This window comes from Ischnura elegans, chromosome 10, assembly GCF_921293095.1.
Source record: "Ischnura elegans chromosome 10, ioIscEleg1.1, whole genome shotgun sequence".
In the NCBI taxonomy this organism is placed as follows: Eukaryota; Metazoa; Arthropoda; class Insecta; order Odonata; family Coenagrionidae; genus Ischnura; species Ischnura elegans.
This window is the reverse complement of record NC_060255.1, coordinates 97219262-97289024: the sequence shown is the minus strand read 5'-3', so window position 1 is coordinate 97289024 and position 69763 is coordinate 97219262. Positions and strand designations below refer to the sequence as shown.

Sequence of the window (69763 nt, the reverse complement as noted above, 5' to 3'; positions counted from 1 at the left end):
TTGATCCTGTCATGTTTAAGTATAATTGACGGTTTTTTTCTGGTTTGTGTGAACAAACGTGTTTAGGTAATGTTTAATGTTTAAATGTGCTGCAAGGCGAAGCGTGTTGGTTGCAAGCTCAGACCTGCAGACGCGCCGGGCAGAGTTGACGCGGCCGGCACTGCATGAGTAGGCGGCCGGCGCAGTGCACAGATTATTCCCGTCTGCGCTTCTAACTGGCAGAATAACGATATCTGTGTATCGATCCCCTTCGTAATAAACTGTTATTATGCTAAATACAAAATAAGTGTACAAAAAAACTGAAATTGTATTTTTTCCCCATATGGGACAAAAAAGTCCCATCCCGCGGTTCTAGGTAAATCGTCGTCCTTCTCGCGAACCAAACGTCGTACAATATTTTCGATATGACCATTCAAAAGAGCATAAAAAATGAGTAAAAGTCGGTAAATTTCAAAGGGATCAAACCACTAGTACATGAATGGCAAACATTCGCAAAGGGCGATGGGACAAAAAAGTCCCGTCCGCGGTTCTAGCGTTAATACTCACCAATATGAATTGCAATTGCAGGAACGATAAGTGGCTGATGCAGACAGGGAGGCAGAGGGGAAGGGGGCACCTTTGCGGGGCCACCCGTATTGCCAAATATTGCAGAACCACAATTTTTACTTTTTTATATCATAAGATGGCATTGTATTGAATGTGTGTATAATCACTTAATTTAAATTTTCTGAACCTCTGCATTTGACTTTATTACTTTCTATCGCGATAAAAGTAAAGGTAAACTCTTTTGCGACCCCCTCCCTCCTGAGTTTTCTCTGTATCCGCTTCTGGGCGCGATATAAAATCGAGGATTGAGCAACAAAATGACGGTTCCAAGAAAACACTCTGTTCATCCCTGCAAATAAAATTCAATTGAACTCCAAATAAGGAACAATATACGGAATGTTAAGGAATTCCGTCTCCCTGAAAAACATCGACCAATGAAAGTGACATTAATTAATGTCATCTGTAAAATAAATCAGCATGCATGAAATTCTGCTAAAAACTATTATCAAAATATCCCAAATCAAGTATTCCTATCGATTTAATTGTTTCATCTAACGTCTAGTATAATATCACTCAAACCAGCTCGGTTTTAATGTTAATCTTACAAAAAAACAGAGGTTACCATCTTGTTATGCTGAGCGTTAGTACCTAAAACAGATCCACTTCTGACATTTTCCCGATCACTCTGGAATGATAAGTTGGTCATACTTCGATAAATAACGGTGGGCTGGCTAGTGGCGAGCCCCTTAGAGTCGCCCGAAAGTGCACCACCATAATTTTAAGGACTAACTCCCTTCATTTCAACCTCAAGTCCTCACGATCTATATTCAATTTCTAGACTCTAAAATCGCGTATTTTTTCCAGTCGTTACTACAAACAATATTTAAAACTCCTGATAACGTGGGCTTATGCGCCTTCTTGAAAAAAATCTGAAGCACCGTTGCAAAAACATTGAATAAAGAAGAACACATGAAATCTTGAAAAGTTGACATCAACGAGTACCACCATTCCTATAATTATAACGGTTAACCGTGAAAAATTCTACTGAGGAAAAATATTACTTTTGACCGGAATTCAAGACAGAATATTATGTAATAATGAAATAAAGATAACATTACGACTGCATCTGGCTGGGGATGACTCACTACTATTTCATGCACGGGTGAACTTCGATAGATGATTATTCCACCCACCACAATACTCAAAAATCCCGCTCTGTTCTTCGAGAAATTTGCAAATGATAGTTTAGGCGTCAGCTGTGTCGCTCATTGATTCATTGTCATTAACTTTTTCCACCAGGGCGAAGGAGGTATTTATTTTCCGTAATCTATATAAAAGTACCACATTCATCAGTAAACTATAGTTTTAGCACTTTCTCCCGTCTACAGTTCTGATTAGAAAGCAAAATAATAGCAAAATATTTAACTTTGTAACCATCGCACAATTGGAGAAATTATAACGCTGGACTGAGATCAAAATTTCGACGCGAATTCCCGAATTGCAAACAAAGCAAAACACGAAAATTAAAAAAATATAATCAGGTGAGCGTGAAAGATCAGTTAGCTATATTAGTTGCAATACATACCATCGTCTGCCTGAACACCAACATGAGAACCACACACATTAAGAATAGAAGAACATAAAAAAAGCAATAGGGGGTAGAGAGAAAGAGACAGGGAAAAGGGATAAGTTGTATGGGTTTCCTGTTGCCACCCAAAGGGGTACCATGCTAGCATCGCTGGGACCCAATTCTCGGCCTTCGTCATAGAAGCGACGAAGGCCGAATGGCCGGCCCAATCACGCATCTCGTATCTACACCTCTAATGATGATAGATACGAGAGACGTCCTACTGTGCCATGTTACAGCCCCGCCTTCAAAACGGGCGAACGAAAGGCTGCCTTCGGAAACAAGAAATGACGAGACAATATTAACATTTCCTTAACAATACTTTATTACAATATGAAGAGTCGCATATTGCTTACAACCAGGTACAATAGAAATAAACTACACCGTCATGTAACAATTACAGAAAATTGAAGGTCATACACAAGCATCCATTAAACATCAGAAAAACAAAAGCAAACATTAGAAAAACAATATTTCACATTGAACCAAAATAAATGCTGCTATGTTATCATTAATGGAGGAATGGGAGTTTCATAGAATTTCCTAATGCCTTTAAGTGTGTGTTTGTAAGTGACATTAATTTACTAACATCTTTAAGTGTCCTACCTAATCCATCAGCTAAATCACTTTATTCTCCCTCCACTTCTCTAAGGGGTTTATACTCTGCACGCTCCAAGAAGATATTTAATTAATTAATTAGTTAATTAAGTGGTAATTACCACTACACGACACAACGAATTTCGATAACGGGCGCGATACTAGATTTATAATGATTTGAAGAATATTGCTAACGTAGGTAGGACGATCTAAACTTGTCAGAATAATCTTATTTAAAAGTCAGGCTAAAGTTTACGGAAATTTATCACAGCCACCTGAAAAAAATACACACGGCATAATGAAAACACAGTATAAGAAATAAGCACTATCGAAATTTAAAGCAGTACAAAAATAATGAGAACAAGCTATTTCTGAAACTATAATCTCGTCCACCTGAAAAAGAAACTACGCACTATGCAAATTGCCCTAATAAAAGTAACTTCAAATTAGGCTAATATGAATTCAACGTGAGAGAATTCGCAATATCGTCAACTTGGAGCAGTGAACAGAGTATAAAATGTTTCTCTAAAGCCCCGTCGGAGGGCCCTACCGCGAATAGGCCATGTCTCGTGAAATAACCTTAACCGCCCTACACACTGCGTGCCCTGGAAGAGGAGTCAATCCCTTACCTCGAATCATCTGCAAGGTCCCTCGGCGGAAGAACTCTGCTTTCCATCGGCGATCCCACGTCGCACTGCACTAATCACACAACTGACCATTTCACAAGAACACTATTACACTCACACTGCACTAATCACTCTCTTCCCTGCTGCACTAATGGTGATCTCGTAGAAGGTGTTGGAGGGTGAGGAGATCGAAGCAACAATTAAATCAAACGAAGAGAATTGATAAATAATTTAAGAAAATTATGCTTTGAAAATTACGAAAGAAGAAATTAAAGGTAAGCTGCGTGCTTCACAGAGAATGTCAGGAGACTTCTTCTGCCTTAATAAATAGTGTAAAAGAAGTTAGAAAAAAATAGACCACGATAAAAAGTCAGAACCCGTGATTTTGACATGTATCAAAGTTTAGAAATAGGCGATGAAATTGGATAATTAAGAGAAAAACCCCAGACAAATGCATGAAAACCTAGGAACCAAACTGGACTTACTTAAGAGCAGCGAAGTTACTCTCAATGATGTAGAAGGAAGTGAAGATTATAGAATTAAGTTTCCAGAGAGATACATTCGGAGAGATAAACTTAGTCCCCGTGAAATACGCGTGCATTGAGGAGATGATTCATATAGCATTGTTTAGAGCATGAGAGAACCCAGAAGAAATTGAATTATGGTAAAAAAACAATAGAGATTAACCAAGGTGGACATTATAATGGCGACGTTGGCGCAAGCTCCTTTTGTGTAAGAACGTAAACGAGGTATAGAAAGACTCAGTGAAGACAGATTCAGGTGCACTGCCAGAGAATAGAGCATTGAATAAGAAATATGACATAATAAAATGAAGGATAACGAGGAATATGAACAACTTGCGAAGCATATTCAAGGAGAATATTCAAGTGAGGACTCAGCTGGGAGAGCGTTGGGCATGGCGTAGAAAACTGAAGAAATGACCAAGACACGATGACTCCCGACGCCCTTGTCTGAAATGAATGGATTGAATATATTTTAATATCTAATTCATATATAGTACTTCGATACAGTATACGATACAATATATTTCAATACCCAATTCAAATTTAGTACTTTGATACAATTATTAAATACTAACACTAGAATTTCATATGGATTATGTAAGAGTCATTAATTACGAGGGTAGTATGTAGTAAGGCCCATGACATTGGCAGAGATTAATAGACACTACGGAGTGAAAGCACAAATATTCACGAGTATGCACGAAAACCGTATCACAATCTCGATTATTTCCAAATAAATTAATGCAGACAATTGAAATAATACTTGTTCTTCGTCATTCTATTATCGACTTACATTTTCAAAGCATGAGACGAGGCAACCACGATGTCCTGGAATCCGCAGACACTCCTGCGCTTCAACCTCCTCATCACGATCACAGACAGCACTCACGCATATTAACAGCATGGCGGATAAAGAACCATTGAGAATTCGAAGTGAGCGCTCTTGGCCTTATATACGCATCTAGAGCCGTTGGTTGGGTGGAAAGGGGAGAGGGTGGGAAAGGACAGGGGTCCGTCAAATTCGGCGTGAGCACTCTAGAAAAATTGAATTGCAGAACTCTCGTTGAATGGTGTTCGTAAGGATAATGTGGATAGGGTGGGAGAGGGCCTTTCAAAAGTGGAGAAGATGACGACATTCTTCAGAGCTGGCGTCAAACAATCACACGACTATCTATCTCCCTACCATCTTTACTGCCAATAAGCTCTTATAAAAAATTTTTTTTTAAAAACCAGCCTTTATATTTAGATTACAGGGGATGAGCAACGTTTATATATGACACAAAGCAAAAAAACTCAGTGACCCCGAAAAACCAAAAAGTGACGTATTAAAAAAGTCACTATATTTATTACTACGAATCTGCAGGCGCTCGAAGGGAAGAAATTTTTTTTGACGATTTTCGAAAAAAAACTAAGTGCCGAAAAATTTCTAAGTCCAGAGTCCGGACCTGGGACGACGGAATTCGGACGAAATTTTTCGAAGTCCGAAGCCGGACTCGAGACGACGGAGGGACTTTGAAAAATTCTCGAAAGCGGGGGTCTCGCCGAGTAAAGCAAGACGAATCCCCCAAGCTAGGGCTGAGTCGATGGGAAATTTTATGGTGGATAACTTTTACTGTGGTCGCAAAACACGAAAATCGACCATTTGGAACTTCTTTGATCAAAAACATGTTTTGGGGGGCTATAGGTTGACTGGGGGGTTGGAGAGAAAAAGTTATATTTTCATGTATTGTCATCGGAAATGAAGAAGTGTGCAAAATTTCAGCGTTTTTGCTTCACAGGAAGTGAGTCAAATTTCAGTTACAAGATTTGTACCAGACAAACAGACAGGTTGGTGAGTTGATATAAAGACTGTAAAAATAAGGAGCTGCAAGCAGTCTGGCTCGATTACTGATAGCCGTCAAGAGGCCGAGAGCGCGTTCGATGACTGCTATGTCCCGCACAACTCGAAAATGCAACCTCCGAATGCTTAAGCGGAGAATTGGATATCGTCCGATTCGACTTGGAGGCAAGCATTAGAAGCGAATGGGATTTTCCACAGCACTGACGACTCAGAAGACTCACGGAATGGCCAGCAATGTCGATGATGCCCATACGAACAGAAGTTATCTGGGCTTGCTATACGGAATTTTACTTTTTTACCTGTGTTACTCACCTATCCCTGCATACAGTTGCTATGAAAACTTACCTTCGAAGACCCCTAAAAATTTCATTGCGTGAATTATAATTTTTAAATGGAAACGTTAGAAGAATAGCCAATGAAACACAATGGAACGCAAATTTTGGATATCATACTGGGTTCATGATTACTCATAAAGTCTATTTCTTATCGACCGACAAAACTGTGAACAGCTTAAAATGGTGTTTGGAAAAAGGAGAAGAGGAAGACACGAGGCCTAGGAAGCAGAGGAAACCAGATTTTGGTGTAGTGACGCATATTTTAAATCTCCTCAATGGTATTCCTCAAATATGATATCATCGCAAAACAATCACCCTTTTTTAACACGTAGCAACGGGCAACGGATATTTAACCATTATTCACGTTCATGACGTGCCTGACTAAACATCCTGAGAATGCGGCTTCTTACTCTCTCTAAGCATAGATATGTTTTATAACTGAATTCAAAGAGTGATATTACATTATTTGGCATGTATCGCGTGACCTTATGAAATATTTGTTAACTCAATGGGCACTCAACTAGAAATAACAGAGACCTCAATGGAATCCGTCCCTAGTGGAAGATTTTCGGGGGGGGGGGTCTGCTACTTCCCCCTGTAATTTCTTGAGAAATTGAAAAGATAGAATAGGCCTTATTAAGAACTGAAGAGGGAGGTCAATGAAAGGAGGAGATGTTGCCGAAATACTCAAAGCAAATCCACCCTAATCGGAAGAACGCTAATAATAATTAGGATCCTATATATGATGATGATGATGAGGATCACCTGGTCCAGAAGAAATCCCTTCTCCCGAGTATTAAGAAACTGTCTCATCCTCAGGGAAGGATTTAGAGGGGGTCATGATTCCCCGACCCCTACTCTTATGAAAACTTTTCAATTTATATTAGCCCAATAGCTTTCATATTCTTGTAAAGGAGTGAATGGGGTGTTTATGCAAATGAATGGCTACAAGTCGCAAAAGCGAGAGAATATTGGGTTGTATTTATCGTAGAGCGAGTATTCAATGGTATTCCATGCTCCCCGGACCCAGGACATGACACCCACACCGCCACAAATCTGACGCCCCATTGCAGCTAATATTCAGGAAATCCATCAGGCAACGCGAAGTGCCTAGTGACTAGGTAATTGTCAATGTAATGCCCATATTCAAAAGTGGCGACAAGGAGCAGCCATCTAATTACAGACAAATATCCTTAACATCTAATGCAAAGTTCTTGAACACATTGTTGTCAGCTCAGTAATGAAACGACTAGACGCGCAAAACGTAATGCTTTATAGAACGTCCAAAATTTTGTCTTCTATTGATTAACCCTCACGCCATATTCGTCGAAACGTTTGTCTAACGCATCCACTAGAGCCTGCAGACCCCTCGCTGACTGCCTAATTAACGCCTGATCCAGTAGCAGATACAGAAAAAACTCGAGGTGGAGGGGGCGCAATAGATATCTTGAGTTACCTTTACTTTTTATCCTAATAAAAAATAATCAAGTCACGCGCAGAGTTGAAGAAAATTTTAGTTAAATTTATTACACTATTATACAACTCAATGCCATTTTATGATATTTATAAAAGTTATAATTGTAGCTCTGCAATGTTTGGCAATACTGGCGGGCCCGCAAGTGGGGGGAGGGCGCCCCCTACGCCCCCCACCTGTATCCACCACTGGCCTGATCATCAGCGAACCACAATTTTCCTCGAGATAGGCTTAATGAATGGCCTGCAAGAAGACGAACAAGGTATAATGATTTAATTTGCGCTCCCGAGTCCGGTACGAAAAGTAGAATCCTGGGCTCGACAATGTCGTTTAAAACTTTTAAGAGAATTCATCTTTTGGATATGTTGCACGGTGATGAAGACAAAGTTAAGGATATTTAGAGGGACCCACATTCGACGTTTGACACAAAATCACGGACTCAACCCTATCAATCCGGGTTCGAATCTTGGCAGCGGCAGAAAATATTCAAAGGCTGTCCGATCCACGTACTTGAGTGCTTTGAGAAGGGATCATTTGGTGCTAGATGTCCACCGCCGATTGTCTCTTTTTTTTGACGAACAAATGAAATGGAGAAATAGCCCGAACTCTATCAGAGCAATTATCGGAGACGAGCTGTCGAATATGAATATGCTGGACGATGAATCATCGAGATCACCTACACTCTCACTACCACATTGTGGGTCATACTCGCCCGGTGCGCAGCTAGGAATTAAGGCTGGGGGGTGGGGTTTAGGTGCAACTAATACAGGGGTGTGTAGGGGTATGGAATACCCACCAGGATAAGCGGTAGGTGCGAGATTAATAAATTGCGGAATTTTAAGATAAATGGTTTAAAATGGTGAGTTATTCGGCTTTCGGAGGGATATTTTATTGATACTACACTATTCTATTAATAATATCAATCCAATCTAGTAAAATGGATTAAACTTAAAAATTTCTCTGAGCTCTGGGGGGGGGGGGGGGGGTTATCCCCCAAAACCCCCCCCCCCCTCGCTGCGCCACTGCCCCGCATAACCTATTTATGGGTTTTCTCACTTTTAGAGGTTTCCATCTTGAACACCTCAGCATAGCTGTTACACTTTCCCTACTTCTATGTTTCCCTAGAGATTTTGTTCTGTTTATAATATTTTACTTGCATATTTTTCCATTCCTTTGTTTGAAATATGCTTGAGGTTAATATTACTTATTCCATGATAATGTATTTGGCCGTTTTCATATCTGTGCATTAGTGTGTTGTATGTATTCCAACACTACTTTTGGCATTAAATGTTTTTCTAATACATTTCAATGCTATCATAATATTATTTATTGTATTGTCTTCATTAAAAAGTTGAACAAATTTGTAATGTTTGTGTGAAATTTATATTCCAATATAGCATATTGTAATATCAAATACAATTTCAGTAAATCCCTCCTTTTACTTGTTCACATTAATGTTCTTTAGTGCCTTGAAGTGACAATGATATTTAGGACAGTGAGTTTTTGTGCTTGATGTTTTATTTAATTGCTGATTTTTTTCATCATGAATATCTCCCAGTGTGGTATCATATTAAAATAAAAAGCTTTTATGTTCATATTTCCTTTAACAATTTGTATTTACTTGCAACATTAGTTCATATCATTAAAGATTTAAGTACTGTGCTTTTCTATTTACTTTTCAGATGCAATGATTAAACCATTCACCATATTTCTCAGAAAACTTTTCTACGTTCAACAGGATAACGCTGCTACTTTTTGATGCATGGAACAGCTCTACCCATTTCCCTTGTATTTCCGTTGCCTTAGTGACCGTGGTCGTCAATGCACCCAAAAAACCCATAGCTAAGACAAGTAAGCCGGAAATGGGTAAGTCAGGATATTTTGTGCTGGCACATGCCTCATGACAGTTCCTTTAGTGGTCGTGACGACATTTTGGTTATCTTTGGATGGCAGAGGTACTATTTACAGTCCCGCTTGAGACAAGTAGAGTCTCTCTAGAATAGGGTTGCCGTAAATGTGTTGGCCTAGACCGGAACATCTTAGCACCGGGGAGCAGTGGCGCCGACTCCATGGGGCCCAAGGGTGCCCGAGCCCCCTCAAAAATTCGTTATGGGTGTGAGAAAAAAATATGTCAGGCTTGTTGATTTTCCCCGGAGTGTCCAGAGATCGAGGTTCGAGTTATCAGGGTTCTAATTTTGATCAAATGACTCTTATAAAATGCTTAAAAAACTTAAAACTCATTACTTATAAATTTTTCCGGTGTAACAACCCCGGTTTGGGTCCCCCCAATATTTTTTGTAAGTTGGCACCCCTGCCGGAGAGGGGGTTCCAGCGAAGTTTAAAAACCTAACATGCCTTACTTAATGGAAATGGGTTTGTTTATCTTACTAACTACGATTATTTTTATTATATTTTTTCCTTCTTCGACAAAATAAACTCTTATTACCACATCGTGTTACGCTTTCTGATATAAACTGTTATTATATGAAGACATAATTCCAATAATTTGTACACGAAACCGTGACATGGTGGAGAATTTTCGTAAACCTTCGGGAGGCCCTCAAGAGCGGTCTAAACCGGTACTATCGCGGCCAAACCGGGACGTATGGCCACTTTACTCTAGAAGTACAGTTGCCCGTTTGCGTATGAGTTAGGTTGGGGCTGCTATCGCCCTTCGCGCTTTCTTTTTTCTTATCTAACCCTTCGCACGCGACCCGCCACCACCACTACCGCCGCCCCCTTCTTCCGGGGCATGTCACCACCACCACCCCTTGATCCTCCTCGTCATCTCAGTCCGCGGGCCCACTTCCTCCAATCCTTTACGTGGACTGCCGGCCATCTTGTCGGCTCGCAAACACCATTCTCGCTTGGCGCATGAGAGGACGTCGGCGCTGCACTTGTCTACAAGCTGCAGTCACCGCTGGGGTATTACACCCCTCTCATCTGGCTGTGTTCTATTCTCCTCCGGCTGTTATCCATTCTTCTCCCCCTGTTCACCATTCTCCTCGGGTTGTTAACCACGTTCCTCCGCCTACTATCCTCTCTTCTCCGGCAATTACCCGCTCATCTCCATTCTGCTGCAATCATTTCTTCTACCAGGAAAATCTCCGAGTGAGTATCCCGACTCCATCTCTCTCCAGTGGATACTGCAAGTGAATTTAAGTGTCGCACACTCTCGTTACGCGGTAAGAGGAAGAAGAAGCGAGTAATAATTTTATTTAACTCCGTGGAGATGTTACGAATAGGGGTGGAGTTGGTGCTAAATCTATTTTTTCGGTGATGCGTTACGTATTTTTTTTTCTGAAATGTGGTACTCTGATTGTGGTTACTGGGGACATGTCTGCAGGATTCCTTTTAATATCTTCGTGAATCGATATGCATCCTTATTTTCGGGCCGTTATTTAGCGAATGAAGAAGCGTGAACAGTTTAAAAAGTTTGGGTTGAATGTAAGATGTGACGAGTATTCTCGGTGGTGTTTGTGGGGAATGAAGAGTGAGTTTTTCACGTAAAAGTGATTGTGAAATGCACGGGTGTGTAGATGAGAAAGCTTGCTTGATTTATTTTGTTTTGTAATAAAACACTACGATATGCCGTGCCATAATGGTTATACTACCATAGTGATCGTCCTTTCTCACGAATGGGGAGGAAAATGTGTATAGTGAATGTTTATGTATTTCGTTTTTATCACTCAAGTACTGCGTATACATGTCCTGATGTGTCATTATACAGGGTGTTTTAGGAGGAATCTATGGGATATTATTTGAAGCATTTTGAGTACATGAATATGGGGTCGCAACCCCTCAGTCACTGAACTATGGGAATGGAAACATTTTTTTGAATGCTCTTCGCAGTCACCATGAAAACGGTTTTTCTTAGATATCCAGCCTTTCCGACATTTTATTTTATTACCTGTTTTTTTAAGGACATAAATAATTAATTAGTTAAATAATTGTCTGAAACGATTAATCTTAAAATGGGCGAGATTGCGCAATCGTATTATTGATACGCGCTCAAAGCTCTCGTTTAAATAAGCTCAAATATTAATTGTTTGAGACAATTGAGAGGGTGAGGAGTCAAGGGGTGTAAATGATTTAGGCACAGAAATTGATAGGATAAATATACAAAAACTTGGTGGCCAAGGGATACGAGTAATCCTCAGTTCTTTGCTGACATCGAGTGGAAAATCAAATGCACTACTAAACATCTAATTTATCTCGTTTGTTTTCTTAAACTAATTTCTGTACGTGACTCTGCTTAGAAAAAAAATCACTTGCCCCCTGGATTTTCACCCCTTCATTTATAATCGCGCATTTTCGTCCGCCCTAAATTATTCATTGTCCTTAAAAATACAGAGCATTCAGTACAATGTCGAAAAGGCTGGTTACTCATTAAATGCCATTTCCATGGTAACTGCAAAGTGAATTTTAAAAAATGTTTGCGTTGCCATAGCTAAGACTAACTTAGGAGTTACGACTCCCCATGTACATGAACATAAAATGCTTTAAAATCTTTTCCCCTACCACTTCCTGAAGTATTGCAAACTCCTTCTAAAACACCATTTTTTAAGAATTGAGGAATTACGTCATTCTCGTGTCTCAATTAATATAATTAATGGTGCCACTCGCTAGGAAGACTCATTGCATTTTTTTATTTTTACCATAGTCAACCCTTGCATGGATTTGCTGTAGGAATTACTTACCGTTGGCAATTTTTGTATTTACACGAATATGCACGCACATTTTGCAATTAAGCGTAATATTTCTATGACCGTGCGTTATGCATGCTGCTTGTACTGCTGACCCCCTGTCAAACACCCTAAATATAGCTCGCGGGGAATTCTGTAAAATTTAGATTTACAATTTGTTAGTAAAGTTACGATGCTGTGAACGCGACTTTGCGTATCAGTTATTAGACATCTTTAAGACATATCATCCAAGTCCACTCTCAAAATGGGAAAAATCTAATCAAAAGGGCAAAGAATAGGCAGGTTTAATTACTAAGGAAAACATTAAATATATCGTGATTAACTGTTTAAGCGCACTAAGCCCACGAACGTTGAGAATATAAATGTTCGATTAAACGTGGTGAATGATAAATGATCAAATAGTCTCGATACTCTGACATCTACATCTACATAATACCCTGCGAGCCACCTCTAGGGTGTTTGGCAGGGGGTGATCAATCACCAGCATGCAGCATGCAATTGGACTCCCACATGCACACCACACGGTCCAAAAAACGTCACGTATACTAACAAATTATACTACCCTATGCTGTTAGAAATAATAATAAAATTAAGAAACATGCATCAAGTTTTACATAGATTAGTTGGCTACACTACAAGTCTCATCTAATCTATTTATGAGTTCTATCGCTGCCGTTATAATCTCTTATTGATCGTGGAAAAAATGACATTCGGAATCTGTCTGTTCTACAATCTATCTCTCTTATTTTATTTATACGATCTGATCTTCCGTAGTATGTTGGCGTCCGTAAGATATGGTTAACTTCGTCAGAAAAGACACTGCTCTTGAATTTATCTAAAACGTTTAGTCTATTTTTCAATCTATGGTCCGACAGAGGTTCCCATCCGAGTTTATCTAAGAGGTCAGTTACACTAACAAGACTATCGTAACGACCTTTCACATACCTATCGTCAGCTCTTCTTTGCACGCGTTCTAACTCTGTTATTAAGCCTTTTTCATGAGGGTCCCAAACACTGGCAGCGTATTCCAAATGTGGTCTAACGAGGGAAAAGTAGCTAATTTCTCTCACTTTGTCGTCGCACTTTCCTAAATATTATTTTAACAAAACCCATTTTACGATTAGCTTGACCGGTTATTTCTCGAATATGTTTATTCCACGTCTAGTCTAACTCCTAGATATTTCACGGATTCAACAGTCTCTAATTGGGTACCCCGAATTATATAGCTACGTTGTAGGGACACTACTGATCAGATCAAAAGATGAAATCGCCGCGGTTAAAATTCTCTGCCACCGCCGGGATTATTAAAAATCTTGTCTGTTTTATAAGCGTCTGGAGGGTGGCAGGTACCCCCGTAACCCTCCTAAGTATGCCTATGGTTACTCTGTGTGGTAACGAGGTCAGGATCTAATTTTGTTCAATTTATGCGAGTGTCCTAGATAGAAAGGTTGAATGTTCAAGGAAAGCACATTTTTGGACGAAGAAAAGTTAAAATAATTGCGCAATACCATTTTCTGTTTACTTTTATGACAATTGCTTGAAGTTTGCATACAGTGGGCGTCCATAATGAATTTCCGTTCGGCACCCGTGTATTTCCGTCAGTGGACTTATTTCGACCGGCTTCAAAGATAAACAAATAAGTGGATTAAGTTATTGCAAGCTTCACGTGTGAGAATTCGACGGCAAGAAGGAATTTTCTTTAAGGGACTCATATGATCCGGATGGTAGGATGTAGCCATTTGGCTATGGTGGTCAGAAATGGATTAATTTCTTTGTAGAGTGGATTTCGTCTCGGAGCCACTTGTGTTATTTGTTTTTCTATTGTTTAGAGCAATATTTTAGTTTTGGAGTAATCCAATCTTGTCTCCGATACGAGTTCAAAATTGAAATTACTTTTAATTTGAGATAAACCTAATAATATATTTCATTCTCAGGCAATCAACTTATTAATAGTTTTTTTATCATCTCATTTATTGAAATGTTGTAATGCAAATTCTTTTTTTTAATTTCATGGCGCCACCAGTCGCGCGAGAAACGGAGGAAATGGCAGCTCTAATCAATGAACTGAAAGTAATCAGCTTGTTACTCATCGTGTTAGTCCTTCCCTCACAATTCCTCAGTCGTGAGTATCTCACTAAGTATTGTATAAAACTCCCAAGTGTCATCGCTGATGAGATTATGTATTGAGGAGACGACTCTTTCGATGAATGGAAAAATGTTAACTTAATTGCCATTTATCGTCAATCAGTACCAATATTCCAATTTAATTGTGCGAAGAATCCACAGAGAAAAAATCATTCGCCTTGACCAGGATTCTAACCCGGAATCCCCTGATTTCAGTTTGTGTTGAGTTGTGGACTGCTGAGCATATGATGCCACAAGCAGACTAAATCGTGCGCATAGCGCCACAGCCGGAGAGCAAAGCCCGAACTTAGAACACATGAAGTGTTTGCTCTTGACTAGTTCTAAGTATACCGGAACCAGCCACGGCGATAACTTTTATAGGAGTCACCCGCAATGCTCAAATTGTGCACGATTTGGACCTCTAGTCCGGTTGTGTCCACAAATATCCACAGAGAGGAATGACGCCTCGTCAGCTTAGCTGGCTATTAAACTCGACCGGAAATCGGGGAATCCGGGTTCGAATCCCGATCAAGGCGGATGATTCTTTCTCTATGTGCATTGCGGGTGACTCCCATAAAAGTTTATAACCTGAGGTTTCAGGCGAGATGGAGTGGAAACAGAACATAATGAAGATGCAGGAGCAATTTCCACGATTTTAAATTTATTGGTACTACCGGCTTCGCTTTACAGCATCATCAGGTACAATATATCAAAGTGTGCAACGTCTTAAAGAGTTGGAGCCCAGCGGAGTAGGGGATCCAGGGGCCTTCCCACCATCCCCTTTGGAGCGAAGACATTAAGGCCAATTAGTTGTATATTCGTCATACTTCCTCACTGACTCCATCCTCGGTTTTTCCAAGCACCTGTGATTGTACACCCTTCCCTCCCTTTCTTCCCCTTCCTCCGCCTTCCCGTCTTACCACCCCCATCCTGCCTTTCCTATTTAATACGTTGCACACTTGATATTTTGAACCTGATGATGCTGTAAAGCGAAACCGGTAGTACCAATAAATTTAAAATCGTGGAAATTGCTCCTGCTTCTTCATTATCCCATAAAAGTTATCACCGTGGCTAGTCCCGGTATACTTAAAATTATTCAAATTTAAATTCATTTATTGTAAACTTGCTGGTTCAGGCGAGTAATGGACTCTCAGGTACAGCAAAAAATTGAGCGACCATCGAATTTGACGTTGAGATGGGCCCAGTGATTCACCCAGCTTACAGGAGATATTGAATTTTGTGCAATTTCGGTGCTGATTGTGTATTTTAATCTTGGATTTCGTGCTAAATAAATAAATATCTCTCCCTCTGCTAGACTCTTCGTAATGGCTACCACATCATTCTTTATAATTCCAGTCGATTGGCCGGGACAGCCCGACTGCACGACTCCAAAGCTGCCCAATGGACGCGTTAAAATGCGGATGAATTCAAAGATAGCGAAGTTCCAGTGTCGGCCGCCGAAGATCCTATGGGGCGCCAAATACGCCACCTGCATCAACGGCGAGTGGGACCATAGTCCACCCATCTGCGTGCGTGAGTGTCATGCAGCTCTTTATAACTTATACATATAGTTATGTATTTATAGCATATAGTTTTTATAGCATATTTATAGAATATTCGCCGCTGCACAAAGGGGCGAAATCGTAAAAAAACTGGCAAACACTAAAAAATAAGTAATGTTTTCCATTACAGAAGTTGAAAATTTGTTCAACTCTTGTCAATTTGTTAGTGGATGTGGTAAGGAACAGTGGCACAGCGAAGCGGGGGGGGATTTTGGGGGTTAAATCCCCCCCCCCCCCTAGGGCTCAGAGAAATTTTTAAGTTTAATCCATTTTACTTGATTGGATTGATATTACTAACAGAATAGTGTAACGATTAATAAAATATCCCACAGAAAGCTGTAAAATCACCATTTTGAACCGTCAATCTTAAAATTCCGCAATTTATTAATCTCGCACCGACCGCTTATCCTGGTGGGTATTCCATACCCCCAGACACCCCGGTTTTTCACACACGCATCAATTGCACCTAAACCCCCCCAGCCTTAATTCCCATCTGCGCCCCTGGCGAGGAAAACTATTTATGATTGGTTATTTTTTCTAATAAGCTTCAAAATTAACCTCTGGAAGATATTATACTTTGGATTTATGGAAATCACAAATTAAATAATGAGGGTTATAAATATTTACGCTTTGATTTATTTATTTATCACATCCCCCGTAAAGAGCACATGACGGCCTTTTACAACGAGGGTTTCCAACATTAACAAAATACAAAACAAACATCCATGCCATGGAGAAGGAACACCTACCCAGGCGGGATTCGAACCCACGACCTACGGTTTGGCAGGCGAGGACTTTACCTCACCGCCACCGAGGCCGGCCAATTTTTTATTCTATGCATAAGTTTTCAATCTTTGTTTCAAAATATTTGACTTCCTTTTACGTCATTCTTAACGCATTAATATGTTAACTCAATAAATTTTATTATTTTGCATCATAATTTCCAAAATTAAAGAATATAGAGAATGTGGTAACCATTTGTTTCCATAAGGAATTCGCGAATGCAACTTCTCTTTCGAATATACTACTAGTACGGATTGTGAATCATGATTTTATCTCTTTCACCCCCAATTCTCAGTCAAAAATGCAAATATCTCATGCTTTAATTTTTTTTACATTTATTCTTTCGGAACCTGTGCTTACAAAAACTATGCTTTAGTCTCATTAAAATATTTTTGTCGAAAAAAAACCACCCCACAAACTCTGACTGCACCTCAAAAAAAAAAAAAAAAAATTGCCCACGTTGGATGTCTCCAGGTGTGTTTAATTTATAAGATACTCCGTCAGTCAACTGAATAATGAAATAATTAGGAAATTTTAGGTTAGTTTTACCTTCCATTGCCCAGGGAGGTATTCAAATCCCTGTCTATCGTTATGCTAAAGATTTGAAAATATGTGGGTATCTCGATTCAAAGTTTATTTGCGATAACTTTCATTTCCGGTTTTAATCTTCGTGACGATGACTTTTTTTTCTCAGTATTACTTCGGATTTTCATCACTGTGCACGTAAAATAGTAAAACCAATCCAAACTGCCGCTGTTTTTTAGTCTGTTCTTGAAACTGATTATTAAATTAAACGATGTTTTCCTTTCTTCTTTCAACAGAACCTGGATGTATCCCTCTCGTTCCGTTAGTCAACGGCCAAATCATGATTAGATTCCAGGGTGCTGTTGCCATGCTGGTGTGCAGACCAGGTCATTACTTGGTTACCAGGTCACAGAATATTTACGGCAGGCAAATTATGAACTTCGGATTCAGGAACACTGCATTTGGGTACATATATTGTGACGGAAGGAGGTGGAACGCTACTACATATAATTGCTTACGTGAGTACCCTCTCAATGAACTCTGATGTTTATTGCTTCAGTGTCACTGAAAACTAGCATCATTAATTTGAGTGAGCAATGTAATATTTTGCATTGTAAACACAAGCGATAACAGTTATAAGTGATTAAAATAATGAAATATTTACCATTTTCGTGTAAAATTTGACATTGTTACCATTATTTCGTTGCATTGATTCCTTGGCGTTTGCAAGATTATTAATTGTTAAAAACTCTCATTAAACTGTCGGTAGTGGTGGAAAATTGGTAGAATAGGAAGATTGTCTTCGTTTTGAGTTCTTCCACAAGAGCATAAATATTGCATTTGTCATCTATAACGTAAATTATTTTACTAGTATCGGTTCAATCTCATAATCATTATCTTGCTTATTATTCGACATTACATTATGCTCGTTCAGGAGAAAATAAATGAATTTAATGACAGATAACTAGTGAATGGTAATTCTTGTTACTGCCATTACTATTTCCACAGTATTTGTTTCAAATTTTCCTTATTTAAGACTCCTTATTCACAAATATTATTGTGCAATCGGCCGTAATCATGAGGCAGTGATTTACACCGTATTGAAGGTCAATGAAATTTTCTGAATGTTTCACTTCAAAAGCTTTCTTAAATTGATTCTCTCTGAAAGGATTCGTGTAATTTGTTTTTTTGGTTCAGGATGAGTTTCTTTAGGTAAAAATACTTTTGTATCGTGATCTGTAGTTATCGATTTGGCCATGAGTGCAAAAGAAGTTGCCATGTATTTGAAGAAATGTATGTATTGAAATGTAAGAATGCACTAGCCTATTGCTCTTAGATTGACATTTCACTCCTATTAAGCCGTTGGTTTCACGCTTATCATATTAGGCAGCGGTGTAACTATGGGGGAGGGGTTAAGGGGATTATATACCTCCCCCAAAGCCTCAGAGAAATAAAATTCACTAACTCATGGTTAACATTGTGGTATTCCATCATAAGTTTTCCTAGATACGACACAATTACTTATACCACTTATTTTTTATCAGAGCGCGACCCGGGTTTCAATGAATTATCATCATCTTCAGTCGCTAATTATGATTTAATTAATGAAATCATAATTTGCGCCTGAAGATGATGATAATTCATTGAAACCCGGGTCGCGCTCTGATAAAAAATAAGTGGTATAAGTATTGTGTATATCCAGAAAAGCTCAGAGAAATTAAAAAAAAATAATTCAAACCAATTTCTAATTTTGAGATATAGTAACTGCATCTGATTAAAGTTAAAGATGATATGAAATGTATTTACAGGCTACTGTCATTTTTGTTTTGAAATTTTCCCCGGACCATCCTTGCTTGGTGGGGGGGGGGGGGGGGGTCGCCCCCCAAAAGTATATTCCTGGGTACATTACTGATATTAGGGATACCAATGATAGGGATTGAACCATTACTTTTGATATTTTGTTCGATGATATTTTCTTGTGTACTACTCATTATATAACGTTACTATACACACAGAACTACGTAGAATTACGTGTTTGCAATTTATTCCAACAGCTATGCCTCCGGTGGCTACCCCACGCACCACTACCGCCCTGACCACCAGCACGGAAGCGCATCCTTTGACCACGACGCCTCTTATAGTCACTTCCGATCATCCTGTAATGACAACGGCTACCACCTTGATGGAGGCTACCGTTACCACTCTGCCCAGCGGTGACAGAATTCCCGAAGTTTCATCCATCGGAGATCCGGCTACCCTTGATGGTTCATTGACGATAACACCTGGGGCCTCCATAGTTACCACCCCCGCCCCTCCAAGAACCACGCAACAGTTGACCACGGCGGTGCAGTCTAGCAAAATGACGCAGCCATCTACTGCGGCGCCTCAGACCACCAGATTGGCGCCGACGACCAGGTTAGCACAGTCTACTGGAGCGCCGCAGTCGACTAGGTTGACGTCCATGAAAACGTTGTCGTCCTCGACAACAATGGCGCAGTCGACTAGTTTAGCGCCGTCGACTACGCTGACGCAGTCGAGCAAAGCGCTTACTACTAGTCTCCGCACGGCGTCCACTGCTTCTAGCAGAGCAACCTCTCGTACAACCCAGCGCCCGCGATCTACCACTTCGCTTTCAACGACCACCACCGCCAGCCTTGCTCCCAGATGGAGAATCAGCACTTCGACGTCTTCCAGAGTCGTCGTGACTTCCGCGAAAACCTCCACGATTCGTCCCACCACGCAGCGTACCACATCGCGTGCCATTACCAATACAACGATCGGTGCTGCGCCTCCGGTGACGTGGTGTGACTTTTCCGGGCAGCCTGTGATGAGTGAGTGTCTCAATTAGTTCATCTATCGTTTAAGATAAGGGTAAGTATTAGGGATGGTCGGATCGGATACTTCGGATCCAAACATCCGCGGACATTGCCCTTCATCGGATACTTCGGATCCAAATTCGCTGAAGACATCGGATCTGGATCCGAAATTTTAAATTTATGATTCAATGAATACAGCGTCCCATCCGAGGGAGTGGGAAGATTTTCGATTATACCTTCGCAGGCGCCGTTTCACTGCGATGCTTGGCCTACTCATTAGGTTTTTAAGTAAGGTAAACATTTTTGTTGACATAAAGGGACATTGACATCATGTGCGTGGACTGTGACGTGAAACTATCGCGAGGAAGTGGAAAATCCACCTCACCCCAACTGAAGCATTTGCGGGTGAAACACAAGTCAGTATGCGATGAGAAAGTGATAAAATTCTGGGGAAACTTATGTGAGGAATATAAAAAATCAGTCAATGCTTTATCCGAAGATTGAAACCTATTTTCGTTTCCTAACAGTATCAGTTTACATCCTGAACGTGTAACGATTTTATCGTTTAAAAAAAAATAATTTGAAAGCTTATAAAAACGATTTTTAATCAGTCAAAATTTTTAGACGTGTATGTAAATCAAAATAGCATTCCTTTGATTGTATTTACCCAGAAAAAACTTGAATAATTACTTCGTTTATAGCAGACAGTTGAAAATGCAATATGATCCGAAAATATCCGAAGATCCGGCTCCGAAAATTAAGGATCCGATCCGGATCCGGGTCCGAAAAAAATCCCGGATCCGTCCATCCCTAGTAAGTATAGTAAGTCGATCATGATAAGAGACGATAACTGCAGCGTTAGAACTTAAAAATAGGTTAGTCGACTTGTAGTGTAGCCTACTAACTTCCTAGTCTTCCTAGCCCACTAACTTGTATTCCATAATGCATACTTCTCATCTTTCGTTGTATTTCTGACATCATGTTTTGTGAATTCTAGCTTTATCGGCAGACTACCGTCATGAGTAGTCGGCAAGTTTTGCCTTTGTATGAATTTAAAAGTAAATTTTTGTCAGTATGCGTAGCATTTTTATGACCGTGTGGTGTGCATGTGGGAGTCCAATTGCAAGCTACATGCTGGTGATTGATCACCCCCTGCCAAACACCCTAGAGGTGGCTCGCAAGGTATTGTGTAGATATAAGTTTCATAAATGATTTTCGTTGAAATGCGGTATCAGGAGGAGTAATTGAGCATGAGATGGCATAGTGGTAGGAGTGGCTGGCTTTTATGGTTCATCATCATCATTAGACAATAATCCTAAGATTGGTCTGAAGCAGTTCTCAATTCCTCTCTCCTATCCACTAGCCATTTCATAGCGACGCATTTCCTCTTTTTCTACATCCTTTGTAACCTGTCCTACGTAACTCATTCTGGGCCATCCCTTGCCCTTCTTCCCTTCCACCTGTCCTTCTACGATTTTTTTCATCAGGCCATCACATCTCATTATGTGACCAACTAAGTTGCTCCGTCTTGTCCTTAAGGTTTTTGGAAGAGTTCTCTATTATCCCACTGAAATTCTGAGTGAATCAATTCCACACCGCTTTGCTAGGTGGCCTGAGGAAAGGAAGTGTTTTGCTACCATTAAGGGCAGGCACCTCCACCGTACAAAGTCACTTGTTCCTGAGGTGCTTTGTTAAACCAAATTAATATCATTTTGGCACCAACTCGCAGTATTTGCTTTCACAAGATGAGGGTGGATCCTTGACGCCAATTCGTTGCGCATAGCGAGAAATTGAATGACTGAACGAAACTCTCACGTGCAGTACGTAGAGCATTGCAGGACTCACTGGATGAATTGTCAGTCTCCTGGTACGTCATTTTAATGACAGACTGAGGTGTTCAATTTCGTATTTTGACCGAAAGGAACTTACGATGATTTTTACGTGTGCCAGATTTGAAAAAATCAAAATCTCTTTCCTTTGCCGTCCTTAATTTTCATAATATTTAAATGATCCTTGTGCTTAGCTTTTATTATGTATAATGAAGAAGCAGGAGCAATTTCCACAATTTTAAATTTATTGGTACTGGTACCAATTAATTAATTAGTACCAATAAATTTGAAATTGTGGAAATCGCTCCTGCTTCTTCATTATGTTCCGTTTCCACTCCATCTCGCCTGAAACCTCAGATTATATTTTATTATGTATCTTTATTTAGTGATGAATTTCGATATGGGAGTTGTGGTCTAGGAAGGGATGGTGGATGCTAGGTGAAAAATAAACTCTGCCACACGAATGTGCCCCCTTCCCCAGACGCTTCAAAAATAGACAAGTTTTTTAATACAATAATCAATACGTTCGTTTTGTTTTGTGCATTACGGAGCCTCAGTAATTTAAGCCTTAAGCCCAAGTCATGAAGACAGATTTTCCAGTCATAGGTCATTCGCTAGTCAGCGCTCGAAAAAAAGCATCGCCCAAGTGGGATAGGGGCTCGAAAACTGTCGTTATTACATATGCAACTTATTAAAAATTTCATAATAATAAAGTTCATATTAAATTAAAGAGAATATTTCGTACAGTAGTATTGTACCTTGTTTTTAATCTCAAATTTGAGAATACTCTTTGCCTGTCAGAACCAAAGAGTTATTAATTTTTTATTGCTTATGAAATTTTTATATTGTTAACAAATTCAACGGGTACCACTTTCAATTTCCAATTATTACCTCCTGAGTAGGTAATTCACGGAACAAGTCCAACAGTCTTAGAAATGTTACTACTTGCTGATAAGCCAATTACCCTATCTCAGGAGTTGACAACTCAGAAGTCCACTTTTGAAAAAATATTAACATCAGTAGTTGACTATTGAGAAATCCTCACAGCTCCATCCTCAAATAATGCAGTGTAATAAACTACCGATAATGTTGTTTCCGCACGTAGGTAGGAGCAGAAAGCACTATTACCTACCACCTATTTCCATTAGTTCTTTATGCTAATGATAAAACGACAGCAAATGCACATTCTGCATCATATTTACACAAATAACAGAGTCAGACCTAAATTACTTAAAGTTAACAGAGGAAGCTGGAGATATCTCAGTAAATACAAGTACTCCTGTCTTACGTTCTCTTCAGGAAAACAGGATTTCCATGGACACTAAATATGGCGGAAAGATTTTCTGCCTGGCTTCACCCAGAATACATCACTCCACCTCTGTTGAACTATATACTCTAAGGTCAGACCCCTGTGCCGCAGAAAAAATTCGGCATGCGCCCTTGCACCGAAACGTAGCTTTGTGCAGGGGCGGATCCAGGATTTCTTCCTGGGAGGGGCACAAGCAAGGCCGTATTCAAGATTTTGTCTTGGGGGGGGGGCTCAAGGATACCTCGTAATACAAAACGAACCAGGGCTGCCGACTTACAAAAAATATTGGGGGGCCCAAATCGGGGCCTTTGCCCCGGGAAATTTTATAAGTAGTGAGTTTTAAGTTTTTCAAGCATTTTAGAATAGTCATATGATCAACATTAGCACCCTGATCACTCGAATCTCAATATTTGAGTTATACTGGACACTCCGGGGAAAATCGACAAGCCTGACACATTTTTTCCTCACACCTATAACGAATTTTTGAGGGGGCTCGGGCCCTCTTAGGCCCCATGGAGTCGGCGCCACTGAAACGAACGCAATGATAATGGGACCGTATTAAAAATCTTGCATATTTTTAAGGGTCTGGGGGGGGGGGGGGGGAAGGGGCACGTGCCCCAGTGCCCCACCCCCCTAGATCCGCCTATGGCTTTGTGCATGTTTGGGGATAACGCTCATCTCTTACCAAACACTGTATGAGACTCGCAGGGTATCATGCAGGGATGAAAATGGTCTTTCTATCCGCAGTGTGGGAGAGAGTTGGCACTCGGCTTGTGAGGAAGGAGTCGGTTCCTGTGTCCGAGAAGTGCGGTTGGACATCCTCAGGAAAACCCGCCTGGGATGTGTCCCCTAGAAGAAACCAAGTTCCCTCCGTCCCTGGCAGGAAAAATCCTGAAGGTAAGCAGTGGCATGTGGAATTGCCTGGTGGCGGAGTGGTAAATACCAATAATACTGAGCGACGGAAGATGCATGGCTTTTCCCATTTGTTGAATATCAGCGAGAGGGGGGGGGGGTCAGGACCCCCGGAACTAGAAAAACACAATTACTTTGCTTCATAAAATGAAAACAATATTGAAAAATCATGAATTAACGAAAGATTTATTTGAAAAATGATTTTTTTCGATTATGAAAAGTGTTCAAATCAGTTAAAAACCATCTACTTAGTACCCAGTTTACAAAAATTTCCCCCCTGAATTTTGCACCCCCCCGAATAAAATTTCTGGCTACCCCACTGGTCAGCGTAACTGCATTAGCGTCGTTGCCATAAGCCTACGTTCAATAATGTCGTGAGGCATTATTTATGATAGTGGCAACCAGTCAATAATACCTGAATCAATTAGAAAATGGTATAAGAATAGAATGTTGGGTAAAATTTTGGTTAACGTGTGGTAGTAAATATTTATCTGAAATCATTCTATATTAAAATTGCGTCAATATACACGACAAAGACGTCAATCTACATGACAAGCATATCAAAATGCGTCACCTTTTTTCAGGCCTTTCTTAACGCTAAATTTAAATCCAGTACAAACTTTCCGACATCTTTATTTTGTTCTTTCTCTCTGTCATTGTCATCGTAACAAGTCGAATGAGATTTTTGATATCCCTAGTTTAACAAGGGTATCATACAAACATTGACCGTCCAATGCTCTCGTAAGCCTGCTTATTATCATTGAAAAGCTCGTGTAGCGATATATTGCATTTTTAACCAGGGATGCCGACTTACAAAAAATATTGGGGGGGGGGGGCAAACCGGGGATCTTGCCCCGGGAAATTTTATAGGTAGTGAGTTTTAAGTTTTTTAAGCATTTTAGATGAGTCATATGATCAACATTAGATACCTAATAATTCGAATCTCGATATCTGGACACTCCGGGGAAAATCGACAAGCCTGACGCATTTTTTCCTCACACCCATAACGAATTTTTGAGGGGTCTCGGGCCCCCTCAGGCCCCATGGAGTCGGCGCCACTGTTTGTAACATGTTTGCAAATTCCTTATCGTAAAGTTATGATCAGTAAAGGTTCTTTGTGGTCGAACCTACACCAATGATCTTTTTTCTGCCCAAGCAGGAAAGGCATCCAGTCTCACAATTAGTGCCATGATATTTGGGAACAATTTGTATGTGACTTTTAATAGAGATATGCTACGGTAATTTGCATATTCTTACTTTGAAACTGTTTTATGGATTGGGCATATGAAAAGCACGACAATAATTTGACCATCTCTCTTCTTCACGTTCAATGGTCTGCATCCCTCTTGCTCTTTATGTCTGTGATGTCTGCGTCTTGTCTGGTGTCATTAAGCACATGGTGTATCTGATTATTAGTTGTAAACAACATTAGTTGTAAACACACTAATGTTGTTACAAGACAAGACCCCTGTTTTTTGTATGCCCCACAGTTCCGCACAGCTACAGTTCAGAAATCATTTACTGTTGTTGCCTCAAAGCTGTGGAACGATTTGCCGAAACAGGTAAAAGACTGTGCATCACAGGAAATATTTAAGAAAAGGATTGTCACCCACCTACTCTCTTGTTACCCATGAACACTGATCATGTACTTTAATAATCATTTATCTGCTCATTGATGTGATTAATACCTATTGTTGTGTTAGAAGTAGTAATCTAGTTCTTGTTTCATTTGCTAAGCCAAATTTCCTTTTTCAAGGTTGTGTTATTTATTTCTTGGTATGTTTAATGTTCGTTTTTCTGTTAGAAAAAGAAATTATTCTTTTCCAGTTTTACTATGTTAATTGTACTGCTCACCACTTTAACAATTTCTATGTTCCAAAGGAGTTAAAACTCCTAGAGCAATAAATGAATTAATTTTTATTATTATATTATTAGTGACTCCGTCAGGAGAGCGGCAGATCACTTTGTGAATATTTTTTCGAAGGAAACATGATGACCTTCCAATCGTCATGCTTTTACGCACTGTATCTCATCTTAGTACCATTTTCATTAGCTTTCTTATGCAAACTTTCTCGTCCAATTAATGGCCTGTATGTTATTTGGTGTCTGGTACCCCATAGCGCATACTTGAATTGTTCCCATTATTTCGTTTCAATCTGAGTACGCAATTCCAGGGAGCTTTCTACGGGCGACCTCTTTGGGAGCATCAATCTCTTCCGCCTTGGCCGAAGTGACTTCTCCCGTTTACAAGCGGAGCACATCGACTGTCGGTGGACCACTGGAATGCCTGTCTTTCTGGCATCGAGCTATGAACGGTAAGCACCTGGTTGGAATTTTCCAATGACCCATTCCCCTACCACATTTATCAAAGCATTGGATTGCCATTGTGTCTGAATGTAAGCAGCGAATGAGGTGAATGTTTTAAGTATTTCAGTAAACGGAAAGACAGTAGTGCCTTTCATCTATGAGCTATTAACGTGCTGTGAATGAATAGGAATTTAAAGATGTGTCCTAATGAGAACTCTTTGACAGTGGCGGCTTGCCCATAAGGACTCTCGGACGCCGCCCCTCCCAAAGATTTGAAAAAGGAAAAAATTAAATATCCCTTCAATTATAATATTTCACTTCATTCATTCACACGGCGCATTAAGCGCAAACATACAAATGAATTGACAGGTAAGGAAAGGAAGGGATAGGAACATATAATGGAAGAAGGACGAGGACAAAGGTGCTGTGGTATATGGAAAAAAGCCAGAAATCAGAGGGTAAAAATGTGGCCTGACTGGGACTCGAACCTAGAACCTACTGTTTGCCGGCTATAATTATACATCTAATTAACCAAAGTGTTCTTTCAATCGCAAACATTGAAAATGTAGGAAAAACACGCAAAAATAGCGCGAGAAGTTCGCATTTGTAGCTGTGGGGCGCTGGCCACAACGTCCTAATCCATTAACATGCAGTTATATGAAGAGTGGTAGTGGTGGGGGCTGTTGGTGCTATGACGCGTCTAAGCTTGTGCCGTATGGAAGTCTTGGGACGTCAAAACCGTTGCGTATTTAGTAAATTGATAGATGCCTATAGTATATTATTGAAGCCGTAGTATATCTAATAGTATATTTTAATCAAGCTTTATCAGGAAAACAAGGTATTTTTTTTAAAAACGGAACATATGGCATCCAAATTGTCTTAAAAACTCACTAAATTACACAAAATACTAAAAATATTTGATCCCTCGGTGGAGTGTGCCCCCCTAAAACGTTTGACTCACGAGCCGCCACTGCTCTTTGATATATATCTTTCTTTCACTGCATTAACTCTTCCAACCCTCGTTCATTGCATTTGTATCAGTCTTTTAATTTATTTTGCCCAATACGCGTTTAATAAGGTTCATGCACGTCGCATTCGATCCTTATCTATTTTTTCAAGGAGAAGATAATTCATTACGGTTCCCACTCCCAGTCCAACTGTTTCTTTTTGCGTGACACCATCACGTGGATAACATTTCGCATAACTCCCACCTTTTGACTTACATGATATTCGTGGCCTTGCCGGGGTTGTTTTAGGTGATTATTTTCTTTAGAATTATCCCCGCTAGCATAGCTCTTGTGGTCATCGAAACATGGAAATCTTTGTGCCGCGACGAGGTTGTTGTCTTTAAGTAAATATGAAGTTATATGAGTCTGGTATCTTTAAAAGTTGTTTGTTAGCTGTTCGAGGCATATGATAAGCAAAACTGAGCATGACAAAAACCAAAATTTACTTTTACTTTCAAGTTTCAGTGAAATTTTAACCAGTAGAAAAGCAATACCATGAAAACACAACTTCGAAACATGTCATACACTTTATCACAAATAAAAGACTCAAGAATATACCACGAATGTAAAGCGAAGATATGTCTTAAAAACATGTTTATTGCCAAGAAATATGTTAAATACCCCCGGGAGTGTCTTAGCCCCCACACCTACTCGGAACAATTAGCTACTGATCATTTGCGGAGTAAAGACGCACGGAGTAGTGGGCCAATTTTCAATTCCTTTTGACGGTCATAAAATGAGCGGAATACTGATGCGAACCCTAACCTTACGCTTGAAAGCGTAGACTAATTCCTTATCGCGGCGGCGCCTCCTTGCCTTATTCTTACCTCCGTCCTTCCACCTCTCCTTGAACATGGGCGTGAAAGTCTTTGGGCCGAATTTCACAACCTGACTCGATAGTTCGGATCTCACACTCACTTCGGATCAGTGGCGGCTCGTGAGTCAAATTTTGGGATGGGCACACTCCACCGGGAGGGTCAAAATCTTTGAATATTTTGTGTATTTTAGTAAGTTTTAAGGCAATTTAGAGACCATTACGACTCACTAATACGCAAAATAAATCACTTACACTAAAACACTAACAATCGCTAAATCGATTAACTCAACTATAACTAGGCCTATTTACATTAAAACAATTTACACATAATAAATCAACTGGTCACCAAAACAAGGCATTCTGCAACACCAAGATTATACGGCCGCCGGGCGGCGCGGCGATGTCAACTCACTAGATACGTCGCTCTGCGCATGCTCAGGCGGCGTCCCAAGACTTCAATAAGGCACAAGCTTAGACGCGTCTTAGCACCAGCAGCCCCCACCACTAACACTCTTCATATAACCGCATGGTGATGGATTGGGACGTTCTGACCAGCGCCCTAGGGCTACAAATATCACGCTATTTTTGCGTGTTTTTCCTACATTTTCGATGCATGCGATTGAAAAAGCACCTTGGTTAATAGATGTATAATTACAATTGAATGGGTATTTATTTATTTTTTCCTTTTAAAAATATTTGGGAGGGTCCGAGAGTCCTTATGGGCAAGCCGCCAATGCTTCGGATTTCAGAGTTGTACCACCTTCACTTTGAGTTACAGCCTTATTCCAGGAACTCGCCTCAGCTGAACTCAATTGAGCGTGTGTATAGTGACCGTATTTTGTAATACGAAAATATTTTTCGTCGTTGAGATGGAAGGAAGATTATAAATAAATATTGTCTACAAAAATTTTAATAGGACTAAAACGGGAATAATAACCTTCAAATGTGGAGACCTTTAGCACAAATGTTCAGAAGAGTAAAGAAAATATCACATTTAATTTTTTTTTGTAATGGCGAAATATCTTACAAATTAAAAAGTACTCCATAAATGTAAACAAAGTACTCTAAAAATAAAAACTAGTTTTCAAAAACGGAAGGCATATCTAGGTAGCCTAATCCGGTGCGTGTGCGGGAAACCATCATGAGAGTAGACAGAACAGAGCGGAGGAGCGTAGGGAGCGATTGAAGGACATAGGCCGGCGTGGCATCAATGTGATGCCACCCGCCCGTTGGCAGGACCTACGCTGGGCATCAATGCTATGCCATCCGCACTCAACGTGTTAATTGTGGTAAAATTTACAGTATCATTGTATTTACGTAAACTAATTTCATTCACGGTATCCTGCTCATTAACATATATCATTACCGGAGTGCAATATCACTCGTGGAAGTATGTTTACCAGAGTCATTGCACTTTTAAAAAGTGATATGAAAATTTTGGAACTTGGCATGCCGATTCGAGTTAGGACTTGAGAAAGATCTCGTAAACCAAGAAGGATCGGGTTGGTGTGGTAGCCAGGATGCTACCTTCCCACCCCGTGGGTTCGGGTTCGAATCCCGGCGGTGGCAGAGAATTTTCAGAGACTGCCTGATCCCCGCTTAGGTGATGTGTGGAGGACATTTCAAGCGCAGCACTCCATCCGTCGGATGAGACGTTAAACCGAAGTCCCCTTGTTGTTCAAAGGGAAGAATTTTCTCGGGTAACTATTTTGAAATGTTTGATTATTTGAGCCTTTTACATTCACAAAATTATTACAATTATTTTTACAATGTAGCCTTTCAAGCCGCTATGTGTTCACAGCTCTCATTGCTTTCACAGAGGTTTTCGCAGGTTTTTTCACGCACCCCTTCTTGTGTGGGCGTTTTAATGCAGTGGGTTTTTTTCGCTGAAGGATACTACACCCTTACCCTCATGTTTTTTCCAACAAATAGAAATATTTTTTACAAAAAATTTTCACATATAGTTGTTTATATTTTTGACATTTCACAAACAGTGTATATTGTATATCCTTTGCATTGTAAACGTTTGTCTACCATTTTTTAATTTGTTAGCATTGACGCTATCGAGGGGTTAGATGGAAGGGAGGACTTCTTAGTCTCAACCTCGCCCGAATAAAGGCATTTTATTATTATTATTGCTAAGAACTGTCTCTACCACTTTTTAGGCTAGTCATTGAACGTCTCCGCTCATTTGTTTTTCAGGTATTCTTTACGTTATGCTCCATAGCAACAACAACCATACCATCGTCTGGGACGAAAAAGTTGACGACTTGTCATGGAAATTTGCGGTGGTACCGCTGAAACCACTGGGTGATGAATTTAAGGTGAGTTGTGTTTTATCATACACATTGAGTTGGCACTTATCAATACGCACATTCTACAAGGATTGCCCAGAAAGTAAAGCACCATTTTTTTTCTTCGACATTTATTTATCGTGCATTACAAAAATTACAAACACCAAAGAATGATGTTTCTACTGCACAACCTATTTTTTCACGTCATCTCCGTCCAGTTTTATGCAGGGTTGGCAAGTGAAACGAAAAGAAAGTCAAAACTAGTAAAATTTCAATACTACTTCGGGTCGAAACTAAACTAAAACTCTGGGACGAAACGATATGTAGATAATGTTTCGCACCGGAGGGACCACGTGCTTCACCTTCGAACGGTTTAGTTTCGACCTACACACCGAGTACGAAGTATGGTTGAATGAAGTAGAGGTTCTGCCTAGCGACATTAGATGCATGGGACACTCATACTTTTACCATTAATAGGAGAACGGGAAACGCAAACTAGCCATTCGATTTTTAAGCTTGATGTTTTAACCTCTCCGCTTGTATGTCAAACGTAATGGGTCGACAGTATTCCCTCTTTTCCCCCTCCACTCAACTTTAGGATCGAAACTTAACTATGAGAAGCTGAGTTTAGATTAATTTAGTGTCGCTCCCAGGAGTAAAGTTCCGTCCCGGGTCGAAAATAACTCCATTGTGATTTTAATTTCGTACAGGAACGAAACTAAACCTAACAGTCCTCGTATTTTCGTTTCGTTTCACTTGCAACCCCTGGTTAAATACCTGGGAGTAAGGATAAATTAAAGGCAATTGTTGACTACTGACACCATAAATAATAGTGGAATTTGGATTTCCCAAGTTCGAAATGATTCACTTTTGCAAATTAGCCGATCACACTTTATCATTCCACCATTTCTTTAGCCCAGTATTCAAGTTGCAGGTCACCAAGGAGACTACTTGGGCCCAGTCTCCTGATGGCCAACCTGTACACTAGGGCGGATCGGAAAAATCGATTTTTTTCGAATCCATCCGGCCCGATAAACAAAGTTGTGAAACCGATCAAAAATAAGGCCTGAAAATTTTGATACCTCAAGGAACGAAACTAAGCCGAGGCCACGTATTTTCGTTTCACTCCAGTACGAAACGAATCATTTTCGTTTCGTTTCACTTTCCATCCCTGGTTTTATGTCCTTCCTTTAGCCTGAGGCAAGGGCGTGTATGCCCTGTTGGTACCAGTCGAGACTTGGTACCAACAGTTGGTACTTTTTCGAGAAAAAATTAAGTATAGGAAATACTATTGAGCCGAAGAATTTTTAAAGTACATGATATAACGTAGAACTAAATTCTCTTTCGTATGATATTTATTGCATTGAAATCTATTGCTTCATTTAGACGCTAGAGCTCCTCAAACTCGAGTATCTTGCTTTTTTTTACAGACAGTAATACCGGAGTGTTTGGGGGTGTGGAATAACCACCAGGATAAGCGGTAGATGCGATATTAATAAATTGCGTAATTTTAAGATTAATGGTTCAAAATGGTGAGTTTTACGGCTTTCTGAGGGATATTTTATTAATCCTTACACTATTCCATTAGTAATATCAATCTAATTAAGTAAAATGCATTAAAATTAAAAATTTCTCTGAGCTCTGGGGGGGGGGGGGTTTAACCCCCAAAATCTCCCCTCGCTGCGCCACTGGTTCAACCGTATTTTGCCATGTGTTCAGGAGTCCTTAAACTTGTGAGGGGCCGGGGATTATCGTGTTGAATCAAAACACCTTTCCAGTTGGTATGGCGTCGGGGTCGCTGGGAGTGCGTCTTGAGGTTTGTTGATGTGTTGACATATGCTTCTGAATTAATGGTTCCAACTATTTTCATCAATGGCATGGCGATGGCAACATTAGTTTGCTGCAACATGTCAGGTGACACCGCAGTGGATGGTCTCCCCGACCGCTGCAAATCTTGTAGCACCTCTGTCCTCGTTCGCTGGGACAAGTGACTATCACTACTCCCGTTGACAGCAGATGCTCCATTGGCTATGCACTAAATTTTGTGAATATCATCCACAGTTTCTTTCTCTGCAGTGAGAAATTCAACGACGGCACGCTGCTTGTGGCGTAAATCACTTACAGGCACCATTTTGAAACGGTCCTGCAGCTAAGCTATCGGTTTGAAAAATCAGGAATTTTTTTGTGCGCACCCCAGAAACTTTTCAAAACCGCGCCATTGTTGTCGGCTGAGAAAAAAATGGTACATTACTTCGTGGGAAACCCTCGTTAATGTGCTAAGAAAAGAATTTTTATCTTTGAACGGTAGATGAAGTCAGGGGCGCCGACTTGTCAAAAAAATAATATTGGGGGGGCGCGGGTCTTGTCTTGGGAAATTTTTTTAAAATTTCAGGTGAAATATAGTTGATTTTAGTTTTTTTAAAGCATTTAAGATTAGTCACCATTAGAACTCCGAAAAAATTGACTCTCAATAACTCGACACTTCGGGAAACTCGACAAGCCTGACACATTTTTTGGCTTTTAAAAAAAGAAACAAAACATAAACTTAAGCTCGGTATTTTCGTAAAAAGGCAATTCAATTTACAGTAATAATTATACTTACAGAATTTTACAGAGCAGTTAATATTTAGCTCTGAAAATACTGAAATTATATTTAAATAAATCTTAAACTATCATTGATAGAATAAATTGCTACAAATTCAAATTATCTAATTTTCTTAAATTATTGGGGCACCACCCCCCCAAACGAATTTTTGCGGGGGCTCTTACCCCCTCAGGCCCCATGGAGTCGGCGCCACTGATGAAGTCGAAGTAGATGCGTGGACATGTCCAGGTTATTATTTTATCGGGAGAATGCTTTGTGTGTCTGGTAATTTATATTCTTCCCCTCTTGCTTTCCTTATTTCAATATGCGTTATCTGAGTTCCCAGATTTTTACTTAGGCATAAATTTGCTGAGGAATTTCCAAATGGTACTAATATTACATTACTTTAGAATTTGCTGAGGTATTTGCAAAATTGCACGGTGCTGATATTAAATTATTTTAGAATCAACCGCTGTGTTCCATGTCGTACTTCTTAATCTCTTGTGACATGCCTGTCCTTCCTCGGTATTCGCATTCTTATGCTTTCTCCGCTCTTCAATGAAGTCTAGGACTTCATCCGTGATCCATGGGATTTTCTTAACACATTTTATTCTCCCTATAAGTTCTCTAGCGGCCTGCTGAAGCCCACTTTTGATATTTGTCAGTTATTCTTCACTGATTTCTCACTCTGATCTAATCCTATCTTGCTCTCCACTACTTCTTGAAAGGCCTGTTGAGTTTTCAGCTCCTTTAGTTTCTCTAATTGCCATGCGTTCTTCGCTGATTTGTTGAATTTGAGATGGCTTTTCATCATCACTAAATTATGATCACTATCGATATCTGCCCCCGGGTAGCTTTTGCAGTCATTTATCTGGTTCCTAAACCTCTTCTTCACCAATGTATAGTCTAGTTGAAATCTTCTTCTGTGCCCTGGCATTTTCCATGTGTATCTTCTTCGCATGTGGTTCTAAAATAACGTTTTGGCAACCAGTAAGTTGTGTTATGTGCAGAATTCTAGTAGCCTTTCTCCTCTTTCATTTCGATTTCCTAATCCATATTTTCCACTTATTCTTCCATCCTGACCTTCGCCGACGAAAGCGTTCCAATCACCTAAAACAATAAGGTTTTCTTCACCCCTTACCTGTTTGATTGCTTTCCCGATATCATCGTAGATGTCTTCAACTTCTTCATCCTCTTAGTCGGTCGTAGGCACGTAAACCTGTACCACTACGGTATCTACCGGCTTAGTCTTCAATTTTACCATAATTATCCTATCATTGCACTGTAAGAAGCTTTTCATACGCATTCCGGCGCTCTTTATGAACATTATCCCAACCCCAGCATTACCGTTTAGAGAGACTGTGTCTATACCTTCCACTCCAAAAGTCTCCCTCCTTAGGCCACTTCATTTCGCTTGTTCCTGACACGCTGACATTCAATCTTTGCATTTCCACCATAAGGTTTCCTGGCTTACCGCAGGTCCTAAGTGATCTCACGTTCCATGTTCCTACCCCCATAAATTTATCGCAATTGACCAATGTACCCTCTCGGGTAGTCCCCGCTCGGAGATCCGAATGGGGGACTAGTTTACCTCAGGAATTTTTTATCTGAGAAAATTACATAATGTATGATTACTCAAGGTTGGAGTAGCTGCGACTCCTCTGTATAATAATACTAGCTGACCCGGCGAACTTCGTACCGCCTAAAATTCAATGAACTTATAGTTTAGTTGCACCATTTATAAATAAAGAGCGGCTGTATTGTTTTAATAATATTTGATTTATTATAAATTAAATGAGAAAATATTGATGAAATAAAAATTATACGCATTCAGTTGTTGGCTATTTGTGTTATTAACCGTAAAAAAATGTTTTTAGGTCTAAGTCCGTAGCGTAAACTTGGCTCGTTCACGGGGCAGGTTAACGCAACGCTAGACCGACGCTTGACTGATGCTCAAAATAGTGTAAGAAAAGCCCCTATGAAGCAGCATTCGTATCAAATGACTTTAGGCGCGCCAGTTATAGTATCTCTGTTTGGAAAAAATGCACTGCGCAAACGTGCTGCATGCGGTGTGCCCTACACATTCGGGTTTACTGTCTTGCGTCAAGCGCCTACTGATAAACAACAGTTTTTGTTTTGTTATCAGGCGCAAGATAAAGCGAATGAAGCTAAATAAAAATAGCGAAGCAAAGCAGGGACGCAGCGAGGGGGGTTTTTGGGGGTTAAAACCCCCCCAAAAGCTCAGAGAATCTTTTTATAAAACATTTGGCTATTAATATTAGGGGGACGGATGAGCAACAAAATATTTAACGGTTCACACAGCCGCAAAACCTACCATTTTGAACCTTTTATCATAAAAATGTCTGGGGAGGGCCCCCACACCTCTCGCTTACCTTGGCGAGTTTTCTATACCCTACAGGCCCGCCAGTGTTAGCTGCGCCTATCCTTAATTCCTAGCTGCGCCCTTGAAGCGAAGGAAGAAATACAGGGGATGGTTTACCGACTCGTTAACATACCACATATTATTTACCATGAGAGAATCATGGGTTTTCACTGACACATGAGAACAAACATCACAAAAACTGAAAGACTGACCATGCGATTTGTTAATCGATATCACGAATGCAACACGAATTGGAAATTGAATACGTTTAAGCTCAAAAGGGCATATAAGTTGGGATCATGGAATCTTCGGATTGAGAACTTCCTCATCTTTGAATTTTCTTTTGAGTATAGTGGCGTGAATCACTTTTATTTTCACTTTTTTAAATAACCAAACACGTTCCGTTAGATAGTTATGGTTGGTTTAGGTTTCGAAAGATCATGAACAAAGAGCCTACCTTTAGCTGTAAATCGTACCATGGTAGCCAGGTGCGTCCAAGGACTTTAAATATTCAGATCGATAGTTGGTGACTTCGTCTTCGTTTATTACAAAGTAAAAAGATTTGAATTCATGCAGAGTACACGGACATTACTGATAATCAACAATTGCTTGGAGATTTGTTTACACACACGGTAGTTATGTGTTTGTTGACAACTCAATTCGAGCTGAGCTTACCTCTGATTCAATTATTTTAATACTATTTTAATATTACTTTAATATTTTTAACATGTTTGAACATTATTTTTTTATATTGTTAAAAAGATCAGTAAATACATTAGTAAAAACGAAATTTTTTTATATTTTTTTGACCGTCTTAACAATTAACTCCTAAAAACATATCTCTAAGATAAAGTTGAATTTTTTTTGTGAACTTTTCCTATTTTTTAATGTCCTATATGTTATCCGGGGCTGAGACGAATCCAAAGAGCCTAATTTCACTAAAATCGGTGCAGCCGTTCTCGAGTTATAAGTGTTCTAACTAACACGATTTTCGACTTTCTTTTATATATATAGATCATAGTTTCCCCTTGCCTTCAACATCGCAGTACTACAGCCGTTCAGTCCATGGAAACAGATTGTTATGGACATGATGATATATTATGACTAGTTACAGAATGTCCAATGAAAAATAAAACAACTTTTTCTCGCGAGTCAACACAATATTCTTCTTCTGCTGTGTCCGTGGACATATATATCATGTCCGTAGGCAGCATGAAAGTAAAAATATAAAAAAACAGTGTGAATAATGCTAACCATCTCCGCCACATACGTCTGGTTCACAAACTAATTAGAAAACTTATGTTCTTATAGAAACAGAAATTAATATTTTTAAATTTTGACTGTCGAAAATTTACGTTTTTTTATATTGACTCTATAGTACAGAACTCTCCCTACCATTAGAAAAGTTTGAATATTATAAGTGTGGAATAATGACATTGGTAAGCTCTATTCTAGCTTCTAGGCAGTGAGTCGTGTGTTACAACCCTAACCGAAGGCATTATGATTGTATGCGGCTTTGAAGCTCATGTTCCTATTTTTTTACTCATTTTATGAGATCTTATTGGTTTCTAGTGTTCTCGTCACACTTGTTTCGCTTTTATGGTTGGGTAAAAGTCGATCACCCGTGAGAAGTGGTCGTCAAATAGTTCAATGATTTTGGACCACGCATAGTGATGGACTTTGTGGACATAGAATTATGCTTTAACACACGTTTTCTTAAACATTTCAGATATCATTCATCGCCAAAGGTACCAGTAACTACACTTGGCTTGTTGCGGTCGATAACATTTGGTTGACGAATAGCAGCACGTGCAAAATATTGTTGAATAGTTTGGGTAAGTTACATTTGCATTTAATCTGGTCATTAACCACTTTTTAATTGTTCTCATTAAGCAAATTAAGTAAATGAACGTTGGATAACACGTTCCTCTTTCCGAAACACTAGCTGTCTTGTGGTAATTATTTTAGTGCTTTCTTCAAACCCGATATTTTTTGTGGATCCATAACTTTATATAGTGACGCATAAAATTAAGCTTTGTAAATCAATTTATTTGATTTATTAATCGAGTTTTATTTAATGATAAAGGGGATATTGAAACTCAGGTAACGATAGTTTATGAATGTACGCCTTAACATTATTTTTTTTCTATATTAATGAAATAATGGCTATTTGAAACACAAAACCATATGCATTATTCCTATAAAAGGTTCGCAATTTTACTATATCATTTTATGCTGACAATGATGCACATCCATCGCCATCATAACATAGGGTTAAAAATAGTATTTTCCCGCTAATTTGAATCATTGGCGTGTGAAAATAGATTTATACTTTTAAAAGATTGTCGCAATCATTACATGACGAGAAAAAGCTGGGAAAATACGTAAATTTCCTCACGCGAGCAGTCACGTCGGCACACTTTTATGTGGCACCGGAAAATGTTTTTAAAAAATCATCCTTATTGCTTTAATTTGAAAATAATGCATTAAGCCTGAATCAAACGATCATTTTTTCGTCGCGAAAGGCGATCTGATTTTTCTGAATCACACGGTCCCTTCCGCCGTCACTTTTCGCATCATTTCCGATATCACGGCTCGTTGTCATGGGACCCGCATCACGAAAATATATGGCGTGTTTGTTTATCTATATCGTTCCCACAATTGTCAAAGGCTGCGCTGCAATCACACCATACGGTCATGCGTTCTGATTGGCTGATATGGGGTTTTAGGGACGGTTTTAGCGACGGAAAAAGCGACCGAACGAGTGATGAAAAATAGCGATCCTCATCGCGATCGCGAAAAACAATTGCCGCCGACGATCATTTTGCGAGTGATCACTCTAGTGATCGCGATAGTGATCACTTTTCTTAACGAAAAAAATGATCGTGTGATTCAGGCTTTAGTAACGCAATAAATACCTTGAAGGGATGTTAGAATCAAAAATAGACTTTGTTATAATTCACGCAGTATTTATTAAAAACTCTACCTTTTTCGACCTTTTCAGGTTATTGTCAAGGGGTAACAGAAATGGCGCGATATGAAAAGGTCGGAAAGGGTAGTTAAAGAAGAATAAAAACTGTGACCTGAAAAAATGACCTGAAATGAATGGTCGAAACCGTTTGAGTTTTTTCATAAATACTGTGTCGAATGTGACAAAATTTATTTTTGATTCTTTTATGTCACCATTCCACGAGTTGCAATCGCGATTCTCGTAATTAGATGAAGAAGCAGGAGCAATTTCCACAATTTTAAATTTATTGGTACTACCGGTTTCGCTTTAAAGCATCATCAGGTACAATATATCAAAGTATGCAACGTCTTAAATAGAAGAGGCAGGATGGGGGTGTGTGCTTGTGGTGGTGTTCTCCCCCATCGTCGTCCCCCATCCTGCCTTTCCTATTTAAGACGTTGCAAACTTTGATATATTGTACCTGGTGTTGCTGTAAGCGAAACCGGTAGTACCAATAAATTTAAAATTGTGGACATTGCTCCTGCTTCTTCATTATGTTCCGTTTCCACTCCATCTCGCCTGAAACCTCCGATTATACTCGTAATTTGACTTGAAGGGATAATCGAAAAACAAGCATGAGTCATGGTTGGTATTTTTGAGCATGAATAGAAAAGTGGCAAAGTGGAAAGCTCATTTCGACAGGGCAAGGGAGACGCAAGTATATTTTTCTTTCCTCGAGGGATAGGAGGGAAAGTGTAAAGGCCGCCATACACGGTGAATGATCAGGCGAATTAAAAAATTCAGCGTGTATAAAGGAAAAATTCGCGATAGAACCATTGTGCGCATGATCATTCAATGAAAATTATAATTCTATTTTTGCTCACATGATCCCGTGAATGATCATTGATCGTGTATAGCGGCCTCACGGATAGCAAGGGTTGATGATGATAGTTCAATTGTTGTCGAGTTCAATTTGTGGAAATTTGCTGTACATAATCTACCCCTGTTTTTATCTTCTTACGTTGATTATTTTTTTTCGTCTTATCTTGGCCTCGTTTAATTCATGGTATATTAGTTCCTGGAGTATAGGTCAAATGTATGTGATGCAAAAAGGTTTTAGCCAAGGTGTCAGTTTATTTTAAACTATCATCAGGGCTATGAAATAAAACATGATAAAAATATAAAATTGTATGGTATTTTATATTGTTCTCATGTTTTTCAGTCATAGCCCTGATGATAGTTTAAAATAAACTGACACGTTGGCTAAAACGTTTTTGCATCACATACATTTGACCTATACTCCGGGAACTATTTGACCACTTCTTACGTTGCTGATTATAGTTCCCGTATTGGAAATGTATCTTCGCTCTGGCACACACTGGACTCGTTTAATTTTCCGCGCTCGGTCGTTCGCATGCATATGGAGCTGATGTCACGAAGCAGGCACTATCAATTATCGCGCCTTTGCATCCGGCCGCCAAGACTCTTTTGCCGGCACGCCGAGTCTAAACTTAGCCTCCTCTTTCATTCCATGTAACCCATTTAGAGATTCTATGCGCGTGATGCCTTCGGATTGCGGGGAAATTCACGAACAAATGTCAAGCTTTGATTTCTGCATTTTTCTCGGGGTTTCTTCCGCCTCAGTTGACTGGTGGGCGAAAGGGGTTGGTGATATTTTTTCGGGTGTGACCCTTGTACTTTGTTGCCCGACGTTTCGAGGCCGCTTATGGTCACTTTTTCAGCGGCCCATACGCATGGGAACATGTTCCGCGGAACTTGGTTCAGCGAACCAAGTTCGCGGACGCTACTCTCCAAACACAGTGGAGGGAAATGTGAGCAACGGTTCGCCATTTCGTCAGTCTGTCCGTGGAATCAGGTGAGATGAGTTGTTCTAAGTCGGCAGCTGCTGTGATTGTGTTGGATGAGTTCGGTTTTTAAGAGAAAACAGTGTGACTCGATTCGGTTTTTTATAAAATTTAGACTGCACCCGAAATATTCTCTCGATTCAACAGCAACGGATTATTTAATGCGTCGTCCCGCTTATTCCTGTCTCTATATTCCTCAATTTTTACTTTCCACAAACACGGATACTCCCTGCAGGCTTCAATGAAGTCTGTTAAAACGAAGGGTTCATAAAATTGTCACTGTCAGCTTCAGACATTGTAGCGCTGAATCAAAATATAATATAATTTAATACGACAATCCGTCCGTTCCACAGCGTCTCCACAGACGAAATGGGCGAACAACGGTTTGCGTCTTCACACGGACGAACTTGGTGCGCCCTGGCGGCGAACCAAACAAGTGTTTTCCATCCCGATGGAAGACCAAGTTCGTGACAAAAAATGACGAACTTGGTTCGTTTACACTCCACACACACGGGAACTTGGTCCATACGAACCAAGTTCGTTGAACCATGTTCCCATGTTTGTGGGCCGCTTTAGAGTATAAGGACACTTTTTCCGTAGAAGGTATTTATGAGGGTTCGTGGAGAGGGGGTGAAGGAGTTGTCATTTTATTTTTACAGAGACGTACGACTTCAGAGCGGGATCCCACACAGACACATTCCCGGTTGAAATTCCGCTCGCATTCTTTAATTTCCAACGCCTCGCCAATCATGAAATACGGCCAGAACTTCAAAATATGTTGTAGATATAAACACTTATTTCGGGTGGTGTCCAGCTGTTATTTAAAATTTGAGCCACGCTGGCTTTTACACCAAGTGCTCTTGTCGTGATATTTTTAATGCGTTCATGAAAGGTTAATTTGGAGTCCATGGTCACCCCAAGGTACGTTGTCTTGTCTGAGTTTCTTATCCCTTGTCGTCTGATAAGGAGGACTGGAGAGCTTCACGGTAAATGTTTCTGCCTATTTTATGTACCGAAGGCTGGCTCAATGCTGCTCTCTGGTTGACTATCTCTTGGACGAGTCTATTTCAGGGGCTGTGAATTAGATATTCGCCCTCTCTTTTGAAATTCAACGTTTTTTTATATTTCAATGGCCTCCCTGATTTTCCGAGGGAAGCTTCTGCACACCATCGTTAAAAGTTTCGTCTACTCATATTTAATGTTGTGTCCTGGCTCCAGGTGCTTTGGTATTCCCTGGTCCCAATCAGGCATGCTCCGCCTTGAGTTACACTCGGAAATTCATTTTTTTCATCGCTCTATTACCTCTATCATGCTGATTTATTCTTTGTGACGTAACCTTGCCTGTAACGTGGACTCTAGTGCCGTCGCTCAGCAATAGCTGCCGAAGTCTTTGCTTCAATCCCACATATGTATCAGTTGTATAATTCATTCCACTTCCTCAAACATACATTATCATGCAAATAATGAATAAAAAGCGAATATCAAAACCAATGGAGAATAAAAGATACCTGTGGCGGGATTGCCTACCAACATAAACTAAGTGCTTGGTGACAGCAAAAATTTATAACAGCGGTTTTTTTACTATTAAAGTAATGAAATTTACATACAATCGTGGGTTATTGCAGAAATATATTTTTGAAACAGAAAAGGGTCTATTTATCAAAACTTTTTTTACAGTAAAATATATTCAGCTAAGGAATATGGAACAGCAATGCACAGAAAAATTACGAAACAGTAAATTAAGACTATGTAAAACGTACACCTTACAGCACAGCAAAATGCAAGTGACCTTCAGTATTGAATTTGTTGAAGAGCATACATTAAATTCTCAAAGAAATAATCCAATAGAATTAAATTATGCCATTCGGTGTGACAGGCAGTATTAAAGCATTGGATCACAACATTCATGAGATTTCTCATAAGCTTCATTATTCGGTTTCGGAACAGATATTCTATTCCGTGATCTCAAATAAGGGCGAGAAATGTTAATAAAGCCTATAATAGTTTCATCTCTAATATAAAGCATAACACGAAATACAAAGTAATATCTCAGAGGTAGCACAACTGTTTTTTATAAATATAGGTAACCTCGTATCATTTCTTTTTACGATCATCATTAATCGAATTATGTTATTTTGTACACAAATGGAATCAATATTGACATATATACTTCACCTTAACAGCAAATAATATATTAGATTTTGATTTGACTTCACCAATCGAGTCTTTCGATTTCCCTTATTAACGCCCTCTCCCGTACCTTCTGAAGCTTTCACTGAAGTCTTAGATACAATGCAATATTTTCATTGCTATATTCATTCGTTTTTCCTGAGTAACGCCCTCCTCCGCCCGTTGCGAAGCTTACAATTAAGTCTTCACTTCAATACCACATTGGAGTTGTTGAATTATTTTTTTTCTTACTAACGGCTTCTCTGGTACCTTTTACCTTTTACCTACAGAAACTTTTCTGGAAGTCTTTGGTTCAATGCAAAATTCATTCATTTCCCCATAGTAACGCCCCAATCCTAACATTCTAAGTCTTTCAATGAAGTATTCACTACAATACCACATTTTTATTGTTAAATTCATTCACTTTACTTTAATTACACCCTCGTCCGCACCTTACAAACCTCTCAATGAAGTCTTCACTACAATACCTCATCGTTGAATTCATTCTTTTTTTCCCGTTTAGCGTCCTCGCCAGCAACGACGCCGTTACCTTCCCGAACGACCCGCGGTCTCGTACCCTGGACCCGCATCTTCACGTCTTCCACCTCGCCGCACGCGACCAAAGGGAAAACCTTCGCGACTTCGACTTCCCGGCGACCGGAGCGGACGAGCACCGCCCCTGAAGCGCCCAAGACCACTCCGGCGACACGCGCGACGTACTCGCTCGTGCCGAAGGAGGCGACGGAGGAGAGCGCCGGCTTCGGAGGCGTCCCGCGGGCGGTCATCTGGTCGGCGGCGACTGCGCTGGTCCTCGCGGTCCTCATCGTGGTCGCTGTGCTGGGGAGGCGAGCGCTCAACCGTCGACGGACCAAGCTTCGAGAGGGAGGGGACGGGGATTCGGACGTGCGGTACCTGACGTCGGACGAGGAACACCTGGACTTCAGCCTGCAGAGGGTGGCGTGCGAGGATTTGTGACAGGGGACGTACAGCTGTCGGGAGGACTGGGTGTTCCTCGGCTGGAGGCCCAGGGGCAAAGCGAGGGATGGGGGAGGCGCCGCCGCGGAAGCGCCCGCCTTGCTGAGCGGAGAGAATGACGAGTGAGTGGGAGAGGTGTGCCCAGTGCTCCCGGCAGTTGCATGTGTTGCCCCATTGGCACTATAGTCTCTTCACTTATGTCTGCGGGTGAGCTTTCGTGAGAGCCCGGACACTCTCGGATGGCTTCGCTGATAGGGGAAGGGTAGTACCGAGAGAGAGAGAGAGAGGAGGAGCGAACATTACGTTGCCAAATGTACGTAGCCGCCCTACTTTGTCACTGGAAACATGTGAGTCATAGGTATTTTGGCCCCGGCGCCGAGACAATATACCTACTCATTTGGAAGACATTGGGGAGAATCCTTTCATAGAAGCCCATGACATTGTCAGCTACCGCGCTGAATGTGGCACCGTTGGTGGAAGGCATACTTAGTCACATGCAAGAAGAACGCGTGAGGTTTGGCAACACTGCTCCACGAGCGGATTCACGATGCTCACTAGCCGGAGGTCTTGGAGCGACTCACTGAGGCCATATCTACTGTTTGCTTATTGGCAAAGGCAAAGTCACATGCCGAGAAACTTTCCTTCCCCTCATCTCCACTTGCTTTCGCCACACCAGCTCACCCGCAGAGATAAAATGAACAGGGTATAGTTAACGTTCCTTATGCTCTCCTTCTTTTGCGAATAAAGTGAGTCAGGATGAAATCTTCTTGCCTACTCGGTGCTGTGTAATGACTGTGCTGTGACTTAGGTGTCTATATTGGGATGCAGGCTCATGGGCGAAGTTTACAGCTTTATGTTGTTGAGGAGGGGGGGGGCAGCAATCCTGCCGTGTGTTCCCCTCTAAGTGCTCTTGGAAAAGTTGTTTAAATTAGCCTCTAGAAACAGCATTTTAAGTACTACCAAAGACTAAAATTTATTTTAACTTTTTGATGTTTTTGTTTTCATTGTTCTTTAATGTACTGGGTTCGTGCTTTTTCCGTAAAAATTACCATTCAAGTTGGGAGGATGGCAGACTCCCCCTGTACCCCCCTAAACTCTGCCCATTTTCAGGCTGTCCATCTCATAGAATATTGGAGAATTAAGATGTTCGAGGGGTAAGGAAGTTATAATGGATAAACTTCTAGTGTAGAAATTCGAAGGTATGTTGCTCTAATGATGTACAAACTCTTCAGTGTATTTCTCAGCACTCACTCACTCTGCATCATTTGAATTTTCGGTTGCATTATATACGGCACTCAGTTACTTTCGGATTTTGGAGAGGAAATACCATGCTGTGGAATGATCGTCCAGATTAATGATGACACTGCTCGAGAGAAAAGTACGGCTGGGAAGTTGCATTCATGGACATAATAGTACCTACTTGAATGTAGTGCTATCTATCCAAGTGAAATGAACAATTTGATGTGTATATTTTTCCGAATTTCCCACAATTTTAGAAGTCTCGGTGGAAATATCGGCTCTGCAGCACTTAGCAATTGCTAATTCAGGTGACTGTTCTGCGACCTGATGGATTTTGCCGGTTAAATGGAAAAGTTATTATCTAGATTTAGATTATGTATGAGTTAGTGTTTATATTGTGTGCGAATTGTGATTTTTTTTATGTGTTATGAATAAAGGTAGATGTTATGTTGAACATTTTTAATTTTTTTAAGGAGGCGCCTTATCGATTGTTTCTAGTCTAACTCTATCTGCAGGGATTGGTATTGTATTCTCCTTCTGATAACTTCCTTCAATTAGAAAAGAAAAAATAAACCCGTGTTTTTTCAACAATAACTTCAAATTATTTGCTGTAGTTAGTTACCACCTTAAAGATAGCTCTCGAAACAAATGAGAGATGATATTAATTAGCGCGCATTACCTTTTTTGCAGATGTTAAGTTGCTCAACAGTTAACACTCTCCCTCAAGTTAACATGCATGAAAAAAAACAAACAAACCATCTAAAAAGCATGATATTTTTCGTTTTCTATGTCTGTTTAGGTCCTTATTTCATACAGCGCTGTTTTGTGACCGCTTAAAATTATTTACCAGGATATAAGTATAAGAGTTGCCTAACGAATTGTCCAAAAGGAGATACAATCAAGCAACAATTAACCTTTCAACATAGTTTAGGCATTATCATTGTATGGGTTTTATTAAGTATATTTACGTATCATTTCCCTATTTCCTACCTACCTCACCGATTGTCCAAAAGAAGAAATAATTATGAACCAACAATTACCTTTTAATATAGTTTAGGCTTTATCATTTGATGGGTTTCCATAAAATATATTCACTTTTCATTTCCCTATTTCCTTATTTAATGTCCGAGGGCGAAGTGGTAATATACATCCATAGAAAGCCAGTGAAATGGCTGATATTATCATTAAGTCATCTGTATAAGTCGATTACTATTTTTTTAATTTGAAAAGCGAACGAACCCTGCGAATGTATCTTAAGCTGCGTATCATTTACGAAAAGTGAATCCCACCGCGATTATATTTGCTTCGGTGAGCGTAAATGCTGTTAACTTCATTTCAGGTCAATTTAATATTTCCTTCGAAGCGATAGTCGTCCTCATCATCGCTCCATAGGCATTATCCCTCGCCCTCGTGGTGCTTAGAACGGTCCGTCGCCGGGGACGACCAAATTGCGGCGGTCATCTTTACCGCACGGGTTTATCCCTCCGTTGCATCGCGACCCCTTTGAGACCTTTGGGCCCGTATCCAATTAGCGCTCATCAAATGTTGAAAAGCACGCGAGAAGTGAAATCGATTTTGCTGGAGTGAGCGATGGATGATGAACCATCAGAGGCAACACATGGAGCATTGCAGCATGCTTCTGTATGGAAGAGAGGGTTGGACGTTGATAGCAGCAGAAAATTCTAGAGTGAAGCATACGAAATGTGGTGCTACCGAAGAATGATGATGATAAAATGGATCGACATTTAATATTTAAAATGTATTCTCATATTCTTGGTGCTTAAGTAACGAGGAAGTGCTAAGAAGCGTGGAAGGAAAGAGAAATCTTAGAAAAAACTTAAGGAACAGACGGGATAACATAGTTGGACATATTATGAGATATGATGGTCTGATGAAAACAATCGTAGAGGTACAGGTGGAAGGGAAGAAGGGCAAGGGATGGCCCCGAATGAGTTACATAGGACAGGTTCTAAAGGATACAAAAGAGAAGAAATATGTCGCTATGAAAAGGCTACGCGAATAGGAGAGAGGAATGGAGAGCTGCGTCAAACCAATCTTAGGATTGTTGACTAATGATGAATTTAAGCAATGGCCCCTCCTCTCTTCCCCAATATACGGTTGCTCATAAGGTGAGGAAAATACTTACTTTTCAATTTTATCATTATTAAGAGGAAGTTTTTACTATTCCAGGAGGATAGAAGATCAAGCAAACTTCAATAAATCATAACAGGCTCTGAACCTGTTCTTAGCATTCTCGCTAGCGATTCCTTCCATTGTCGAAATTATTTTCCTAATCGAGTAAATTAGCCACAACGTTAAGGGCCTCGCGAGTTTATGAAAAGCTGGCTGCGACCTTCGCGTGTTTTTTGTTTTGAAATTTTAAGAGAATGTGAAAAATTCGTGTTTTCATTTCAAATCATCTACCTCTTCCGTCTCCCAGCAGATCTTGCTGCATTGAAATTATAGGGAAAAGACAAATGATATATTAATTTGAAAATTTATAGCATGTTTTAGATTCTTTCTTCATTAATATCTCGGATAGCGTAAAATCATTAAGGTGTCGCTCCTGTGAGTAACCGAAACTGCAGCACTATCACCTATTCAAGATTTTGGCGGAGAGCTTCCCTTATGCCGTCACTTATTCTGCCTTCAACAATAAAAATCGGAGGAGATGAGGTATAAACCACAAGATTAAGAATTTGATGCAGCATATCAACACACTATTATCTCGTTACAACTGAGAGAGAACTACCCTTATGTCCAGAGTGCAGCTATCTCTTAACTCTTAAATAGTACTACCAATTACTTTGGAATTCTAGATGTTCTATGATATCTTATCAGTGCTCAATGAACTTAAACAAAGTCTGGGTGATGACCCTATTAATGCAGGCAAAATAATTTAGAATTGAAATAATGTAATTGGTTGTGAAGCACCAAAAGTACCTTAATTTTCATGTATTTCAAATTCACATTCACACAAGTCACCACAGTCGAATATACAATCATAATAACAGATAGAAATTGAAACAAAGAGACAGAAACATAAATAAAGGACGACGACACAGTGTGGCGTGAAGATGGAATGGAGGCCGAAAACACTTGGAAAAAATTTTAATTTATAAATTTGGCAAACATCATAGCATCAGAAAAGGTCACATCGCGACAATTAATTATTTTTACAAAATTATTTGGATTCGGAAGTCTGCAAGCTATGGTGTATTCACAATAACCTACCATGATCATGGTATTGGGCTAAAGTCAAATTTATCTCTAAACTGCTTAGAAAATTCAGCCAATCGGAAATGTTCGTCACCCAAAAACCCTGACTTAGACCCAGTCCATAGCTACTCTTGAAGAGCATCTTTTATTGCAGCACTGGTTCTCCTACGCTGCAAGTAAAATTTGATGGGCGCAGATTCAACCCAATTTACTTGAGGGAGACACGAATATTTTAATGAAGCCCTAGATTTTTCAATTACCGCGCGATTTGTGCTTTCATGAACACCATTTTGCTCAGAACTAGAAGGTATAGTGGTCTCATGAACTCCCCATAAATTTTTGAAGGTAGCAAGATTTTCTGAACCACAAAATTCTCAGCCATTATTCGATAGCATTCTTTTAGTTTTGGCAGCAGTCTGATTCTTTCCTAAGTTTTTCCCCACCTACTGAACGCATCAGGCAGTTTCGATTTGTTGCAGATTCGGATACGGGTGTTGCTCCAGCAACTAATATTCCTTTCTAATATTCCTTATCAGTGGCGGCGCGTGCGTATACGCATGTTAGCAAGTGCACACCCAAAGATTAATAAATTATAAAAGAAAACTATTCCTTTGCAACGCGAAGGATAAAAGTACTGTCTGCATATGCAAGAAACATGAGCCTCCGAACGCTACAGCTATCTCCCTTTCGAATTCACCGCTCTACAAGTGTGCGATCCCGTGGCATCATGCCGGGCGCATTTTCGGTCTGTGCGATCGCTTGAGGGAGCTCTGGCGGGACGAGGTAAGCGGGGGGGTATGTGCTGTTCAAAGGGGCGATGGGAGCAGACTCAAAACCATGCGAATGCGCACGCGCATGTTTTTGGTGACTGACTAGCAGGTAGTGTAGTGGTGTAGCCGCCACCTACACTACCTGCGTCCAGGATCCTAGTCCGTCTACAGAGCCACCTGTATAGCCATTTTCTACACTACTTCCTCATAGGGTGTAAGGAAAAGAGAATGAATTTCAACTACCGTCACTTGTAAAGGTGTGTTGAGAATAATTATTTTCATACATGCTAGTATTATTTCTGTTCATGCAATTTTAAGGGTAGAGTGTACCAGTGATATGTTTTGCTTGCTATGTATTCTATTACGACGAAATATGACGCTCATGGATTAGGATTAACATAATATAATTAAATCATCCTATATCTGCTCTAATGCACACCCTAGATAAATTATCACCAGCCGCCACTGTTCCTTATTATTCTAGGGAAGCATGACTGAGTCGAAGGTCAAAGATGTCAATGAAGGAAAAACAATACATCAATCGTAGAGAAGACTATCGTGGCGTGGTTTTTATTGTAGATTTACCCAACATAGATGTTGATGCGTAGTTTTCCGCGGCGTTGTCTAGATGATGTCTCCATGCTTCTGGGTTTCACCGCGTGGATTTTCTTTGCGACGACGGTTTATCCGGTTTGAATACCGGAGAAACTGTCGTCGAAAAGAAAATCCACGCTGAGAAACCCAGAAGCATGGAGACATCATCAACATAGATGTTGTACTATCTTAGTCTAGAATAAAAACGCTAGCTCAATTATCAACGGGTGTAGTTAGAAAGTACTCCAAAGCTATTTTTTCAAGTCAAATACATCCTTTACAACTAAAAATAATGAATTTCCGGATACTTTTAAGAAATTATTGCAAATAAAAAAATAAGGAAGGGCCAGTGTCAGTTTTGAGAACTGAAGGAAAACGAAAAGGTCTTGGGACAGAAAATGTGTTTGTTACTTTTAATTCGGTAAAAGTTCTAAACTCTCTAAATTTACTTCCGTTCTGGTTCAAATGGTCTTCTCCATGTACTCCTATCAATTTTGGAATTGGCTCTTTCCCACTTTTAGCATTTAGATCACCACCTATTATTTAACTTCCCTATTTCTTTTTTCAATATCTCATAAAAATTCTCCGTTTCTTCCTTTTTCCTATCTTCAGGTGCATATGTACTAAGTATTGTTAGATAACATCTATCAAATTTGAGCCGTACAGTCATTATTCATTAGTCAATGGAAGTGATTATACCATTTTTTGGCAACGCTCACTCCACAATATGCTCTTTTATTTCGATCAAGTCCACGGTATTCGTATTCTTCTAAGTCTTTCGTCCCTCGAGTTTCATCTTTGCTTCAGTGATGTCCGCCATATTCACTTTGTATCTTTTAAGGGTGTTATTAAGTTCTAACTCGTGACTGCATAAGCCTTGTACATTAGGGTTCGCGGATCCAAAAATATTTCATCACTTCTCTAAAAGTTGGTAACATCGATTTGATGCACAAAGGTTAAGAAAAGACTTAGCTGTTTCACAAAATAATATTATTATTTTATTTATTATTATTATTATTTATTATTATGTTATTTGTTATTTTGTGAAACAGCTAAGTCTTTTCTTAACCTTTGTGCATCATGAAGGAGTTTCACCATGTTACGCCAACCACCATCGCATTTAACATCGATTTGTTTAACGCCAACGAGGCGCCAAATAAGGGACAAGTCGTCTCACTACGAATCCTTTTTTACCTTCCACCATCTTCCGATTTATATTATCAAAGATGAGCGCCCTCCTAGCAGCACACGCGGGATGAATTTTGCTGCATTCGAGGCGTGGGAGGGGGAGAAGCCAGCGGGGAGGGGACGGGATGCTCTTGTATCCGCGACGCTGCGTGGGCGTTGGAATATTTTCTTCGCGGGCGCGGACTCAAATTAGGCATTTTGTGGTGTGGATATGTCAAAATGCACGAAAATTTTGATCTGTAAGGGCCGCAACCCGGCAAAATCCGTAGGGAATAACCATAAAATATTATATTTTTCGAATTTTGACCCTCCCCCCCTAAATTGCATTTGAGCGAGTGTCAGGGGTTCACGTTGAGGTCTCAAAATTTTCAGGCCTTATTTTTGATCGGTCCCACAACTTTTTTTCATTGGGCAAGATGGATTTGAAAAAAAAAAATCGATTTTTCCGATCCGCCCTATTGTACATTCCATGTGGCTCCGTTTAATATATGCGTTATACCCGTATTCACGTCCTTACTTTTGCTTAGTCGTCGTCTATTGGATCCTAACCTATTCCGAGGCTCTCTGCAAAGCTTATGAGTCAAAGGTTTGTACATGGACAGGTTACTAGTACGGCTAAGTAGGAATAATGGGAAAAGTCCGTGTGACGTATTTCTGGTTCCAGCTGTCGGCGTGTGAGGTGATCTTGGGGCGAGGCTTGAGCGCTGATACGACGCAGGCTGCTAGAAGGTAGCGCTTCGCTTAAATAAGGATTATTATTCCCCTATCAAACGAAGGAAACTTTCCGAACTTAGGTATTTTTAATGTGTGATTATTAAGAGATGTTTCCCTGAGCTCTGTGCCTCATGCATGCATTAGTAATCTCAGACGATGTAAAACTCCTATCTACTCGTATAGAAACTAGGTCCCTGTGACTTCACGTGGAGTGGAATCGCATGGGCGCCAATCTGGCCTTTTTCAAATGAGGTTAAAATTGACCATTGGGCCATTTCATCTCAAATCAGGCAGATAGTGCAAAATCATGTCAGGTGACCATCACCGATTTCTCTGAAATTTATATATGTGAAAGCAGTATCCTTATGATGAATAACGATGACTTTATCTCTGCTCAGAACTGAACCGTCATAAAGTTACCGCCCCTTGAACATTGCAGTGTCAGGCCTCAGAGTAAAAAATGAAAAATCACATAAATGCTGATTACTAAGGAACCATGGCCCGTAAAGCAGTGGTTATTGTTTTATTTGGAAGAAAACTTATTTATGCACATTATGGCATAACTTTCAAGTCATTTGAAGCAATAATAAACACATAGGACGTCTTTAAACAATAAAAATTAGTCATTATTTAACAATTTATTACTAAAAAAGGCCACCTTTTATTTTCTTTAAAATTTCTCAGCAGGTAGTTTCAATGTTCTGCTTTCAATAAAAAAAATAAAAAAAGGTAGTGTTTTTATACTTTCTGTTTTAAGGCATGTCAAAGTTAGGCATGTTTTCGACTCTTTTACACCAAAATTGCATACCTTCAAGGGGGGAAAAATGCCGTTTCATTCTACTTAGCATTCATAACAGTGAAAAGTTCATATCTGAGTGATTGGTTACATCTATTGACTGAAAGCAAGTTCAATCTTGTTTACTTCCATGGCATCCAATGTGTGCAAACACCCACTGCTACTGGCTGGAAACGGTGAATGGGTCACAATTTGCACAGAGTATTTTTCAATGGCACTTCACATAAGTCTTTCTTCTACTTTGGGCCATGTGGAACATTTCGATGGACCATGTGGATGTATAAATGAGACACTAATGTCATTCTCTTCTAAAGACACTGCAGTGATTTTTGAAATTGAACAGGTTTTTCGGAAACACACAATGAAGTCATTCATGGTGATATTTTGAGTACTGTACATATGTCATTATATCTGAATTTGTTAGTGTCACAGCCTGTTTGATTGTGTGGATTATAGAGCGAGCTTTAGTTGTCCCGTGTCTGTTAACTACCAAGCATGAAACTGTGTATACCATGTACAGGTGCTACTTTCACCCAATCATTTTTTTGTCTACATAGGGTGGTTTCCTATTATTGTTCATTGCCTAAATCGAAAGATTATTACTGCTGGAGTACATATATCTCGCTTTTAGATTTTAAAATGATGATATCTGTTTTTTGTGATTAAATGAAAAGTGAACATTTTCAAGCGTTCGAAAACGCGACGGCTAAGTATGAATGCTGCGAAAAGCCCGTGTGACCTCTGGCTGCTTGCTGCCGAACATGGCGGTAGCGTTGAGTTCCTTGCTAGCAGGTAGTGCTTGGTTTAAATAAGGATTATTAATACCCTATAAAACAAAGAAAACTCTCTGACCAAAGGCAATTTTAAGAGGGGATTGTTAAGGGATGCTTCCCTGAGCTCTGTGCCTCATGTATACATTGGTAATCTCAGATGATGCAAAACTCCCATCTACTCGTATAGAAACGCCCTGTGACGTCATGTGGAGTGGCATCGTATCGGCGCCAATCTATCCTTTTTCAAATGAGGTTAAAATTGACCATTAACATTCGTCTAAACAGGGATTTCTAAAAATCAATTAAATTGTATATTATGAATATGCTAAAGGTGGGTAACGAATCGCAATCAATGCCTTTCTTTTTCTTTGATGAAGGAAAATGATAGGAATGAACCCTATTTGGCTAGTTTAACATGTGTAAAATGAAAAAGTTTGATATTAGGCAAGGATATACTCACATTTTGTAGAAAGGACTTGTTTGAATTTACTTGCCACAATTGAAATATCTCAGGTTTTAGTTTGTGTCATAATTTTTGACCAATTCTTGCAACTCTATCAGATGGACCCAATTCATGTCCTGTTGCATTGAACAACCACCAATGACTTTCTTCCTGTTTAAGACTTTTCTCCAAGTCAAATATCTGAAATGTTTTTTTAAATTAGCGGCTGACTTTTCTAGAATATATGATTTATTTCTCCATATGATATCTTTTTACTCTATTGTTCTTCTATTTGATTCATCCTAAGAAAAGCATGTGCAGTGTCCTGTGAGAAATCATCTGAAGTGCTTGCATATCTTAGTTATTATATTCCACACAGGTTAATATTGATATCTGTACTTTTTGCCAGTCATACGGTTGTACTTAATCTGGAAGAATCACACTCCAACTCTCGGAAAAGTCGAAATGAAGCACCAACTCCACACCAATTAGTGTTACCAACTTCTCTTTTTGAATAGCTTCCCTTTCTTTTTTCCAGATATGGTGATGATAAACACCTTTCTTGGTTCAATCCTAAACTTCAGCAATGAATTTGTCTGAATGATTCTCAGTGGCAGTGAACACATCTTGCTGATTAGGAGTTACACAAGAACAATCTTTATCATCATCCAAGTAAAATGAAAGCACAATGTTGATTGAGCACTATGAGGAAGAGGATGCCAACAGTATACATCAGCATTGCCCCATATTCCGAGTTGTTTTGTAGCTCTGCATGATATGTCAATCGTATGTTTGGTTGAAACTGGAAAAGCAGCCATATTATGTTGTTTAGATTAACTTGTGGAAAAGAATGATAAAATTTGAAAATGGTCACTCATAGACATTTTACTCTCGCTTCTTCAGAAGCTGCTGAGACATTATTTTACCATGAAGTACATATTACATTTATTACCATGAAGTACATTTACAATGAAGTATATTTACCATGAAGTACATTTATCACTTTCATTAAGTTAGTAAATTCTTGCCTAATATGAAACTTGCATTTTACACATGTTAACAAGCTCAATTTAGGCAAAAAAATAATTAGGTGAAAGTAGCACCTGTACATGGTATACACAGTTTCATGCTTGGTAGTTAACAGACACGGGACAACTAAAGCTCGCTCTATAATCCACACAATCAAACAGGCTGTGACACTAACAAATTCAGATATAATGACATATGTACAGTACTCAAAATCTCACCATGAATGACTTCATTGTGTGTTTCCGAAAAACCTGTTCAATTTCAAAAATCACTGCAGTGTCTTTAGAAGAGAATGACATTAGTGTCTCATTTATGCATCCACATGGTCCATCGAAATGTTCCACATGGCCCAAAGTAGAAGAAAGACTTATGTGAAGTGCCATTGAAAAATACTCTGTGCAAATTGTGACCCATTCACCGTTTCCAGCCAGTAGCAGTGGGTGTTTGCACACATTGGATGCCATGGAAGTAAACAAGATTGAACTTGCTTTCAGTCAATAGATGTAACCAATCACTCAGATATGAACTTTTCACTGTTATGAATGCTAAGTAGAATGAAACGGCATTTTTCCCCCCTTGAAGGTATGCAATTTTGGTGTAAAAGAGTCGAAAACATGCCTAACTTTGACATGCCTTAAAACAGAAAGTATAAAAACACTACCTTTTTTATTTTTTTTATTGAAAGCAGAACATTGAAACTACCTGCTGAGAAATTTTAAAGAAAATAAAAGGTGGCCTTTTTTAGTAATAAATTGTTAAATAATGACTAATTTTTATTGTTTAAAGACGTCCTATGTGTTTATTATTGCTTCAAATGACTTGAAAGTTATGCCATAATGTGCATAAATAAGTTTTCTTCAAAATAAAACAATAACCACTGCTTTACGGGCCATGGTTCCTTAGTAATCAGCATTTATGTGATTTTTCATTTTTTACTCTGAGGCCTGACACTGCAATGTTCAAGGGGCGGTAACTTTATGACGGTTCAGTTCTGAGCAGAGATAAAGTCATCGTTATTCATCATAAGGATACTGCTTTCACATATATAAATTTCAGAGAAATCGGTGATGGTCACCTGACACCCCTCTGCCTGATTTGAGATGAAATCCCCCCATTGCCATTCGTCTAAACTGGGATTTCTAGAATCAAATAATTAGTATATTATGAATACACTAATGGTGGGTAAGGAATCGCAATCAATGCATTTCTTTTTCTTTGATGAAGGAAACTACCTTATTCGCACCATGGGCGTACCGAGCGAGGGGCAGAGGGTGAAAGCTCCCCCCAGAAGCAAAAATCGCAAAAGTCTTTAAGCAAAATCAGAACTGAATTGAAACGAAAGTATCTAAAAAAATTCTTTAAACCCACGAAAGATGATATGTATTAGTATAAGATAAGTAACTAAAATAAAACTATATTTTCAAGGAAATAATCTCATAAACTAATAAAGTGCTGTTATAATTTTCTTAAAATGTTTCCATGTAAATTTCCATGCTTAAATGCCACAACTAGGCTTGTTTCCCCCTAGAACATGTCTTGCCACCCCCAGTTATGATCCTGGGTACGCCCTCGATTCGCACTTCTTAGGTCGCAACTCAAATATGCAGTAAGATTGTGGATTCCGGTGGAAAAATTATCCGTGAACTAAACAAGAAAAGAGGCAAGATGCGGGACTCGTCGATGGCGACCAGAGAACGTTTCGTAGCTGTATCATGAATTGAATATGTTGCACCTTGAACCTGCACCTTGCACCTGCACCTTGCAGTACTGCACCTTGAATATGCAGCGAGCGTATGGAATCCGGTGCAGAAAGACTTAATCCGCGAACTGAATAAAATACAAAGGAAGGCTGCGCGTTTCGTCAAAAACTGCTACGGGCGTACAGACAGTGTTACCCAGATGCTAAGCGAATTAGGCTGGGAGCCGTTGGAGACTCGGAAGCTGCGCGCTAGTCTTAAATTGCTTGCACAATTGAGAATGGATATCTTTAAGAGCGACACAGAGAACATAATATTATAGCCACACTATATTTCCAGGTCCGGTAGAAGCGATAAATTAAGAGAGATGATTTGCCGAACGGATAGATATGGAAATTCGTTTTCCCCCGAACCATAAAGGACTTTAATAAACGCTAGTCCCAACCTCGTTAGAGCACTTTATTTTTTTTAGTTGTAAACGGCTGGTGTCCTAATACCCCCTGCCACACGCCTTTTAGGCGGCTCGCGGGGTACAATGTAGATGTAGATGTAGATGAATGAGGGTGGGAGCCGCTAGGTACTCAGAGGCTACGTGATAGATTTAGATTGCTTGAGAAATTAAAAACATATATCCACAGAATACCCTGCGAGCTACCGCTAGGGTGTTTGGCAGGGGGTGATCATTTACCAATATGCAGCATGGAAGAGGATTCCCAGATACACACCTCACGGATATAAAAATGTAACGCATTCTAACAAATTATTCGTTAAGAGGACATGGTATATCTGGCGAATTCTATGAGCGAATGGAGTATTAAAAATTTGTATGAGTTGTTTTGAGGTAAACTGCCGATGAAAAAACTGCAATATCCAATTTTAGCTGGGACTTGAAAGACCGAGGTCTAACATCAGTCATATAATACTAGGACAAATTTGCCCATACTGATTCCATAAGTTCTAAATTTAACCGTTTATCTTTTAGAACAATTTGTTTGTTTTTTCATTCAATTAATGTTTTTATTCAATTGTAACGATCGAAACGTTCTCTGGTCGCCATCGACGAGTCCCGCATCTTATTATGTAATTAATTTTTCATTCAATTAACAATGTTTTTTTTTCATTCAATTAATATTTTTAATTGTACGTAATACCAGAATGGTTTCTTTTTTATCACGTTGCATTATAATGTTAATTGCTAATTGCAATAATCAATATATTTGTATATTTATATGACCATATGACGGATGGAAATTTCCGAGCACCATTTTTTATTGTTACGAAACAGCTTTTCTGTGTAGTACTTTATTAACCGCATTGTTTAGTCGCCTAAAATCAATAGACTTTTGTATAATATTCCCTACATCGTATATTTATCAGGGGTATTATTTTTGGCAAGTTTATATTTCATTTTAACTTATTTAAACATTTTCTCCACTGCTAAGCGCGTCGCATTCTTTTTGAGAGTGCGAACGGTAGGTGATCGTACCAGGAAGACACGAGATTTATATCCCTGCTCTGTTATTTCGAAAGAGATAATTTGTTGCTGACTGTTCCATTTCAATCATGCCTTTGGTATTTAGCACCGAAGGAGAGAAGGGTAGATACTAATCAGTAATTGATGCCGTGCTATCACTCACGACTTGTGTGTGTATCGGTCAGCTGGAGCGCCGAGTCGACAACATGAATCCGATTTCCAACCTCGTTTTCATTGTATCTAAGGCAGTAGTAATTGAAATATGATGAAGGTGAGCATAAAAGAATGCATGTCTTTTGCTGTCGTCTCCACAATGAAATTTCCCTACATATATATGGCTCACAGTTTTGCTTAGGTAGCCAGTATCATTCTGCGACGAGCGGGTTTGTAGTCGCATTTTCCTCTTCGAAATTGAAGTAGCCCTTTGGTTTAGTAGATGGCGTCTACGTCGAGAACTGAATTTGCGCCAGTTGTTGACGGTGACATATATGACAGTAGATGGAATATATAAATAGTCGAATATATAAATTCTCTAAGTGATAGTGACTATGATTCTGTGCGAAGTGAGGAGAGCCCCCATTCTCGTCGGAACACGTGGGAAGAGGAACTGTTATCAGACTCAGATGAAGGTGTGAGATTCTTTGCTAGGAAATACCGGCAATAATTGACTAAAGTAATGATTGTGACACTTCTGATGAACTTGAGAGTGGAAGTGGAAGCAGTGATGGTTCTCCAGAATTCGTTGAAGTTCAGGACAATTGTGAATTACTCCAGGCTCCGAATTTTGAACTCTTGGAAACTCCTGAGCCCAAATGTCTACCGCCACAAAAATCTCCTCCAAACCTGTACTTCAACATCTTCTTTACCATCACATTCTGGAACATGGTTGTGAAGGAGACCAACAGGTACGCTGAAGAGTTATTGGCTTCACGTAATAGACTCTCACCGATTTCGAGATTTCGGAAATGGCGTCCAGTCATAGTGGAGGAAATGAGGGCTTTTATTGCGGTGCTTATGGGAATGAGCATTACGAGAAGGACATCCATTTTTATCCTACTAGTCCACTAACTCTCCTCTATCACTTGGTTTGGAAAGATGTTTACAAGAAATAGGTTTCAATTGATTTTGCAATTTTTCCATTTGACATCACATAGAACCCCTGAAATGTATACAAATGACATTGAAAAAAACAAAATAAATATTTACTGAATTTGGGCAATTTTTTTCCATAAATGTGACTCTTTTCTAGAAAAACAATAATATTTCAAATTTATTGTTTCGTTCATGAAAAGAGGATTTTATTTCTCGATTTATGGGTCGAAAGTGACAAATAAAATTAAGCAATATCATAAAATTAAAAACAAACTAAAGGTGAACCAACTCTAGGTTATCTAGCCGGAGATCAACTAAATGGAGGTAAACTAACTCCAGGCTAACCGGAGGTTAACTAACCGTAAGTTAAATCTCCGGAGGTTAACTAACCGCAATTTAAATCACCGGAGGTTAACTAACCGGAGGTAAACTATCCAGAGGTTAACTAAGCAGAAGTTAACTAAGTAGAGGTTAACTAACTGGATGTTAACTAACCAGAGGTTAACTAACTGGAGGTTAACCAACTGGAGGTTAACTAACTGGAGGTTAACCAACTGGAGGTTAAGTAACCAGAGGTTTACTAACTGGACGTTAAGTAACCAGAGGTTTAATAACTAGAGGTTAACTAACCGGAGGTTTACTAACAGCAGGATATCTAACCGCAGGATAACTAACCGCAGGTTAACTAACTGGAGGTTAACTAAGTCTAGGTTGACTAACCAGAGGTTAACTACACAGGGTAACTAACTGGAGGTAAACTAAAGAGGATAACTAAAGACGATAACTAACCAGAGGTTAACTAACCAGAGCTTAACTAACCAGGGGTTAACTAACCATAGGTTTACTTACCAGAGTTTAACTAACGAGAAGTTAACAAACCGGGGTTACCTAACTGGAGGTTAACTAACCAGGGGTTAACTAACTGGAGGTTAACTTAATCCAGGTTTACTAACCATAGGTTAACTAAATCCTATGTTAACTATCCCTAACTGGTTAACCGGAGGTAAAATACTCTAGGTTAACTAACCAGAGGTCAACTAACCGGAGGTTAACTAACCAGAGGTTAACTAACAGGAGGTTAAGTAACTGGAAGTTAACTAAACGGAGGTTAACTAACTGGAGGCTAACTAACTCCAGGCGAACTTACTCCAGGTTTACTAACCAGTGGTTAACTAACCGGAAGTAAAGTAACTGGAAGTGAACTAACCGGAGGTTTACTAACTCCAGGTTAACTAACTGGAGGTTAACAAACCCCAGTTAACTAACCATAGGTTACTAACTGGAGGTTAACTAGCCGTTACTAATTATAACTAGATATAAACATTTAAAATGTGCGGAATCGGATGAGCCGAGGTAAGAATACCGTTAGGTAGCCGACAGCAGGGAACCGTCAGTAGGAAGCATTTACAATTAGCCATAAGCTTTAAGGCGTTGGTCGTTAGCCGTTTGCAGTTACCAGTCATCCGGTAGCTAATAACAGCTTGTACCTTACAGTTTGAAGTTTGCAATACTAACTCACAGTTGCTGTTTGCAGTGCCATATCTGGGGCTTTGTCCTCCGTAGTTCCGCGTTGTGCGTGCTACACCCCCCGAAAAGGTCGCCAATCCTAAAACCTTTCGTAAGATGCTTATTATCGCGCGTTTTTTTCCTCTACCCTCCAAGCTGGGGGCTCCGTCCCGAAAACTGAGCGCTCTGATTGCAAATTTAATTTTTGCCACCGCAAAATGCATCAAAAAATAATTTTTTACCTGGTACTCCTACCTAGCGTGCGATAAAGTTTGTCTTTGAAACATGTTTCTCCGATAAAAATTGACAACTTCACTAGAATGCGGCAATGACCTGTTTTCCCTCCGAAAAATGAAGGACTTATTAAATGACACATGGAATTCAGAAGTCGGATCACTCAAAATCGCACTTTTTAATGCTGGTGTCCTAAAAACCCTCTACCGCTCGCCTACCGAGACAGCTTGCGGGGTTAATAGATGATGTACATGTACCCTGATCCTCCACCTTACCTGCGGCAGGGGCGGATTCGACTTCGAATTTCGTTGGGGCGTCTAACATCTACATCTATATGCTACCCCGCAAGCCACCTAATAAGGCGTGCGAAAGGAGGTTTTACGACACCAGCAGTTTATATATAAAAAGCAAATGCTCCGACAAAATCACGATTAGCATTTATTAAAGTCCTTAATGGTTCGGGGGAAAAACGAATTTCCATATCTATCCGTTCGATAAAATATCTCTCTTGATTTATCGCTTCTGTCGGACCTGGAAATATAGTGGTGCTCCTGGATGATGTTCTCCGTATCGCTGTTAAAGATTTCTATTACCAATTGTTTTAGCAATCTAGTCCTAGCGCACATCTTCCGGTTATATACGTAGATATATATAGCCGGAAGCATCTGGAGCTCATATAGCGGCTCCCAGCCTAATTCGTTCACCATCTGGGTAACGCTGTCTGTGCGCCCGCAGCAGTCATGACTCGGATCCGGGGAGTATGCTGTGTGGAATACCCCACCCCCCCGGGGGAGACGGTTTCGGTGCCAGAGATGGCAATACGAGCGTTCGGACGTCCCACTTCACGCTCCTTTATGGAAGTGCCAGTTAAATTTTAGGCACCCCAAATCCACGATCCCTAAGGCCTAACGAGTTGGGACACCGCTTTTTTAATTTTTGAGCTTGTTTCTCTTAGAGTGAGAGTGCGATAAATACAACTCAAACTTGTTGAAATCTTCTCAGGTTTTCCAACTGGTGAGTTGTTTGTAGAACGATGTATCGATAGCTACCGCTGCCATATTACGTTTCCTTCACACATAAAGAATTCAGCGTCTGTTTATCTGTCCCTGATAGCCCCTCAAGATCGGGGCTGTTCGGCGATAGCTACCTCTGCCATTAAAACTTCGAATTACTAGAAACTAACACGGAGGAAATCCCGAGAGGATTTTATCAGTATAACACGCCGGAAGCAAACAAAATCATATACAACTCAAACTTTTTTCATGTTTGCGACGTGTATTCATGGATTTGCATATAAACTCTCTTTACAAGGATATAAAAACTATTTTACTGAAAAATTATACTTTTTTGATAAATTCCGGGGGGGGGGGGGTCGTGACCCCTGTGACCTCCAATCCCTTAAATCCGCCACTGCCCCGTGGGCATCTCGCACTCCCCTGTGACCTCATCCTCGATTTGGGACGTCACGTCGCTCGAGTTAATCCCTTGATCGTTTGATCTCCGACCTTACCCTCAAAGTTTCCTTCTCTTTCGGGGGAAAGTTCGCAATCTGGAGCCAATCGTCCGTCTTAATGCCTTCGCCATGCCATCGCATCAGATGCGGTCAAGAGAGAGGTGGACATGCTCACCCTTGTGGTCGCGGAAAGGGCATCGGGTCCAAGACTGCGTGCTTGAAGGAGGGCAACTGACCGTGAAGTCGGAAAAAAGGGACTGATTCCCTCCCCTACCCATCCGTCTCCCTCTTGAACATCATGTCGTGGGCGCCCTCTGACGCTGTCTCAAAGCTCCCTCAAGATCGGAGCTATTAGGGGCAGATAAGCGGACGGTGAAGTCTTTTTCTGTGAAGGAAACGTAAATGGTTTCTTGCCCTTGCCACGACCCTACGAGATTTAGATTCATCCGATGTGTGGACATGGGATGTCAGCTCAAAAGCGTCCATGATAAAATATAAGCAATATATTGCAATTTCCACACTTTTTCCACGTTAGAAGAAGAATGACAGACTAGTTATGAGCGCGTGCAATGCACAGAACAAATCTTTCACCATAATCCACTCTCGATTTTTCAATTCCGACTTTCGTTTGTTTCACTTTTCGCGATCAACTGTCGGTATGAGAATTACAGTAGCTGCGCTTTCCTCTATTCAAACTTCCCACCAGCCAACCAGCGGTAGGATTTGCTTTATAAAACTCAACCTCTCGTTAAACTCCACGTTACCGTTATCTCCACGTTAGTTAACCTGAGGTTTAACCAGACATTATTAAACTGGCTCTAAATGTAGTAAGAAATAAAATTAACCGATAACTGACATTGGGAAAATATTTCGAATGGACAACAACTGCTTTAACACACAATTTTCATTTTTTCCTTGATTTCTTTTTGTTTTATACCTTTTTTTCATAATATTTTATGATTTTATTTTGTTTATTTTTATATATTATGCATAAGGAATGCCACCACACCAACCCTTTTCTGGAGCACTGCAAATAGAAAGGTGATATCGAGAACTGTATCGTGGGAAACCCATCCAATTGACAGCCGAATGTAAGCGAGGGAAGAGAAGGAAATAGTGCTCAACGGTGGATCAGTAATCGACTACGGGGCAATGGGAAGTGACTCATCCAGGAAAGGGAACTCACTCTAGCTACGAGCGCCGAGTAATTTGCCAGCGGAATAATTGTTTGCCGCATGATCGCATCCTCCAAGATTTGTCTCTCGTCGTCTATAAGCTCCTCGGTGTTGATGTCGTCTTCAACCGTGCCTTCTCACGGTGGCGTCCGTCCGGTACTGGGTGCTTGAAATGAGCCATAGACAGAAATTAAGTCAAATGAATTATTTCTCGGTTGGATAAGTATTATTTATACCATTTATTTTTTAAAATGTAGCCACCGGGTAATTCTGGTATTTGGATGAGGAGGTGATTGACAGTCACTGGCGGATCCAGATTAGGGACAAGGTGGGGGCTAGTTGAGTGTAAATTAGATACCCAAGGGGGCCTATTGCCTTCTTAGCCCCCCCCCCCATAGTACCGTCACTGCCGACAGCTAATGTCATTTTCGCCATGAGGGAAGGGTGTATAGAAATCCAGCGTCTGTATTAGCCTGATCTTAACGAGAGGCGCCACGGGGACCACGGATTAACGTCCCATCCGAAGGACGGAGTGTTACGCTTGAATAGGGTGGTTTCCTTTTATTTTTTTATTGCCTAAATCGAAAAATTATTACTCTTGGAGTACGTATTTCACGCTTTTAGATTTTTAAATGACGATATTTATTTTTCGCGATTAGTTGAAAAGTGAGAATTTTTAAGAGCACGAAAACGCGACAGCTAAGTGGGAATGCTTGGAAAAGTCCGTATTACGTCATTCTGGTTCCCGCTACCGCCGTGTGAGGTGACCTTGTGGCGAGGACATTGTGCGCCACTGCGATGTTGACTACTAGCAGGTAGTAGAGTGCTCTGCTAGGAGGTAGCGCTTGGCTTAATTAGGGATTATTATTTCCCTATCAAACGAAGGAAACTTTCCGAACTTAGGTAATTTTAATGGGTGATTATGAAGAGATGTTTCCCTGAGCTCTGTTCCTCATGCATGCATTGGTAATCTCAGACGATGTAAAACTCCTATCTACTCGTATAGAAACTAGGTCCCTGTGACGTCAGGTGGAGTGGCATCTCATGGGCTCCAATCTGGCCTTTTTCAAATGAGGTTAAAATTGACCATTGCCATTCGACAAAACTGGGATTCCTAAAACCAAATAATTTGTACATTATGAATACGGTAATGGTGAGTAAGGAATCGCAATAAATGCATATCGTTTTCTTTGATGAAGGAAACTACCCTATTGTTCTCCACTCAACTTCCAAGCAGACTCTGAAATTTCTCTGCTACCGCCGGGATTTGAACCTGAGCCCATAGGGTGAGAAGCCAATAATCTGGCCACCACACCAACCCGATTCCCTAGCCATCTGGGTGTATATGAATATAATCTTCATCATCATCAGACGTAAATTATTTATTTTTCTTATCATCATAAATGTCATCGTAACCGTAGTTACGTAACGGAAGAAGAGATGAAGTTTCAAAACTGACGTCAGAATAGGGGAACAAGATGAGCAATAGGATGGTTTCCTATTGTTTTTTATTGCCTGAATCGAAAGATTATTACTCCTGGAGTACGCATTTTACGCTTTTATATTTTTAAATGACGATATCTATTTATCACGATTAAATGAAAATTGAATTTTTTTTAAGCATTTTCAATTCCTTTGCTCAAATAAGGATTATTAATACCTTATCAAACGAAGGAAACTTTTCGACCAGAGGCTGTTTTAATAGGTAATTGTTAAGATATGTTTCCCTGAGCTCTGTGCTTCATGCATGCATTGGTAACCTCAGACGATGTAAAACTCCTATCTACTCGTATAGAAACCAGGTCCCTGTGACGTCAAGTGGTGTGGCATCGCATGGGCGCCAATCTGTCCCTTTTCAAATGCGGTTAAAATTGACCGTTGCCATTCGTCTAAACTGGGATTTATAAAACCAAATAATTTGTATATTATGAATACAATAATGTTGAGTAACGAATCGCCATCAATGCCTTTCGTTTTCTTTGATCAAGGAAACTACCCTATTATATTCGTTTGTTAGTTTTTTTTCCTGGTTATTAATTTTTTTAAATTTCTTACCAATCTCTACTATCTAATTGGCGTCGGACATTGCATAATTTGTAATATTCATAATAGTCTCTCCTGTGTAAGTTACATAATTTCCTGGTAAATACGCCTCTTTTATTTAGATACAATCAGTTAACTGATTAAATTTTCTTGTTTTACAATACTTTTCCATCATAAATGCTTATTTTTATTATGAAGAGGAGCTCTATTTCCCATTTTTTTTACTGATAAGTTTTCAATTTGTATACCTTTACATAAAGTAGAAATTATAAATAGAATTGGAAACTTTAACAAGGAAATGAAACAAAAAAGAAACTGCAAACTGGAAATTCTCTCTCACTGCAAAGTTTGAGCAGGTTCTGTAAGTGGCACTTGATTACCCTCGCTAATTTGCATTGCTGGGGTGTACGATGTGAACATTCGCAGGAACGTGGTAGTAATTTTTCCCTTCCTTAGCTGCGGTTCTTTCATTGTTTCTGCCTGCTTTTGTCCTGATTTTCAATTTATATCTTTTCAGGACTCGCTCTTAAACATGACGTAAAGTTCCCCATCTCGCATATTTTCATTAGAGCAAGAAGCTGGAAAATCACACCCAGTGAAAAATGCATCCTGCAATTCCGGAGACATCTTCCCCAACGCACACTGGGCTAGAATCGAAAAAACATGGCCAAACCCTAAAAAACGATTGTTTCGAGATAAAAAGTTGAAACTTTGCATAAATGTTCTCAAATAAACTGTTCATAACTTTTTAGATTACTTATATGCTGTGCCTTCACGTTAACAACATATTTGAGGTCAAAGTTGAATTAATTTAACGACCACCCTCGATTTTTTCTGAAAATTGCCAACTTTATATTCGTGCAGTGGTTTCATGAATTGTTTTATTGACAAAAATGTTACACCACCTTAATTAACACATCTTTTTTCTTCCCTTTTAAGTTTTTTAAAGATTTTGTTTCATCATTAGCTATAGATATATAACAAAATGGCGGAGCCTGTTTTCAGCCATTTTTTTACATGAACGTAGAGGAAAAGTTAATACTTCTGCCGATTTCCGCCAAGGGACTTATACCACGTCGTTTTATGAAGCTTCTACACTGTGAATCCAAAGTAAAACCTTGCACCAACTTACAGCCCCGAATTTTTAATCGTTTTTTCGAGCGTGCGGTCGACTCCGGTTCAGGCCGGCGGCGGCGAGTACGGCGACGCGGAAAGCATGTGGATGCAATATGGCCACATTCCTGTGGCTAAGCCGGAGGGAGGTCCGGGGGGCACGGACCCCCCCGAAATATAAAAGCGCAATTATTTTTCTTCGTAAAAGAAAACAAAATATTGAAAAATCATGAATTTGCAAAGTATTTTTTAAAAAATGAAGTTTTTTCGATTGTGAAAAGTGTTGAAATTAGTTAGTTTACCCATTACTTTGTAGGTACCCAATTTTTCAAAAATTTTCCCCTCTAGTTTTAGACCCACCCGAACGAAATTCCTGGCTACGCCTCTGTCACATTCACTTTTTTTATATCTGGATAATAGACGTAAAAGTGATAGAAAATAATCACCCGAAAGTAAAATTAATAAATATTGCTAGGAATGACTCATATTATGCAATCGCTGGTCACTTCAAGATGTACTCTGAAAGGCTTCTATCTTTGAGTTCATTCCGCTACGGAGACTGGCATTACATCGCGTGCTTAACGTATGGAATCGGACACTTTTACTAACGTTGCAACGTTCGGTTGGAGTGACCTCCGGCTATAACACATATGTTCACGGTGTGCAGAAATGGACATGGCTGCTGTGGAAGCAGGGTATCGCTTGTAGGGAATCGTTCTGGTTTTCTTTCTGAGAACTTAAAGAAGTGACACTTTTTATGCCTTTTCTGAGGTTCTGAATGTTAATTATGACAAAAATGAAAACGTTCACCCATTAGAACTTCTTTTACCTCCTTCACTTTAACAATATTGACGAGAATAAATGCATTAAAAAACCACTATTAACTTTTCAGCATTCGGTTGCTATGAATAGAAAAATATTAACACTTATACATACCAATAACCTCAATACACACCGTTCTAAAAAAAACTCATCAGCTGCCTTGACTTAAGGTGTCATATGCATAATATTTGAACGTTTCAGTCACATGTTAAGGTCTGCAGTCGGTGACAAAGTAGAATTCGAGGTCTTGAATTCAAGGAAATTACTTGATTCATGCTTCATAATACTTACAGTCATCCAACTCAAGCATTTTTGAGATAGTGATGTGCAGTGAGGTAGGATAAGGGAGGGAACAGGCAGGCCCGAATACGATGGAAAACCATTCATTTTCATGAAGTAAAATCTGATGCTTTCCCGGCGAATATGTTCAAAAAAAAAAACTTTAATGCATTTATTCCGGCTGGAAGCCCGAATAGCCTTTTTTGAGCATTTATTTTCATGTTCTATTTTTTTACGTCTTTTTATATTATCATATTTTACGTTTTTATATTTAGCCGGAAGAAATTGCGTCCGAAATTTAGAAGAATCAAAGTGTAGAAAATTATTCTTCAATGTCTGCAGGACATCGCGAAGATATAGGAAAGTATTTCTTTCCGAAAAATTTCCACCCTGTGCCTATTGTAAAATTCATCCACCGTTTAATGGCTGGGATTAGTCGCATTATTCAAATATATATTAACATTCCACGCGCTCAGTTTGGGATGTTGATTCGTAGTGCCCTCTGGGTAGGACGGCAGGAATTAAATGATCGCACTTATCCCAGGCTGTTGCATTGGGGCGTAGTAGTTCCATTTTAATCCGCTGCTACACGATAGCGCTCTTCATCTGCGAGGGATCTCCTCTCAGCTGGAATACGCTTGTCTCCGCAGTTGATGTGGTATGGTCTACCTAAGACTTGTGCGCTGCATATACCGTGGGTATATGAATTTAATTAGGTATTTGAATTGGGGGGGGGGGATGGGATGGCCTGGGGTGGCTACCCCTTCCCCGGGCAAAATCCAGTAAAATTTTTGAAAAAAGACATGCCGGGAAATAAAATTTATTAATATAAATAACGCAGAAATAAAACGCTCTTATATTTTTAAATGACGATATCTATTTTTCGCGATAATTTAAAAGTGAAAAATTTCAAGCGCGCGAAAACGCGATGGCTAAGTATGAATGCTGGGAAAAGCCCGTGTGACGTCATTCTGGTTTCCGCTGTCGTCGTGTGAGGTGACCTTGGGGCGAGGCTTGGGCGCTGATACAACGCAGGCTGTAAGCAGGTAGCAGAGTACCCTGCTAGCAGGAAGCGCTTGGCTTAAATAATGATTATTATTACCCTATCAAACGAAGGAAACTTTCCGACCATAGGCAGTTTTAATAGGTGATTATTAAGACATGTTTCCCTGAGCTCTGTGCCTCATGCATGCATTGGTAATCTCAGACGATGTAAAAATCCTATGTACTCGTATAGAAACTAGGTCCCTGTGACGTCACGTGGAGTGGCATCGCAAGTGCGCCAATCTGGCCTTTTTCAAATGAGGATAAAAATTGAGCATTGCCATTCGTCTAAACTGGGAAATCTAAAACCAAATAATTTGTATATTATGAATACACTAATGGTGGGTAAGGAATCGCAATCAATGCCTTACGTTTTATTTTATGAAGGAAACTATCCTATCGCCGGTGACGACTATTTCCGAGTGATCACTCGAAAATGACGAAAAAAATGCTCGTCCGATTCAGGCTTGATGTTGCTGTGAACGCCACCAGTGTCACGCCAAGCGACGTCATCGTAAACACGAATTGCTCGCGCAGTTATTCGTCTAGTAAGGCCTCCCACCAAAATGGACCCCGGGCCACAGAAATCCTAAATCCGGCTCTGGGGCTAGGGTATCACAGTCAATGCTTCGGTTTGTGGCTCGCAAGTTTGCTATCTTTAGGTGAAATGTAAAAGCTTTCGCTGGGATTGGTTGTGTATTATTTCCGCCCTGGGGGGCAATGAGGGGTGTACTAGCTGAATAAGTGACAGCCCAATGATGGAGCATTCAAACTTTGGAGCCCCAGGGGATGGTGACGATGGAAAAGTGGCGAGGGTAGCAGTGAGAAGTATTCTGAGTTGCCACTCTCCCTGGATCCACTTGGTAATGCGAAATTATGTGGAACGAGTGATGCTGAAATGCAGTTTCCTCAGATTCCCCTCTTATTCTTTCCAATGACAGATTTTGATTGTCATCTCCTTTTTCTTCCTCATAGGAAAATCCTCTAAAATCACTGGAACATTAATAGCTTTGCCTGGTTTCGCTATTTAGTTGGGCCCTCTTCGCTTCTATGGCGTTAAGGTGTTTTTCCCCGTCCCATCCCTTCCGAACCTATCCGACCCCAGAGGCGTCGACGGGCTCCTATCGCGGCGGCGGCGCCTCTTTCCTTTTCCTTTCCTCTCTAGCCCCTCTCCGAGTGATCGGGCGTCTCTGACTTGGTTCCCGGCCCCGGCGTGTTGTATCCCTGAAGGGCTCCTCTTGAGCCCTTAAGCCATTTGTCATCTCCAAGGACACATTCTTAAGGGGGTATATATATATAATAAAATGAAAAAGATAAAAACACCCTTTTTTTTAAATAAACGGTGTAAAGCGTACTAATAAGTAAAAAATCAGCTTTTCATAACTTGGAGAAATATGTGTGAATGATGATTAGATTTATTGGAAATGAGTAAAGAAGAGCGTAAGGAGGGAGCAAGGATTGCACGCAATATTAATTTTAACTGCTATGAGTGATGAAAAGCTATTTACGTTTTTTCATTTTATCATATTGTACGATTACTCTTTGAGCTTAATTAAACAAGAGCTTTGAGTTTAACCCTTA

The 69763-nt window shown here is 39.9% G+C and overlaps 1 protein-coding gene across 2 annotated transcripts; it reads left to right on the top strand.

The window, feature by feature from the left end:
- The first annotated feature begins 10370 nt into the window (after positions 1 to 10370).
- LOC124167083 (mucin-5AC-like) lies at positions 10371 to 43753 on the top strand. Of its 2 annotated transcripts, none has more exons than XM_046544871.1 (10): positions 10371 to 10680; positions 14299 to 14397; positions 15756 to 15932; positions 17566 to 17787; positions 19324 to 20100; positions 23971 to 24120; positions 26310 to 26450; positions 30469 to 30590; positions 37257 to 37362; positions 43035 to 43753. In XM_046544871.1, the coding sequence occupies exons 2-10, from the start codon at positions 14319 to 14321 to the stop codon at positions 43484 to 43486; spliced, it is 2226 nt and encodes a 741-aa protein (XP_046400827.1). In that variant the 5' UTR covers positions 10371 to 10680; positions 14299 to 14318; the 3' UTR covers positions 43487 to 43753. The 2 variants fall into 2 exon arrangements, with proteins under 2 accessions (XP_046400827.1, XP_046400828.1); XM_046544872.1 differs by having other exon boundaries at positions 10671 to 10754.
- Positions 43754 to 69763: the final 26010 nt, after the last annotated feature.

What these genes read in the sequence shown, in the direction of transcription:
- LOC124167083 (XM_046544871.1), top strand. Translation starts at nt 14,319, where the DNA reads ATGGCAGCTCTAATCAATGAACTGAAAGTAATCAGCTTGTTACTCATC. An exon ending in TACTACATATAATTGCTTAC is followed by an intron (nt 17,788 to 19,323) that starts GTGAGTACCCTC and finishes TTATTCCAACAG; the next exon opens with CTATGCCTCCGGTGGCTACC. An exon ending in TTCCGGGCAGCCTGTGATGA is followed by an intron (nt 20,101 to 23,970) that starts GTGAGTGTCTCA and finishes TTCTATCCGCAG; the next exon opens with TGTGGGAGAGAGTTGGCACT.